The 72089-nt window shown below is 39.2% G+C and overlaps 1 long non-coding RNA gene across 1 annotated transcript; it reads right to left on the reverse strand.

Moving 5' to 3' along the window:
* Window positions 1-10079: 10079 nt before the first annotated feature.
* Window positions 10080-57910, reverse strand: LOC135320220 (uncharacterized). Its single transcript, XR_010379469.1, has 3 exons — window positions 57647-57910; window positions 21883-22019; window positions 10080-10857 (listed from the first exon to the last, which is right to left on the reverse strand). It is a non-coding gene; the product is annotated as an uncharacterized LOC135320220 (long non-coding RNA).
* Window positions 57911-72089: the final 14179 nt, after the last annotated feature.

Here is a 72089-nt window from a genome sequence, read left to right on the forward strand (position 1 = left end):
TGATCCATATATATATATATCCTTTTATTTTTTTAAATTTATCTCTATATGGTTTTTTTTCTTTAACTTTTTTTTTTTTTGGTCCTGAGCTTATATTTATTAGGAGGTTTTTGATTACTGTTTCAATCTTCTTAGTTATAATTATGTTCAGAATTTCAATTTTTTTATGATTAATTCTTGGTAGGTTGTGTATTATTAGGAACTTATCCATTTCTTTTGGATTGTCCAATTTGTTGGCATATAATTGTTCATAGTAGTCTCTTATGATCCTTTGTATTTTTGTGGTATCAGTTATACTGTCTTTTCTTTCATTTCTGATTTTTTTAGTCCTTTCTCTCTTTTTCTTGGTTAGTCTAGCTAAAGGTTTGTTAGTTTTGTTTATCTTTTCAATGAACCAAGTCTTAGTTTTGTTAATCTTTTCTATTATTTTCCTATTTTCTATTTCACTTATTTCTGCTCTAATCTTTATTATTTCCTTCCTTCTACTAACTTTGGGCTTAACTTGTTCTTTTTCTAGTTCCTTGAAGTGTAATGCTAGGTTGTTTATTTGAGATCTTTCTTTTTTCTTACTGTAGGCATTTTTAGCCATTAACGTCCCTCTTAAAACTGCTCTTGTTGCATCCCATAAGTTTTGGTAGAGATTTTTTAAAGGAAAAAAATTTATAATTTTACCATTATATTTTTCTCTAAAAAGAAAAGGTGCTAATATTATAAAAATGCCTAATCAAAAGTTTTATATCCTGATTGTGGTGATGATTACTCAGATCTACACATATAAATATTTTATTGAACTGTATGCAAAAAAGTTATATGCAAAAACTGATGAACTTTGAATAAAGCCTACCTCAGTTAATAGTATTTTAGCAATGTTAATTTCCTTGTTATGACAACATATTATGGTTTTGTAAGTTATTAACATTGGTAGCGACTGGGTGAAGGGTACACAGGAACTCTGTACTATTTTTGCATCTTTGTGCATCTTAAACTGTTTCAAAATAAGATGTTATTGAAAAAGTCCATTCAAGAGGCAAAACCATTAAAGAAGAAAGTAAAGAACTCAAATCCTACCACCAAGAGATAATTACCATTTTGAACAATTTTGGTGAACATTTTTTTCTGATATCCTTATATTTACTGAGCACTTCTTATATGCTAGGAACGCTTCTAAGAACTTTATGTGTCTTATCTCATCAGTTCTTCACAATAGCCCTCAGTGGACCATACCATTTTAATTCCCATTTTACAAATGAAGAAACCAAAGCTTAAAGAGATAACTTACTTAAGGCCATATAGCTAGTAAGTTTCAGGGCTGAGATGTAAGCTGAGGTCTATCGGATGCCTAAACTCAAGTTTTTTCTCTTTCACTACAATTAATTCTTCTAACAACCCCACTTTGATCAAACATAAGCCTTTCTTCTTCTAGGTGCTGAAATATGAGCTTCCCGAATGTCAAATTTATTGTTTCAGATAGCTGCCTCAGTGGTTCTCATCAGGATGACCATACACCACCAAAACTACTTGCTCAATCTTAGCTTCTATTCTAATAAATTCCAAACACTTCACATTTAGTACATTTTTTCTGAGCTTTATTTTGATTTCCCAAATTCTTCCTATGTCTTCTTTCCTTACAGAGTAGATGCCAAGAACTTTCACCACTTAGAGAATTTTGCTACTAGCATATTTCCTTTTAGCTTCTATATTTATAACTTTTCACTTTGTCTGACTCCAGCTTCTCTGGCCTTCTGTGCATATTGCCAGGATGATTTCATCTGTAAAATGTGTAACTGGCTAGATATAAACCATCCATTTTCATCCTTACATTCTGCTTCTCTCAAACATGGCATCATTTTCCATAAGAGAGGTATAGCAGACCACATATAATGGTAGCTTTCCTTACTCCACTATTACTTCAATTTCTTCCCTTACCCACCCATTGCTATTTGCTATCTTCTTCAATTTCATCAATACACCTGGCATTTCATTTCTCTGCAAGCGTTTGAGAAGAAAATCATATACCAAAGCCTTTTCTTGATGCAGACACATTTCACAGCCTTTGACATTTAAAGAATTTCAGAGAAACCCTAGTACTTGTCAGTCAAATATTGCCTATCCCTTTGTCGCTGTTTCTAGCTCTTTGAGGGGTATGCCTTCTGCCAATTTTAGCACCTTCTGCAGCTAGATTTCTTGTGTCACCTTGATGGCCATTTCCCCTTTCTCCCAGGTGCCACTGAAAACAGCAGTCTTCAAAACTTTGCTGAAGCTCGTATCCTCCAAAGTCATGTTGAACTCAGCAGTGAGGCCAGTAGGGCTGAGAGCATTTCTCTTTTTCAACAACTGGATCCTGCTGCTGTTGACTTCTGGAGCTGTCATGTCAGTTTCTCTATCAGCTGTCTCCTTCTCCTTTGATTGGTGCCTCAACATAACACCACGGCCCCTCCCTTCTCTCTGCTCCTAAAATAATTCTGAAAAGATCTCCATGATCTAAATTTCTCTTTTTGCACTGTCAATCTGTTCAGTCTGTCCATTAAGGCCACCACTAGCCAATATTCTTCTTTCTTAGTCACTCATTCTCAAATGTTCATAGGTCCTGCCTTTAGTTTTGATTTAGCTTTCTCTTTTTCCCTTATGTCCTTGACTCTCTGTATACAAATTCTTCTTATTCATTCTTTGAGTTTTGCTGTTTTAGTTTTGTTCTTACTCTCTTTGCTCCCCATTAAGTACATTTGCATTTTGGAATTTCTTTTTGGTTCTATAAAGCCATTGGCTTGGCTCTTTCCCTTGGGGACTTTCCTTGAAATGTTAGTTTGCAGGTCTCTCCTGTTACAGCTTCTTAGAAAATAGTAATACATGTGCATGAAGATGTATAGACATACAAGGTTTTCAGCACAATACTATTTACATTGTGAAAAACTAGACAGAAAATGTCTATCAAAAAGAAATTAAATAATTTTGGTACAGCCTTATAATGAAACACTAAAAATGCATTTGAAATGACAATGTAGAGCTATATTTATTGACATTGAAAGATTCTACAACATTTTTCAAAGGCAGGGTAGAAAGTATAAATATACTATGATTATATACATATATATATGTGTGTGTGTGTGTATGGTATTTTTGTTAAATAACACTGACTCTAGTCAGGCAGATTTGATTGTGAATATTGGTTCCATCATTTACTAGCTGTCTGTGCAAATTATTAACTTTCCTGTGTCTTGATTTGCACATTCATAAAATGAGGATAATAATAGCACCTACCTCATAGGGTTTATGTGAGAATTAAATGATGTAATTCATATTAAGTGCTCAGTACAGTGACTGGCCATTATTTCCAGTACAGTTGACTCTTGAACAATGCAGGTTTGAACTGTTCAGGTCCACTAGACACAGATTTTTTTCAATAGTAAATAATACAGTACTACATAATCTGATTCATGGTTGGTTGAATCACAGGTGTGAAACTGGGATTACAGAGGGCCGACTATAAATTATACGTTGATTTTTGACTGCATGATGGATTGGCACCTCTAACCCCTGCATTGTTCAAGGAGCAACTGTATTTAAAAGATGAATAAAAATGTGTATGAAAGTGCTTTGAAGAGCAGAAAGTGACTGAGAGGTAATTGAGAAATACTGAAATGTATTACGGCTTTGCACTGATAATTATGAGTATGGGAGAAAAATCAAAATTCTGAGATGTTCCATCCCCATGGTATGCCACATAGGCTGGGAGGACTTCTCTTCATAAAAAGGGAGGAGAACAAGGACATTGCTTCCCACAGGAAGTTACAGGAATTTTCGCAAAACTCAGAGTATTACAACTCTCATTTTTGACAAAATTATGGCTTAAGTGGTTCCTTCTGTGACATCTCACAGACTCCTTCCCTTTTTTGCAGTATCCAATCAGAAACCAGGGCCTTCAGTATCATCATGGGACAAAATGAGCAGTGGTGGGGATTTCTGGGCATTTGTGTCACACAGGCTGGCAGGTGGGATATAGGGCTTCATGTAAGGGAAGGTTTGGGCTGTGTGTGAGGGAGACACAAGCACCCTCAACTATTTTGATATTTTAAGATGTTATAGCTAAAGAGGTTCATCACACGAGGTCTTCATGGAAGACTCAGGCCACCTTCTTGAGCAGGCAGCCATTTCCCACAGGTGGTAGGATGGCTTTTTCTTATTTTCTCAGTATCCCTTGATTTGGCCAAGTTCTCCTCTTACTCAATTTTCTAGACTTTACCTGTTGCTAGACTTTATAGTTACAGTTCTAGACTTCAACTATTCTAACATATTCATTTTGGGGGAACAAATTATTTTATTGAAAAACAGTGCTTTTGTCTAACCATCTGTAATTAGAAGTTTCCAACGAAATAAGTAATGCCCCACTAGTGCTTAGAGTTGCATGGTGGGTATTTGCCAATTTCCCGAGTATTTGTTAAGAATATATGCCAAAGAAACTTGAATCAGTTGAAAATATATATACTGACACAGTGAAAATTTTGTGTAAATGTAAAGCTTATATGTAAAGCTTCACTCTTCATTTAATAAGCACTGTAATATCCTACAATATAGGAGGCACAGTGTTGGATACAGTGAGCTGAATACATAGCTGAAAATGGTGCAGTCTCTATATATCTCTATACAGTCTGGTAGAGGATATAAGAGATGTATAGGATGTGATCAGTATGAAAGAACCAAAGAAACTAATAGTTTTAGGAGTTTCAGAGGAGAGAGTGATCTCTTTGGATTGAAGGATTTATGGAAGAGTTGGGGGAGGGTATAGCTCAGTGGTAGAGTACGTGCTTAGCACGCATGAAGTCCTGGGTTCAATCCTCAGTACCTCCGTTAAAATAAATAAATAAATAAACCTCCTTACCTCCCTTCTCGAAAAAAAGGTAAAATTTTTTAAAAATTTTAAAAAAAGGATTTATGGAGGAGATAGCATTTGAACAGTATCTTGAAGGCCAAGATGGAGAGGCATTTCCAGTGGAGAAAATGGCATGAGCAAAGGCTGGAGAGAACAAGAGTTTTTCAGGAAGCTATGCATAGTATATATAGATAGAAGGGGCCAAATGACTAGAAATGTTGAATCATAGAGTGTCTGGTCTTGAAGGGGCATTGGAGATAATTTAATCTCATAGGTGAAGAAACAGGTAACTTTTCCAAAATAATCAAGCTGATCTGTAGTAGTCTGGGGTTAGATTATACAGAGCTTTAGATATTAGGTAAAAGATATTTCAGTTCATTTGATAAGCAATGAAAAACATGGGGGATTTTTGGCCTGCAGAGTGACAACAGCAGATATAAAATGATAGCTCACAGTTATTGCACGTTTACTATGTACCAAGCCTGGGGCTAATTTATAGTTGGTACCTCATTTACTGTACTCTGTGAGATAGATACCATTATTAGCCATGTTTGAAAGATGAATGACATAAGGCTCTTTGAGGTTAAATGACTTCCCTAAGTTCACAGAACTCATGAATAGTACAGCTGAGATCTGAACCGAGTAGTCTGGCTCCAAAGCCCAAGCCCTGAATGACTATACTAAAATACCACCAAGGTGATGTACTAGGAAGTGCTAATAGGCCAGAGGATGAACTGGAATAGGAGAAAGAATAAATCTGTTAGGAGAAAGGAAGGTCAGTTAGGAGACCATTTTAATAATCCAGACAAGTGGTGATTAGTACTAAATCATGGGTGGGAGGTATTTGAACAGAAGACAAGGAGAGACCCAAGCACTATTTTAAAAGAAGACCTGAAAGATTGGAAGCAGTGATGGGGAGGAGAAATAAAAGCTCAATAAGTCAAGAATGTAAGATGATCTCCAAATAAAGGGAATACCAGTTTAGAAACTGTCAATAGAAATGTAATATCTATAGAGAAAGAAAAATAACAGCTTTGCCTTAATCAGCTATGATTAAGTCAAACTTTAAAAAGAAACATTCAGTTCTGAGACTTGAAGAGTGAGATTGACAAGCCAAAGCATGTTAAGTAAAAGATGACTAGGGTGTGGAAGGGACTTGATGGCTAACAGCCACAGGAATAGGGCCTGATTAGCTTGAAGGAGAGAAAGCACAAGAATGGTCTTAATAACTGTCCACAGACATCTCAAAGTCTGTGATATGTAAGGAAGAACAGATTACTTCTTCTGTTTTTTGTTTGTTTGTTTTGTTTTGGTAAGGTATCATGAAGCAGAATGAAGGCCAATGGCTAGAAGGAACCAGAAGAGAGATTTTTGGCACAATATAAGGAAGAAATGTATACAAATGGGATGGGAACTGTGCAAATATGGAAAGGCACAGTGCAAGATGTTGGTGGAATGAATGCCTTGGGAAATAATGGTTGGCCTGGCTCTGTAATGGTCCAAGAATTGCTGAATGACAACTTGTTGAGGATGCTGTGGAGAGCCAAGTAACAGATGGATGGCTGGACTAGGTAAATTTTAAGGGTTACCCCAACACTGAGATTCTTTGGAATTGTGGTTGGAGAAAGTTTGAGAGCTTAGAACTATAGGAGCACTCAGTTCTCAAGTATGATGAAATGAAAGCTTTTGGTAGAATTGTGGAGCAAGTCTTTGGAAAGATAGTAAATCTAGTATGTGTGGTTCTAAAATTGAAAAGAGACAGCTCAGGAAGATGCTTTCTGGTGACTGAAGGGCATACCCAGAAAAGAATGGTGTCTCTTGAGACTCAGTCTCCACTATTGGTCAGTCATTTCTAGGGGATAGTAAAAAGAGTTGAATCTTTCAGAATTTTTTGAGGGGGATTTCTCAGTGGCTGCTCATATAAACAAGGAGGCTGAAACTATTCAGTAACTCATGCAGCAAAAGGTAGAAAGAGGTGCAAATATACCCAACTGGCACAAAACCATGTTGTTTCCAACAGTATGCAAATTTAGGACTAGAGCAAGTGGCTTGCAAATAGCATTTTCCTGCCTTTTTCTCATCCCTCCTCAGGCTGCCTGTGGCAACTCTTCACCTTTGAACGAGGGGAGTGCTTGTACACATATTTTATTTGCCTCAGGCCCTCCCCTTAAGTTGATTGTTCCCTTCTTCTGACCTCAAAAAATGGTCAGAATCATAACAATCTTCTTTCCAGGAGTAATCTGCTGCTTGGTCCATGGACCTCTCTGGAGCAATGATAAATAGGTTTAATCTTTTGGGCCAATTCTGATTGAACGGTAGTGGCTGCAAAGGGCACTGTGGTGAGAAGACATTTGAGGTCTCATGTGAACACAGCAGGAAAGAAAGCCAAGACCGATTAATGATGTCTGCTCTATAGGTACAGCATGGGAAGTTGAAGGCATGCATGCTTTGAAATGTACTAGCCTTGGGGTAGAGGAGAAAGTTGTATATTTCTGCCCCAGACTATTATTATCTGCACCTTGCTAGGTTAAAGGAGTTAGAACACAGGCCTACTAATCCCTAATTCTCATGTATTTCCTGGCTATCAGCATCAAATATAAGTTGAGCAGTGATTCTGGCCACAGCATTGTTTCCTAACTATAATTAAAAATGAGACCTGGCCCTGGTCACAGATTGAGCCCCCATCTGGCCACAGATGGCACCCTAACTCCAGGCAGGTATTACACAAATGATCATTATCGGATGGGTTAAGACAAACCCATTCTCACCACTGGAGACACAGTTCAAGGCCTGTGCTTTATTGGAGGTGGATCAGCAGCTGTGCCTTTTGTCTGTGAAGGACAGTGCATTATTGATATAGCAATATGCCTGTCAGTATTTCTTCTTCAATTATCTAGCTGCAGAGAACACAAATGCTTTATTGCCACAGTAGATAGTCTTTTCCTTAAAAAGAAAAAAAAAAAGGAAAGCAAGAAATGAAACTCAAGTGAAAGAAGTAATTTCCTGTGACTGTGAAAACATAAAGCAAATGCCTGAACATGATTTTAAATGGGTCTGAATGTGGCTGATGGAAGGAAGCTTTCTTGGAAAGGACATATCCTGTGAGCGCTGCTGGGTACAGAGCACATTAGGGGGCAAGGAAGCCAGGAATCATGTGCTGGAAATGAGCTTCTATTAAATGAATAGACTTCATACAGCTACCAAATCCGGTCTGGATAAATGCTTTTTTACAATAGTAATGTTTTTTAAATCATGAAGTGACTTGTTAAGGTAGTAATAAAACTGTCAGAGTCTCTACTTTGACTAAAGCTGAGGTATAATATGGGATTTAAAAAAAAATCTAAATCTTTTCAGAATGTGGAGAGGGGGGAAGCTGAGGAATTAGAATTCCGTTTGAATCCCTGTACTGGGTGGAGCAGGGAGGTGGATGCTTTAAAACATATGAGAGCAGCTGTGTCCTATAACTTTCTACAGTGATGGAAGTATTCCGTATCTGCACTGCCCAGTACGGTAGCCATTGGCCATCTATGGCTATTGAGCATTTGAAATGTGGGTAGTGTTACTGATGAATTTAATTGTAAATTTTGTTTAATTATAATTAATTAAAAAATAAATAGCCACAGGTGGCTAGAGGCTATCATATTGGACAGCATAGCACTCGAATTTAGGTCAGTATCCAGACTCAAAAGCAACTAAAGCCTAAGGAAAAGAAAGAACAATAAGCAAATCCATATGTCTGTGTGCAGTTGATAGCGCTGCTGAGAAGAATAGGCTTTCGTTAGCTTTAGATAGGCCCTGCACCTTGATTTTAGATAAGCATGTGCCAGCCTTGGTGGACTATGTGTCTCTGTGGTCAATCTAAGGATATGGGAAAGTTTAAATACATTATCCTTTACTAATGGGCATTAATGACTTTAATGAGAGCAATCTATCTTGTTTGGAGCAGAGAAATGAATATTTCACAAAAGAAATGTAAATAAGATTTTGATCAAAGAATTTGCTAATGTTTCTTCTCTGCTCATAATAAGCAGAGTTCTATCATTATGTAAGACATTTATAATTCAAAGAAAAAAGTTAATGTTTATTTCAATATCACACTATTGGTGACTTGGACTACAGAATGAAACAAGAAAAAATGATATACCATAAACCAAATTAATTTCTTTGAGTGTAGTTTGGGTAATGAAGCAGATTGTAGACTTGATTGTCTCTCATTTATCCCACTGTCATTTAATGATTATAATTTTGAGGTGCAGCTCTTGAATTTACAACTGTTTCCCTAAGTGCTACCTTTATGCTTTAAAATTTTCCCACTTTATCATACTGTGTTCATTCAAAAAACTTAAAGAAGTCTAGAGTATCTGGTGGATTGGGTACAATGGGGTATGGTAAAAGACAATGATGGGGTATGATTGTGAAGGACTCAAGCCATTTTGAAATATTTAGACTCTGTATTAGCAGTGGGGGTGACATGAAATGTTTAGAAAGCTTAGTCGCTGCAGTGTGAGGAATGAATTGGAGAGCAGAGAAGATGAAATCTTGATCAGTTAGAAGTTTAGTGCTATGGTTAAGGTGGAAGGTGATGGTGATAACTTAAGGTGATGGTAGCAGTAGAGATGGAAGGAAGTAGACAGATTCAAGAAATAGCTGAGGAATTATCATCTTTAGAAGGAAGGGGACATTAAAGATGACAATCAGTATTACTGATATTTTTCTTTTGTCTCAGGCTCCAATATGGCTAGACACTGAACTGATACTGATCCTGTCTTTACTTAAAATTTTGATATTTTGTTCATCGTGCATTTTTACTTATTTTCGATTTTTAAAAAATCTTGCATTAAAATATTATTTATCTTAATTCTGAATCTTTTACTGCCCCCTTACATTTTGTGTCCAAGGGGAATCCCTCACTTGCCTTGGCCTTTGATAACTGGTAGGAATTTTAGAGATAAATTTTATGTGCTTTATACGAGTATAATTTTCCTGAAATACAGGTTTTCTTGGGCCACTTGGTCTGATCTTTTGCATATGCTTGCTTCTTTCTACCCACCAGAAGTATATTGCAATGGAAGAACTCATTTTTACTCATCTGACAAACATTCTTTGAGCTCCTATTGTATACCAGGCATTGTGTGATGATCTGGGCTTACAGTGGTGAATGTGATCTTTTCAGTGGATGAAACAGAAAAGAAGCAAATAAATATGCAAGAAATCACTTACAACAAATTGTTTTTAGACCAATAGGTACTAAGCGCTTACAATCCTAAGTATCAGGGATACATGGTTTCTGGCCCTATGGAGCTCGCATTCTTGGAAGAAAGCCTCAACTTTGATGGGTGACAAGAAAAGGGCACTGGGGGAAAAGGACAAAGAGAGAGTTGTGATTAATAGGTATTGGGGGAGGAAAAGGCAGGGGAATTGACTTTGATCCAGAACACATAGATAAATAATTGGTCATAAAAATCAGGGTATGGTTAAAGTGGTATATACGTGAAACGGTGTGAGAAGTGTTAGAAACAGCAGGATAGAGCACAGCAAGAGAGATCTGGAATCAGAGACTAAACCAGCATATTAGTATTTAGTAACAATAACAGACTCAGGTCTGGGAAAGCTAGTACGGGCAACAGGAAGCAGTTCGGGTAAATAGCTGTCATCAGGGAGCTCCATCAAGGGCACAATCGTCCTCGAAAGGAGGAGGAGAACAGCACCACAGAGCTTAGAAGCAGAAAGAAAGCACAAACACAAGGAGACATTGGGTGAGCCAGAAGCCTGGTGACAACTGGGTTGGGTGGCTTTGAAATTGAAAGAAAGAAGAGAGAATGAAAGTTGAGGATAACTAACATTTTCTGTCCCTCACAGTTGGAGCAGGGAAGACCATCAACTGAACCCCTGAAGTGTTGTTTTGTCAATTTCCTCTTTGATTAGGAACATGTTGGTCCCAGAGCTTGTGAATCACTCTGTGAATGGCTTCAGCTGCAGGAAGTGGTGCCCTGGGAGAGGAGAGGAACCAGGCAAAACATTAGAGCTAGTAAAGGGAAAATAAGTACACTGCCTTCTCTATGCTATGCATGCCTAGACAAAGGAAGAAAAATTTTAATTGAAGTATAATCAGTTTAAAATGTTGTGTCAATTTCTGGTGTACAGCATAATGCTTCAGTCATGCGTATACATACATAGACATGTTTTCATATTCTTTTTCATTATAGGTTATGGCAAGATATTGAATATAGTTCCCTGTGCTATACAGTAGAAACTTACTGTTTATCTCTTTTATATATTGTAGTTAGTATCTGCAAATCTCCAACTCCCATTTTGTCCCTTCCCATCCCCTTTCCCTATGGTAACCATGAGTTTGTTTTTTATGTCTGTGAGTCTGTTTCTCTTTTGTAAATAAGTTACTTGTGTCTTTTTTTTAGATTCCACATATGAGTGATACCATGTGACATTTTTCTTTCTGTTTCTGGCTTACTTCACTTAGAATGATGATCTCCAGGTCCATCCTTGTTGCTACAAATGGCGTTATTTTATTCTTTTGTATGGCTGAGTAGTATTCCATTGTATAAATATACCACAACTTCTTTATCCAGTCATCTGAAGATGGATATTTAGGTTGTTTCCATGTCTTGGCTATTGTAAATAGTGCGGTTATGAACATTGGGGTGCACGTATCTTTTTAAGTTAGAGTTCCTTCTGGATATATGCCCAGGAGTGGGATTGCTGGATCATATGGTAAGTCTATTTTTAGTTTTTTTGAGGAATCGCCATACTGTTTTCCATAACAATTGTACCAAACTACATTCCCACCAACAGTGTAGGAGGGTTCCCTTTTCTCCACACCCTCTCCAGCATTTATCATTTGTGGACTTTTTAATGATGGCCATTCTGACTGGTGTGAGGTGATACCTCATTGTAGTTTTGATTTGCATTTCTCTGATAATTAGAGATATTGAACATTTTTTCATGTGCCTATTGATCATTCATATGTCTTTATTGGAGAATTGCTTGTTTAGATCCTCTGCCTATTTTTGCATTGGTTTTTTTTTTTTTTTTTGCTTTTTGTTATTAAGATGTATGAGCTGTTTATATATGCTTGAAATTAAGCTTATTTCAGTCACATCATTTGCAAATATTTTCTCCCATACTGTAGGTTGTCATTTTGTTTTGCTTATGGTTTCCTTTGCTGTGCAAAAGCTTCTAAGTTTAATTAGGTCCCATTTGTTTATTTTTGCTTTTATTTCTATTGCCTGTGTAGACTGCCCTAGGAGAACATTGCAAAGATGTATGTCAGACAATGTTTTGCCTATGTTTTCTTCTGGGAGATTTATAGTGTCTTATCTTATATTTAAGTCTTTAAGCTATTTTGAGTTTATTTTTGTGTAAGGTGTGAGAGAGTGTTCTAGCTTCATTGATTTACATGCAGCTGTTCAGCTTTCCCAACACCACTTGTTGAAGTGACTGTCTTTTCTTCATTGTATATTTTTGCCTTCTTTGTCAAAGATTACTTGACTGTAAGTCTGTGGGTTTATTTCTGGGCTCTCTATTCTGTTCCATTGGCCCATATGTCTGTTCTTGTGCCAAAACCACACTGTTTTAATTATTGTAACTCTGTAGTATTGTATGAAGTCTGGGAAGGTTATTCTTCCAGCTAAGTTCATTTTCTTTAGTATTGCTTTGACAAATCTGGGTCTTTTGTGATTCCATATAAATTTTAGGATTATTTGTTCTAGTTCTATGAAAAATGTCCCTGGTAATTTGATAAGGATCTCATTAAATCTGTAGATTGCTTTGGGTAGTATGGCCATTTTAATAATATTAATTCTTCCAATCCAAGAGCATGGGATATATTTCCATTTCTTTAAGTCATCTTTAATTTCCTTAATCAATGTTTGTAGTTCTCATCATATAAGTCTTTTACTGTCTTGGTCACATTTATTTCTAAGTATTTTATTTTTTTGGATGTTATTTTAAAAGGGATTATTTCTTTACTTTCCTTTTCTGATATGTCATTGTTAGTATAAAGAAATACAACTGATTTCTGTATGTTAATCTTGTACCCTGCTACCTTGCCAAATTCTTTTATCAGCTCTAGTAGTTTTTGTGTGGAGCCTTTAGGGTTTTCTATATATAGTATCATGTCATCTGCATATAGTGACCATTTTACCTCTTCTCTTCCAGTTTGGATCACTTTTATTTCTTTTTCTTAACTGATTGCTATGGCTAGGACTGCCAATACTCTGTTAAATAGAAGTGGTGAGAGTAGCCATCCTTGTCGTGTTCCAGATTTTAGTGGGAAGGCTTTCAATTTTTCAATGTTGAGTATTATGTTGGCTGTGGATTTGTCATAAATAGCTCTTATTATGTTGAGATATGTTCCCTTTATACCCAGTTTGGTAAGAGTTTTTATCATAAATGGTGTTGAATTTTATCAAATGCTTTTTCTGCATCTATTGAGATGATCAATGTGATTTTTGTCCTTTCTTTTGTTGATGTGGTGTATTACATTGGTTAATTTGTGTATGTTGAACCATCCTTGTGTCCCTGGGATTAATCCAACTTGATCATAATGATTGATTTTTTTTATGTGTTGTTGGATTCTGTTTGCTAATATTTTGTTGAGGATTTTTGCATCTATGTTCATCAATGATATTGACCTGTAATTTTCTTTCTTAGGTAGTGTCTTTGTTTGGTTTTGGTATCAGGGTGATAGTGGCTTCATAGAATGAGTTTGGGAGTATTCCCTCCTCTTAAATTTTTTGGAAGAGTTTGAGAAGTATCTGTATAAGTTCTTCTTTGTATGTTTGGTAGAATTCCCCAGTGAAGCCATCTGGTCCTGGACTTTTGTTTGTAGAGAGGTTTTTTTTTTTATTGCTGATTCTATTTCACTTGTAGCGATTGGTCTGTTCAAATGATCTATTGCTTCTTGATTCAGTTTTGGTGGACTGTATGTTTCTATAAACTTGTCCATTCCTTCTAGGTTGTCCAATTTATTGGCATATAGTTGTTCATAATATTCTCTTATTTTTTTTTGTATTTCTGTGATATTGGCTGTAATCTCTCCATTTTCCTTTTTTATTTTGTTTATTTGTATCCTCTCTCTTTTCTTCTTGGTGAACCTGGCCAGAGATTTGTTGATTTTTTTTTTTTTTTTACTCTTTCTAAAAACAAGCTCTAATTTTGATTGACTTTTTCTATTGTTTTTTAAATCTCTATTTTATTTATTTCCTCCCTGATCTTTATTATTTCTTTCCTTCTGCTGACTTTGGGTTTTGTTTGTTCTTCTTTTTCTAATTCTTTTAGGTAGTAGATTAGGTTGTTTATTTGAGATTGTTCTTTTTTGAGGAAGGCCTGTATCTCTATGAACTTCCCTCTTAGAACTACTTTGCTGTATCCCATTGATTTTGTGTGATTGTGCTTTCATTGTCTCAAGGTATATTTACATTTCTTCTTTGATTTCATTGTTGACCCATTGGTTTTTTAATAGCATGTTGTTTAGTCTCCATGCAGTTGTTTTTTTCTTATTTGTTTTTCTATGGTTGATTTCTAGTTTCATGCCATTGTGATCAGAAAAGATGCTTGAAATAATTTCTACCCTCTTAAATTTGCTGAGGCTTCTTTTTTGTCCAAGTATGTGGTCTCTCCTAGAGAATGTTACATGTGCACTTGAAAAGAATGTATATTCTGTTTCTTTGGGATGTAATGTCCTAAAAATATCAATTAAGTCCATCTGTTCTATTGTGTCATTTAGTATCTCCATTGCCTTATTGATTTTCTGTCTGGAAGATCTTTCCACTGATGTTAGTGGTGTGTTAAAATCTCCTATTATTGTATTCCCATCAATTTCTCCCTTTATGTCTGTTAGCATTTGTTTTATATATTTAGGTGCCTCTATATTGGCTGCATATATGTTAATGAGTGTAATATCATCTTCTTAAAATGCTTCTTTTACCATTATATAGTTTTTCTTTATCTTTCTTTATGGCCTTTGTTTTAAAGTCTATTTTGTTTGATATGAGTATTGCTAGTCCCACTTTCTTGTCATTTACATTTGCATAAAATACTTTTTTCCATCCTCTCACTTTCAATCTATGTGTGTCCTTCACCCTAAAGTGGGTTTCTTGTAGGCAGCATATTGTAGGCTCTTGTTTTATTATCCAATCTGCCACTCTATGTCAGTTGATTGGAGCATTTTGTCCATTGACATTTATGGTAATTATTGTGTGTTTATTGCCATGTTAAACTTTGTTTTCTAGTTGATTTGGTATTTCTTCTTTGTTTCTTCCTTTTTGTTTCTCTTTTTGTGGTTTGATAATTTTCTTTTGTATTAGCTTGGTTTCTTTTTGGTTTTTGTGACTCTACTGTATGCTTTTGATTTGTGGTTAGCCTGTTTTTCAAGTTTGTCAACCCATTACTATAACTGTTTGCTTTAGACTGCTAGTCATATAAGCTCAAACACATTCTAAGAAGAATGAAAAGGAAATCTACATTTTCTTGCTCCCCTCTCTCACATTTAATGATTTTGATGTCCTCTTTACATTTTCATGTTTATTCTCTTGCAGCTCATTGTAGTTATTGCATTTCCAATGATGGTTTTCTCTTTTCTATAACTTCCTGCTTCTTTTCTATTTAGAGAAGACTTCTCAATATTATTTTTAGGATAGGTTTAGTATTGTGAATTCTTTTAGTATTTGCTTGTCTGTGAAATTCTTTATTTCTCTTTGTATTTTAAAGGATAGTCTTGCTGGGTAGAGTGTCCTAGGTTGCAGATTTTTCTCATTCAGGACTTTGAATATATCTTCTTCAGGCTAGCAATGTTTGTGTGAAGAAATTAACTGAAAGCCTTATGGGGATTCCCTTGTAACTAACTCTTTGTTTTTCTCTTGGTGCCTTTGGAATCTTTACTCTATCTTTTACTTTGGCCGTCTTAATTATAACATGTCTTGGTGTAGGTCTGTTTGGGTTCTTCTTGTTTGGGACTCTCCATTCTTCCTGCACTTGGATATCTGTATCCTTCTTTAGGTTTGGGAAATTTTCAGTCATGATTTCTTCAAATACCTTTTTTATCCACTTTTCTCTTTCTCCTCCTTCTGGGACCCCTATTATGCATAGATTGGCACACTTTATATTATCCCATAGGTCTCTATTATTGCTTTAATTGGTTTTCATTTGCTTTTCTGTCTGCTGTTTTGATTGAGTCATTTCTATTATCCTTTCTTCTAAATCACTTATTTGTTCTTCTGCATTATTTAGTCTGATATTGACTGCTTTTAGCTTTACTTTATCTTAGCAATTGAATTTTCTGATGTTAATTGGCTACTCTTTATCGTTTCCATTTCCTTTTTATAGTTTTCTACATTTCTACTGATAGTCTCTTTTAGTTCTTTCAGTGCTTTTATCACCCCGTTTTTGAACTCAGGATCTAGTAGACTCTTGAAGGGTCTTTCATTGTTTGTTCTTTCAGGGGACTTCTCTTGCTCTTTTAATTGAGAGTGTTCCTGTGCTTCATTTTGCTTATATTTCTCTGACTATACAAATTTAGGAGTAACAGTTATCTTACTGTGGTCTTGAAGGGCTGTTTTTTTGTTTTTTTTAATGTGGGAGCATTCCTCCCTGGTTTAAACCTCCTCCTGCTTTATTTTGTGTCTAATGATTTTGTCATGAGGGCTGTTTTTAGCATGGATTGTTGCCATGTCTTTCCTCTGTGTGTGTCATCTGTTATCCCCTTGATTGGGGGTGTGTTTGGTGTTGTGGTGACGAGAGCCTTCCCTGGTTGTTGACCGGGGCCTCTTCTTTGCTCTGTGGTTGTCAAAGTCTTGACTGGGGTTGAGTTTGCTCCCCTGTTATTGGAATTGAGGCTTCCAAACCCATTTCTGAGCTGCCTTTTGTGGTAGGCAGGGTTGGAGTGCTTCAGCTGGAAAAGGAGCCGCCCAGTATTCCTCCATGAGAGATGTCCACTGGGAAGTGCCATCTCTGGTGTTGTCTGTCACTTGTTATGCAGGATTACAAAGTACACTTTGTTGATGCTGCTCTTGTCCCCGTCTCAGCTGTGGGAATGTTGGCAACCTGCTCTGGTGTCCCCCAGGTTCTGCACCTGCAGATTCACCAGTGCAGATCTGCTGATGTCAAGTGCTAGGAGCCACTGTAGTGAGCATGCAGTCACATAGCTGGTGTGCCCCAGAGTCAGCACAGACACCAGCCCTATGTCTTCATACAGTATGCAGGCCCACTGTGAACACCAAACCTGCCCCTGTCCTGCACCAGAATTCTGCTCATTTGTCTCAGAGGCACGGGTCCACAAAGGCACCAGTGGAGCAAATCAACCATTGCTGCCTGGGGCTAGAATCAAATCTCAGTCTTGCTTGTGAAATTGCGGGACCCTTGGGTATGAGTTCAGGTTTCACCCTCGCCTCTGCCCGGGATCCACGCACCAGCATTGTGCCCTTGTAGAGCAAGCTAAGAAGATGGCTGTATCTGAACCCTGCCTCTCTTCTTCAGAGAACACTTGGCTGCAGTGGTGCCAAGCAATGCCCTCTGGGCTAGTGGAGTCAGCTGCTGTGGCTGGGCTGTGTTGTGCCCCTCCTCCCATGTTCACCAGCAGTGATGCAATCTATGGAGGGACCCAGGTTGATTTGCGCTGTCTCCCATCCTCAGCCTGCACCACACTCCAGCCCCATGAGGCTTCCTCTGCGCGATGAGCCCCAGTCCTCTCCCTGGGCTCATCCATGGAAGCCTGAGTTCCAGCACCCAATCCCAGCTTGCCCCTGCTGGCTCACTTCTCAAGCTAGGGATCTCAGGTCCCCTCTAGGCTGGTTTCTCTTAGTTCTGTCTGCCAAGCAGCTACTGCTTTCTCCTCTGAGCCTTGAAAGCTCTCTTTCTGTCCCCACTGGAGAGGGGGTGTCCCAGAGTGAGGGTGTTTTTCCTTCTTTGCTGTTCCCTCCTCAAGGTACCAGTCCTGCACTAATTTCCTTTTTCTTTTTGTCCTACCCTTTTTTTGTGAGGATTTTTCTTGTATTTCCAAAGTAAAAGATATTCTGCCAAAGTTCAGTAGTTATTCTGTGTGAATTGTCCCATATGTAGGTGGTTTTTGGTGTATTCATGGAAGAGGTTTAGCTATGCATCCTTCTACTCTGCCATCTTGGCAATCTCCCCTCTAGACACAGAAAATTTTAAACAGCACTTCTTTGTTGATGATGATGATGATGATGATGTTAAGGTGATTTAAATGTAACATTACTTAGAGAAAAGCATCTAGAATACTGCTTTGCTTTTATCACTAGAAAAATGGTTTTCTTCCAAAGCTTAACTCAATTAATATCTCACCTCCCCCGATATGCCAGAACCACAAATTCTGTAGGGTGTTAGTTATGCATTAAACTCACCTTCTCATATTCATGACGGCTAAATCATTTTTACTTTTATATTGCCTTCTTACTGATATTTTGCCAAATTCACATATGCACAGGAAGAAAGTTGATATTTTCTCTCTGTTAGCATGAAATGCTTTATTGCTTAACTCAATGGCACCACATTAATTCAAAGGGAGAGAGGCCAATGAGACTGGAAATCAAGCCCTTCAATTCCAAATTTCCACATTTATTGCATTTGAGGATGCCAAGGCGTAATGATAAAGTATTCCAGCAGGAAGAACTCACGGGTTTAAACCTATTTACTCTGCTGTAGCTGAATGTCGCTGCATATGACAAATGTTGTGAATAAGTATGTTTCAAGGCCAAAGAACTCTATGAGATATCCCATCATTCTAAAGATCACAAAATCATTTCAGAAATTGAACAATATTACAGCAGCTTAATAACAAATTTGAATCTTGTGTCTCCAATATGTCAAGAGTCCTTTAAAACATCCCGTGACTGGTTTATGCATAACACTAGCATTCCTCGGCTTCGGACCTTCCAGGAACTGAAACTTAAATTTTCCCAAGAAGAGAATCAACTCACTACTTGGTTATCAACAAAATGTTCAAGCTTCTCATGGTGGATGAACTCAGGAAGTCAGGTTTTGTTAGTGTGAAAGAAACATTTCAATGGACCCATGGACCCATTGTACAGTTCGAGGTTAAGGAACTCACTTCTGGCTTTTAGAACCTGCACCAGCTACAATTAATACCTTAAAAGCATTTGTCCTTGTTCCAAAGGCTTAAAAATGCAACCACAGCCTAATAAAATAAGTGCCCGAAATCCCTGTTGTTTTATATGTGTACATCAGTTCTGAATTTTCTGCAATGAGATTTTTTTTAAAAGTTGTCCTCTTAAACTCATTAGCTATTGACATTTCCAAAACATTCCAGCATTTTCTCATCAGACTGTATCCTCCTGACAACTATTTACATTCTGAGGTGGCACAAAAATCTTTCCTAAGGTAGCATGAGCCGAAGTTGGTATCACTTTGTTTACCATAATTGGGATTTTCAGCTTCAGAAAATATAAGGAAATCATTGCTTTGGAGGTTCTTTATATGAGGGGAACACAGACAGAAGGCAATCCCACACTTACCTGGCCTACCCAGTCCTGGCTGTGACCAAAGGGACTCACATTTGAGTCTGCTTTTGGGAAGAGGGTAAAATAGGAGGGAAAAATAAAGACACTTGGGAAAAGATAAAGCCTTCATTGTGCACTTTAATAAAGAAATTTGTAAACAAGATTATACTGTATAGCACAGGGAAATATATACAAGATCTTACGGTGGCTCACAGTGAAAAAAAATGTGACAATGAATATATGTATGTTCATGTATAACTGAAAAATTGTGCTCTACACTGGAATTTGACACAACATTGTAAAATGACTATAACTCAATTAAAAATGTTTAAAAAAATAAATTTTAAAAATTAAAGAAATTAAAAAAAGAAATTTGATGCATATTCCTCACATGACTTGTTTCAACCTGAACCTAAATGCACTGGTCTATAAAGTAATCTTTGCATTTGCAGTCCTGATTTTTCAATTTACTTATTAATAAAGTCCCCCGTGGGCCTCATCAGCTCTTAATTGTTAAAGTATCTCAATGTTGGTGGTGCGGTTTGCACAAACCCTAACCAAACTGCTAACACACCCTGAAATCTCAGCAGGATTAATTTTTTCACAGTTTGAGTGATTTTTATCAGATTAATTACCACCTCCTGTATTCCAATCCCTCATTCTCTGCCAACCCACCCCAAGAACATAGATCTATTTCTGGAGCTGTGAGAAATCTAACTGTCATGATGCATTTAGTTGAATGCTTTTTCTTTTTTTTTTTTGAACAAAACTAGGTTCCTGGAATAATTCTTGCTGGGCTGCTGGTTGAAAATTGAGATGCTACATTTAAATAGGTACAGTGCTTTCAAGCAAACAGCAACATGCTTTTGTTTGCATTTCAGGTTTATTACTAAGAATTGCTGCATTTAATGGGCCTTATGTCTGGTTTAACACACCACCAGGACTTCCTATAGGTTTACTAGGGTTTTTTTTCCCCTTTATCTCCAGATAATCATGCCTTGTTTCTCTCTTAAAATGTGAAAACCCTTCTGTATATATCTGGAAACTCTGCAGGCTTCTACCATAATATTTTTAGCCAGTCCCTATTGTGAATAGCAGAGCCAGGTATAGGAACCATTAAGGTGCACAGCAATAATAAAGAGCTAAGCAAACAAATAGAGAAGGGATTCCTTACAGTTGAATGCTGATTGACACACGTGGAGGGAGTGGTGGAGTTGGGAAATCACCATTTCGTGCCATCATAGTATAGAAGGGGCCGGGAAAGAATCATCCATAGATGCTAACTTTGGTAGAGGGGATTTCAGTGAGGAGCTAGATGTATCCATGGCCTCAAGGCGTCTCCTCAGAGATTGCCTTTTGATTATGAAATGAAAAAAGTATACATGGGAAACCTGACCAATGTCGTGACCAGTTTTCAATATCACAGACAGGCATTGTGTCTTCCAAACGTGATGCTCTGATTAGGACACATCACTTATGTAGTTTTCCGGCTGGCAAGGCATAAACTGAACCTAATCATAAGGAAACGTCAGACAAACCAAAATTGAGGAACAGTGTATCAGATAATGGGCTTCTCCTCTTCAAAAACGTCAGCGTCGTAAAAGACAAAGAAAGGCTGGGGAACGATTTGAGATTAGAGAAAGGGACCACGACAACTAAAAGTAATCATGATGCTGAGTTGCTTCCTGTATTGGAGGGACCAAAGTGCCACACAGGACATTATTGGGACAATTAATGAAATAAGAATATGGGCAGGAGATAAGATGAAAGTATCGTAACAAGGTTAAATTTCATGAATTTAATAACTGTGCCGTGGTTATCTAAGAGAATATCTTCATCCTTAGGAGATACAAGCTGAAGTATTAGGGGGTAAAGGGAATTGATGTATGTAATCTACCTTAAAGTGGCTCAGAAAATAAATTACATATGAATATATTAAATAAATGTAATTTTCTATATGGAAATCAATTATATATATAATAAATTATATATATACACACACACATGCATGTATGTATATACAGTTTGTGCATTTAGCCACTATGCTATCTGCATCCCAAAACAAAGCTGATCAATGTATATGTGTGTGTATGTATATATAATTAGAGCGAGAAAGAGAGAGAGAACGAGTACACATGAGTTCTCTGTACTATTTTTGTGACTTTGATATTATTTTTCAAGAATGAGGGCACTCTTATACACTTTGTGGATTCCCATCTTCATTCCTTCACTGACATCACTTCCACCATGATTCCCCCAAACCTGGCAAGTTCGCTTCTCCAAATCTTCCCTGGATCTCCAAGCCCAGCTCCAGTCTGGCCTCCTTCTACGCACCACTCCCTCCTCTGCACCCCTTCGGCACTACTGGTCTCATCATCATTTGACACTAAGGTTGATCCTATTGATTGGCTTTGTTTTGCGATGCAAACAGCATAGTGGCTAAAACACAGGACTGTGGAATCAGACTGAGGTCAAATCTCATTTCTGCCCCACAATCTGTGGGACCTTGAGCAATTTCCTTACCTTCTCTAAGTCTTGGTCCCTTTGATAGGAAACAGCATCACATGAGGGAAAAAGAGCACTCACTGAGAGTCCAGAGACTTGATTCCCAGTGTAGATTTGTCACAGGTATGTGACCTTGTGGGTCTCAGTTCTCTCACCTGGAAAATAAAGGTGTTGGATGAATAAGTGGTTTTCCACCCTGGCTGGCATTAGAATCAACTACGGAGCTCTAAAATATACATAAAATATATGTTTTAAAAATATAATTTGATTGGTCAGGGGTGAGTCCTAGGCATGATAGTTTTTAAAAAGCCCCTGGATGATTAAGGATTAAGATCCACAGGCTGAGAACCACTGAGGCAGCTGATTCCCAAGGTGGCTTCCAACTTGACAATTCTATCATTCTATGCAAATGTGCCACTGTGAATTCTTCGTTATTGGTATTGAGGCCCCTTCTGTTTACCCTACAATGTGTAGCCTAGGGCTTGATCACACGGTGGGGATAAGCGATTCCAATATGTTAACCAAAATAATGACCAGCTAAGATTTTCCTCTTTTTTTTCCCCAGCTAAAAAGAGACATCTTTGACAATCTCAGCATCTTGACAGAATGATTATTGCCTCCTAGAATCCCCTACTCGCCATAGGAAATTAGCTGTAGCAGTGTATGCTCTTAATGGGAATCTAGCATGTCAATGGGCTATTTCTGTCATTGTGGTTTAGTCTGATATTCCAATATGCCCCTGCTGCTTTTCATGATACTTAGCAAAAAAGAAGAGGCTGCAGTTCCCCCTTGGTTCACATTTGACCAATTGCTATGCTTGAGGCCATCACGAAACACCCGAGATGTTGAAAATGATTAGGGACAATTAAGATAGTGCAGCCTCCATGGAAAAAGTCACTATCAAGTCTTCGATCTCCCAAATGCACAGGTCCTGTGTTCCTGTAGCAGCAATTACCTAAAAATATCTAATACTTAATTACTTCCAAAGTGTCAGTCTTCATAACCGGGTATTAGAATGTTTTAATTGATAGTGAAGCTGCAGCTTCCCTGCCTGACACTGGCATATGGCTTGCAAGCTTCTACCTTGATCAGTTTTCTTTCTTCAGAAAGCTTAGTCACCGATTGTAGATTTCAGGTGTAATCTACCCAGAAATGGAATTACTGAACCTTTTTTTTTTTTTCAATTTACCATTTCCTGCTTTGAGTGAGAGGGGAAAACACCAAAGAGGGGGGGGGGGGAGAAAGTAAAGAAGAAAAAGGAAAAAACAGCTCAGAGGCCTATGGCAACTGAATTGTTTCGGAAAACTTCCTAGTTTCTTTTGCTTTTGCCTTTCATTTTAAGAAAATCTGATACATATCCAAACGTCAGCTAGGGTCACCTTCATCATCCTTAAAATCCAAGTAAGGTTGGCTGGAACCTCTATCCTAGAGATTGTGGGAAGTCCAAAGCCCTCTGCAAGCTGCGAATTTCCAGGATGCTGATGCCGTTTCTGAGTCTGTTTCATTTCCCGGTCTTCTTTCTGTGCTGTGCCTGCTGTCTCTCTTCTGTACTCTGTTGACTCAAATTCAGAACACAGCCCCTCTTCTTCATTTCCCAACAACCCACTCACACAAGGGAAGTGGGTGTGGCAGATGTTACTAAAGCTTGGGGGATGCAGAGAGATTTTTAACCACAGGCGGGCAGACAACTTCAAATAGAGTGGCAGCCATTCTTGTCCTTCAAGTCCCTCGGCCATTTCTGAAACCCGAGCTCCAGTCTCCCACCGTGTTGTTTCGCTTTCATGCTTTCTCTTCATGGCCTCTCCCCTTTTCTTTACTTTTTGCTCCTTTCCTCTCAGGAGGAATATAAAGGCATTACACATTTTCTTGTGCAGAGCAATTTGGCAATCTCTAGTGCCCAAACTAACTCCAAAACTTAGCTCTGGGCTTCCTAGTACATACCCACAGCTGTGCATGCACTGCTTAAAAGGGCCCATCTGATTGCATTTGTTTTATAGCACATACATAAATAAAGTGTCTGTGTGTATACATAAATACACACATCTCCAAATTTATAAAACGTATTCGATATATCAATTACAACTTAATCTTTTATTTGATGATTGGATTTCCTATAAAACAGCCTCCTAACTCATGGGCAGGGCTGGAGCTTCTTTCTAGTCCTAATTGATTCTCTACACTGCTGTCAAATGAATCTTCTAGAAACTTTTTTCATGTTCTTTCTCTGCACACCACCCTTCATTAATACGATGATCTAGTGAATATTTAGAGATGTGAGTGGTTGATAATGGATGAATGCCCGGATAACTTATGCATTTTATCAGGGACTTTTAAGGTTTTGAAGTAGGGAAGTGAGTCATCATCTATCTGATGTGCTTAGAAGAGATCCTGGAATATAAAAAAGTGCACAGTAAAGGTTAGTGACTAATATTGTTATTGTTGTTGTTGTATTACTATTGGGATTTCAGGTGTGGTAGTGGCTGGGTCAGTGGGAGTGGGATATTGACAAATCATGGGAATTTGTAGGTGCTGCTCAAATTCCTATATTTAAACAGCTTATTGTACTTGTGAGTGAAGTCAGAGCTAGGATTCACAAGTAGCCTTTCTTTGTTGTAGTTACCCCTGCCCACCAACTTCCCCTGGCCACATCAGGAGTTAACATTAAATGAATGTCCAAACTCCTCAGCCTTCTATGAGACATCTTGCATGATCAGACCCCTCTGTTTCTCCAAACTTCAATTCCTCTGCACCCATACGCAATTTTATGTTCTCTTTATGCTTGTTTTATACCTGTACCCTAACAGATCACACTTGCTAAGGTAACCGTAAAGAGGAATTCTCATTTGGAACTGAGGGAATACACTGAGGTCTACCCAAGGGGTGGTGGTTGTTGGTGGTGGGAGACTTGGGAGATAAGCCTTATTAAATTTCTCCATCATCATGCAGCTCCTATTTTCCAAACAGGCTGTGGTGGTCATCTGCATTCCCCGTTACATTTCATCGAGAGTAGTGTTCCCCAGACTTAAGATTTAATGTGTTTTCTGAACCTCTCCGATGGCTTGCTGTCTCATAGAGCAGGGTTAGTTTTCTTCTGCTCTGACTTTAACCCCTTTCTCAGTGAGAACAGGTAAGGCCAGGGTGGACAATCTTCCCTAGAACCAGGTAGGGTTCTTCAGGGTCCAGAGGCAAGCACCAACTCTGTTAGCAGAACTAGCAGAGGCAAGGATCTCGGGGAAGACCTCCAAGCACCGGCAGGTGGGTGGGAGGTGGAACATTTGGGCATGCTTCAACAGGCTCAGTCTCTACCTGAAGTTTCTTCCAAGGACAGTTATACCCTGCAGAAGTCTGGCTCATTTGTTGGTCCACAGTTTAATGAATGCTATCAATCAAAAAGCATGCTGCTTGCCCATAAGTGAGTTTATTGTTGTCTTCCTGAAACGATTTCATTGGCCATCCAGTCCCCAACCAAAATTCCATATTGGAGACCATATTGAAAACACTGTTTTTTTGTAAGATGCGAAAATTGGCCCATCTGTTTCTCTCTCTGCTTACCTGTAGACAGCGAAACGGTCAGATACGCCCCTCACCATGGTCCGGACTTGTTCCAGTGCATTACACCAGCCAGAGAATCACACCTCATTCATTTCTGGAGGTTGTTTCCTTTCACAAGGAGGAAAACAAACTGCTTTGGGAAAAGGTCATGGTCTAGTCACAGGAATTTTTCTGACCAGACACAGCTGAGTGGAGAGAGATCAGATAGGGAAGTCTGGATTAGGAGGGGAAAAGAGATGGCTGGGGCAGGGGCCTGCCTGGGGCTGGTGCACACCATCGGTGTTAGTGCCTGCATGTCTTAAAGGGACTGGGGAGCAGTCTGGACCTTGAAGGGCTTAGCTCACACTGCTTACATCTCTGTGTGCTGGCAGAGGCATTCTTCTCAATTGTTGCCTCTCCTTTATCCTGGCCTGAAGTATAAAAAGTAGTTTCATCCTCTGTATTAACACCTTGCCCTGGAAATGCCGCCACGGGGTCCTCGTGAGGATCTAAAGTGGTCATCATTGTGAACGTCTTTGCAAATGGAAAACTGTGGTGCAAATGTACAGACTTGGCTGGAAAACCATATAAGCTTAAGATTTGTTGTGACTTGAAAGGTCTTCTAGTCCAATCCCCTAGGCTATGCTGGAAGCATCCACTATTGTTATATTTACTTGCAGATTTACAGAGATAAGCATGACTTGGGGAGCGATTGAGTCATTCAACAAATATTCATTGAGCACCTGCTCTTTTCCCGGAGCTGTTTTACATGCTGTAGGTACAACAGCGAGTGAAACAGACAAGGCCTCTGCCCTCAAATAGCTTAACCTTGAGTAGAGGAGCCATATAATATGTAAAAAATTATATAGATAATCTCTCATCATGCCACATGGTATGTAGGTAATTAAAATAGGGTTTTATGATAGCGAGTGACTGGGGGGAGCAACCTTAGATTATGTTGTCAGGGAAGGTTACTCGGAGGAGGTGACACTTAAACTTAGTTTTGAATGACAAAAAAGAGCGAGGCTGCAAAGACCAAGTGGAAGAACATTCCAGGTAGAGGAGATAGCCGGTGAAAAGGACCTGGGGGGTGAGGGGAAGGTAAGTTTGAAGATCAATGTGGCTGGAAGGGATTTGTGAAGAAGAGTGTGAGGTAGGCAGGGACCCGATGATGAAGGGACTTTTGAACAAAGTATTTATATTTGATTCCAAATGTGATGGGATTCCATTTTTGACCATCTTAAGTTTGAGGTGATTGTTAGAGAGCCATATATTGATCTACTTCTGTCTCCCCCAGATCTTTTATTTATTTACTTGTGTGTGTGTGTGTTTTATTTTTTTTTTAACTTTATCTACAAAAAGAGTATTTGGTAGCTGACATTAATGCAAGGGGATCTAGAGGGAAAATTATATTGAAAAATTCTGGCAGAGGAAAGCTGCAACTCAATACAGTTTTGAGCTTCTTAGTAACCAAAATGAAGAGGCAAAAGCAGTGAGTTATAACACTCATTTTCTGGGGCAGTGGTTCTCAGTTTTGGCTGCAGAGTGTAATCCTGGAGCTTGGCCAAGCACATTGTGAATGGTGACCCCCCCAGAGCTGCATGACTCCATGCCCCTGCCCAGCACCCGCTCCCAGAACTCCGAATTTAACTGGGCTAGGATGGAGCTGGTGGGTAAAAGTGTTTGCTGTTAGATGATTCTAACGTGCAGTCAGAATTGAGAACTACTAGTTGTGTAGAAGAAAGAGCAGCCACTGATATGAAAGGATAAACTTGTTCCTGAGCTCTAATTAAAGTGGTCTCGGGCATCTTTATGTAAGGGGTATTGAGCTGTGTAATGAATGATGCTAGAGAGTGCAATTTCACACGAGATACCGAAGTCTTCCTCCTTTGCTGCTTCTTATATGTCCCCACAGTGAAAGCTGAAGTCGTGAGGTCAAAATTATAGTTGTGTAAAAGCAGAAGCCAGGGTGACAGGGTCCAGTCATGTAGCTTTCTGATAATTCGGCTGAGCAGAGTCGTAAAGCTTGGAGAATCATGAAGAAGACAGAGTTAGGGCGCTCCTCGTGAACACCAGGCGTTTCAGCAAGACTTTGCTTAGTTTGGCCATCAAGCCACTCAGGAAGATGCCTCAAGGGGCTAACCCTTTGGGCGGGCTCTCTCCCCCTGACCTGAGGCCTGTGCTTGGCTAGGGAGTGGTTTGTGTTCTCGTCCCTTTGAGTTTTGTCGCTGTTATGCTTTCCCATGCCAAGCAGGTTTTTCCTTTGGGGAAAGACACTTAGGCAGAGAATGAAATTAAGAAATAATGTAATGATGATGGCGGCAATTCTTCGCGCAGCCTAAGAGCAGTTGGCTGCTAATTGTGGGGCGGTAATAAGGGGGGCCCTGGGCCATAAGGTTTGCATTTGGAACACCTGTGGTTTTCATTTAACACCATGGATCATTAAACAGCTGCTCAGAATGGCCTTATTAAAACAAACACAGTTGCACTGTTTTATGCATGTGTTATATTGCAGGGAACAGATCACAAGCAAACAGAGGGATCTTGTAAAAAAAAAAAAAAGACACCCAAAGCATTTTTAAAGGTGCTATCTCACAAAGGCAAATCTAGCTGGGTATTTTTCTGCCTCTGGGAGGCTGAAACTGACTGAACCTGTTAAATTTTGCCTTCAGCCCTCTTGCTGGGGCTGAGGGGCATGGAAACATGGGTGCTGAGTCTTCTGCCGGGGAAGCCCTCACTGAAGTCACTGGCATGCTCTGGAACTGGTCTGTCAGCTTGTTTCACCGAAGAAAGCAAAATGTGCTGCCTGTTTTGTGAAAAAGACCTTCTGGGAAGAAGAGGAGCTTTCTGGAGCATTTCCATCCTCAGGGATGTGTTTGTTCAATGTCACTCACACTCCCACACTGATATCCCCTTACAAGTTTCATCGCACATTTGTAAGATGGCTAATTAAGATTAGATGCTGAGTTTGTGCCCAGAGTCCGAGTGCAGACTAAAGCTGAGATGCACTCTTTTTTGATTTAAAAATAATTGGCCTTTGGTGGAGATATTTTCTAATTATTTGTCAAAGTATGTTTTGGATGCTTTAGGACACAAGAATCTTGAAGATGTAGTTTGGACAGGGACATGTTGGTATTTTTAGGTATATTTTTATGAGAATGACAGTGGAGAATGTGTGAGGTGTGTGTGAGAGAGAGAGACTGAGAGTTTGATCCACCAACGTCAAGCACCAAATGTGCATAAATCTCTTCTATAATTGCATAAATTTATGACTGGAAGTGACACTTTATGTCTTACCCTAATTCTGTGAAGGAAGCCTTTATGCATAGATGTTATTTGTGGCTTTGATGTCATGAAAGGGCAAGAACCGTATCCCATGTGCCTCTTGCTTTATAATCACACAGTCCCAAGTGGTCTTCAGACTATAAGAGCTCTCGGTGGGTCTGCGAACCTATCAGGAGTATAAGGGAGAGGGAAAGGGAGGAAAGACTTAATTCTCAATGGTCTGAGTTACAGTTACCCTGAAGTAAAGTGCAAACAATCATGTGGCCTTGAACAGACGAATTTGCCTTGCAGTATCCACCACCTACCTGTCTGTCTCCTCTCTTCCGTACGTACCCTTTGGTGCCTCACTGCCCCAACTCATTTCCTGGCTCTGGGATGAGTTGCAAAGTCACTCTTGGGCAAACTTGTTAACACTAGCTGTTTGTTCTTGGTGTTCTTCACTCCCACCTGCTGCCTTCATTCTTTTTGTTTTCTCTTGGTGAGCCAGCCTTTCTTCCATTTCCTTCTCCCCTACCCTCCCTGACAGGTTCCCAGACCCCTTCAGCTTCCTTCTGCCCCACCCCTGTGAAATCCTGCTCTAGAAGAGGATGAGAAACTTCTGCAACATTATGGGGAAGTGACTGATGTAACCCAAAGGGCCATTGTAGCAGGGAAGCTGACCTTTAGCTAATGAGATGAAGTATTACCGTTGGACACTGAGGCATCTGTTAGCTGGAGGTGAGTTTCGGGGCAGGGGTAGGGTGGGACATTTTAGTTCCTTCCTCTTATATTCTGAGATCAAATCCTAACAGGTGAGTAATAATTTTCTGTGCTCTTCTCTCACTACATTCAGTTTTGTATCTTCCCGGTGAGAGCCTGGGCAATGGTAGCCCCTCAGTAAATTTTTTGAACGACTGAATGAATGAATGGGCAGGAGGGTCTTTCCCAGACCTCCTTACCTCACAGTAGTAGCTCTGCCTACTTACAAACTTGACCCTGGACGTAAAGATCAGTGCCTCCAAGTAGAAGAGTATTATGCTGTCAAGAGCATGGAATATTGTGTTGCCAAGAGCATTGTCCAGGGCTCCAGTCTACTGGCAGGGTTCCGTGAAAGACTTTTCTTTGCTGAGCATATGGCCCATGAGATGCATCTGATTCCTCTTCCACAGTAGTTGAAAAAGAATGGGCAGAAGCAAGCTTTCCCTTCCTTGAAAGAGAAGAAGCTTCTCTTTAAGCCTACTTGCATATTGCCTTAGTAATCCAGTCTTGTCAATAATCTAATTGACCTAGCCCACTCTATTTTTCAACAGACCTACTAGGATTTCAGAGATAATGCAAGGAAGAAATCGTGTCAGTCTGAGTTCTGCTTTTTTATTGGCATGGAGACATTGCTTTCAGTTTATGCCTGTTTCCTCCAGGACCCAAGTCTTTGATTTCAAGCCAATATTCAGTTTTAAAAAAATCCAAGGTTGACATACACACCTAGACACACTTCCCAGGCAAGCCACGCCCAGCTCCTGGTTTCTACTCTAGGTTTCTAATTCATGAAGCTTGATTTGGCTACAGGGATAAGTATACACAATCTCAAACTGCTGGTATTCCCTTTCCCATCACTTCTGCTTAAAAATGCCTAGGCCATTTGGGAAATGCTAGGTTAACCACCGAGAAAGTTCCTGGTTCTATAGGAATCGCTGATTAACTTCCAGAGAAACATGGAAATAAGCTGTGTGTACCCATGAGGAGTTTCTTTGATCCTTAAACTATTGCAAGCAGGATTACTTTTAGACAATGGTCTATAAAGAAAACTACTTATTCGCTTATTCACTTTTTCACTCATTTGCTTGCTCCTGCCAGGGCCTGAGTTGGGCACCTAGGTTACAGTGGAGAACAGAGCAGACAGGGTTCATGCCCTCAGGTCCCTGGAAGTACCTGTTCATCTTCTTCCGCCTCGGCAGAAAAGTTTGAAAGGCATTGTTGCCCGATACATGAATTCCCTCTAAAACAAGCATGCTGGCTTCAAGTCATTCCTTAAGGGAAGTGAGTAGTTAGGAGAGAAAAATTTAGATGCAATACCTCTCATTTGGACTCCTCATTGAGAATAATTAAAGTGGAAGAAAGTTTCTATTGCTGAAAAGCCCAATGGATAGTATAATGTTTGGAGAATGATGCTTTTTTTTTCAAGTGTACATAATGGATTAGCTATTAAAAGAATTTGGGTAGATAGATGTCCTGAAATATCTGTGATGAATAGGTGTTTTATTAAGATATTTTTATAATTATAAAAATAATATATGTACTATAGGAAGTGCTGAAAATACAGGGAACTATACGAAAATAAAGTATATGATTCCAATACTCAGAGACAACTGCTTTCAGTACAGGTCCACATCCCTTATCTGATTCCTGAGACCAGTTGTGTTTCAAAATTCAGAATTTTTCAGATTTTAGGAAGTAATTCAGTGTATGTATCAAAGATTTTATGATATCCTCAGCAAAATGTGGGGCAGTGCTTTATGATCAAATAGTATTATTTCTGCAGCAAAATGTATAAATATTCACTCTATGAAGAATATAGACTATAAATAACCTCGCAATTGTTCCTGTCAGATTTTAATACCAAATAAGCTATCAGTATCTTTCCAAGAGTCCTTTGTATTTTGGAATTGCATATAAAGGATCATGGACTTGTATTTAACACACTATGTATACAATTTCCAAGCACTTATTGTATGCTGAGCATCATGGGAGGAGTTTAATGTGTGTAGATCTGTGCTCTTCATACTGATAAAGGCATATCTAAAAGATTGGTTAACTGTGCCTTCAAAAGGTGCCTGATGACAAGGAAATGCTGTCCATAGGATTTGTCTGTATCCATCCTACTTGTCAGGCCTTTTATAGCTTTGGCCTGTTTTGCCTGTGGATGGTGACTCTCACGTTCATTCACTTGGATCTGTCATCCCCTGCTGAGATGACCTTATATTTGATCCTAACTCTGCTCCCAATTCTCTTTGGCTCAAAGACCAGATTGTGGCAGCCTGCCCATGTTCTCCAGGCAAAAAAAATCCCATCCTATCCTTGGTTTTGCTTTTGAGAATCTATTCTGGCTCTGACATTTCACGATGACCCTGCTCTGCTCTACTTGGTCAAGTTAAGACAAGCATGACCTGAAAAATGGTTGAGAAAAAAATAAAGGTGAAGGTTAAGTGCATGCAGCATCCATTCAAATCGAAGAGATGGCTTGAAAGGCAAGTGTCAGAAATTAAGCAAGTAAATAAGAGAACTCTGTGAGTCATTGGTTTGTAACTTGATGGCCGCTTGTCTGTGCCTCTTACTGGGTCTGCGCTCTAGCTTTCAAAATTCTACCAGATAATGAGTATTTTGCAGAAGCAAGTGTCAGAGTTCTTTCCTTCATGTAAATGAACACCAGAAATTTGGTGAAATGATAACTAATGGATTAAAAAATATTGAAAACCTGTAATTAGCTGTGATAAACAATATGTTATGCTTTCTTTTTTCTCTTCCGAATCTGCCACTGTCTTTTTTTCTTGTCTAATGCAGTATTTCAGGCCAGTATTGCTTTTCAATTATGTGTCTCAAGCTACAGTTCCTGCTGACAGTGAGAATGAAAGCATATTTTGGTTATTGTGTTTTTCCTTCCCTTCCTCATGGACTCCAAGTGCCTATCTGCTAATATAAGCGTCAGTGACAGGAAGTCCAAATGGAAATGTTATTAGAAAGCTGTGGATATATAGTTAATGAAATATGTATGTTATGATATTGCAGGACATGTGTAATACTGATGGGAACTCAACTGATCTCAATATTTAATAAAGGTTTAATTTAAAATATGGATATTTGGGGGAATGGGTTGCTTTATCCTTTTTGGCGAATGCAGCATATGTTCATTTCTTGCTGAAAATTTGTCTGATGGATTCAATTTCCTTCTGTAACTTCTCATTATGAATTTCCCTTTTTTCAGAAGCATACTTCTTTATGCTGGTCTGGACTCTGGTATTCCAGAATGCCTGAGGGTGAGAGAAAGACTAATAATGTGCTTTGAAGCATTCTGGAGCAACTAAATGGCCCATTAATGATTCCCTATACTCTATTTTAATTGGCATTTGAACCCACTCTCTGGAAATTTGGACCAATAACTGAGCTTATACACTGTTCTTAAAAAAAACCTGAGTGCTTAGTGTAGACATTGGTTAAAATGGTGGATACTTGGAACTGAATTTATGAGGATTGAAATTGCCTGTGTAGTTATTGGAGACGGCTTGAAGACTGGTTGAGCTCTGGTCTTTTTTGAATGCCAAGAAAATGACAGGCTCTTCCAGATCATTAATACTGAGCAGTGAGGGGTCATAGATAGACAACTGGAAACTGTAATCCATCAAAAACCCTGTCTGCTTGGATTTACAAGATTATTTTATTGTCACTTTTGATTTAAACTCTTTGTCCTTCTGAGAATTTACACAATTTATAACAAAATGATAATATATTATTTTGTATCTTTTTGCCAAATGTTTTCACATGTATGCTCATTTTTTCCTCACTAAACCCCTTGTAAAGAGACATCTGTGTACCCATTCTAGAGTGAGAAAACTAAGTCACAGAAAAGTTAAGTAAATTACCCAGGATCAAACATGGAGCTAGGAAATGGCAGAGCTGGGATTCTAAGTTAGGTTTATCTGTACAAAAACAGGAAATGAAAAATAGTTAGATCATCAGGTGTTTGATATACAATGATGTAAGCGTGGGAAATAGAAGAAACAGTTTTGAAAGTTTTGATAAATTGGTTAAAATTTGTCTTCAATATTTATTTATCCTTTATGGCCAATTTCCTTGTGGGACTGAGCCCTGGGCCAGAGTAGAGAATGCAGATGACTTGGTAAAAAGCCATCTCTATGCTGGAGAACCAACTTAAAATGAATGTCCTACTAACAGCCAGTCATGGGGGTCATGTCCACATGCAGGATAGAACAGTTTTGTGTTATAAACCAGATTAAGTATCTTAAATTGGTACTGGAAGAATTATGCTGCTCACATATTTGCTTGGAGTGAAAGAGCATAGGTTTCCAATCAAACAGCATAAGTACTTGCCCATGGAGACGGCAGGCTGGACAGACAAGTTCATGAACAGGCACATTTTTGTTTAGCCTATTTTCCATGTTGTACTGGGATTGCCTGGAAGGGTAGGCTGCGACCGAGTACCACTCAAGGACTCTGGGAAGCCAGAAGTAGGATGCAAACATCAGGTGCACACAGAACACATTCAAAATTAAGAGCTTTATCTCTGACATCAGACTTCCTGGGTTGGAATACTAGCTCGGCCACTCATTAACTATGTAAACTTTCTGAGCCTTATTTTGCTCAGTTGCAAAATCGGGGTAATAAATGCCTATATAACAGGGATTTGGGGAGGATTGGATGCACTTTACATGTAAATATTTAGAATGATATCTAGCTCATAGTAAGCCCAATATGTGTTATGTGTTGGCCATTATTCTAGTTCAAGAGCTGGCCCAAAGTGGAAACATGGTTCTGTATAAAAGTGACTTTAATCACATAAAAAGCATTTTGGGAAGTGTTTACCTAGCTCCAAGAAGCCAGCCAATCAGATGACTGACATTTCCTATGACATCCAGTTGGGCTCCTATATTTATCCCATTTTTAATGTTTCTTTCTCTGGATTTGTATGTGGTTCTAAGACTCCTATTTTAATGTGTCATTTCTGTCCTGGAACTGATAAAGTACATGTTCGCTATGTCCAAGTGGAAGCAGGTTTTCCAGAAGTGCAGTAACATGCACTGAGTAGGAAATTGATTAACCGAAGACTTTAATCGACTTGTTCATGTGAGTTTGTCATTTTAATTCTTAGGTTTTTAATATGAGCAAATCAGTTAATGACACCAAGAAAACAACTGCCATTATCAGAGAGTAAATAATGGTATAGTTATTCTAGTGTGAAGGTTATTTTTGTATCGTGTTTCATTGTGCTAGCCTGTCTGATTTATGGCCGTAACCAGCCGACCCTGGCTCTGGCCCCTGTCTGCTCACACAGTCATTTTAAGCCCGTCACTCTCAGAAAGGCCCTACCAAATTATTTATGGGAGTCCCTGGGGGTTATCTTACATGAGCTCCGAATTAGCCAGACCACCACCACTGCTGCTGATACCGTGCCCCAGACTCCCAGTGCTGCGGCTGCTGCCTTGCCAGCCTGCTGCATCCAGCTGCTTGTCCTGGCTCCCCGTGCTCTCCATCCTCACAGGGCAATCAGACCTCAGCAATCAACGGCAAAGTCAGAAGGGTCATGGCTTTCTCCTTCCTGCGTTATGCTCCCTTAGGGGAATCTCATGGCGTGGTTATTTGGGTCCTGAGGTGCTACAAACTTTTGTCAGCTCATTTGACTTTTACTCACAGCCCTTAAATCCCAGAGCACACATTTGCCCAGTCGGAGTAGTTGGGCTGAGATGGATTTAGGCAACAACTATCCTATAATTGGAAACTCTGCCTGCCCCTCATTCTCACCTCTCTTGCTAAATCTGACTCACTATGCCTGACATGCTCCTTGCCGGATTAGTTCCCAGGGGCCCTACAATCTGTTCAGAAACATGTCTTTGCCTGGGTTCTCCACCCATTCAATAGAAATCTTAGAAGAGATATGGTTGGTGTCCTCTATACAGAAGATTTTGTACCAGTACAAATCAATCGATGTAATTGGCTTGTGAGTGGAGAGTGGTAAAGAAGGCATCATGTAACTCTACCTGCCAGATGTAATTGAATCTTAGATGTGGCCCATTTGAGACCATGCTTTTAAGCTACGTTTCCATCTTTAATCGGCATGCCTGTGAAATTGCCATAGTCTCAAATGTCTTCTCCCCATTCTTTGCAAATACACATGCCTCCCCATTTTCAAAACATTTAATGAAGTTTACCTACTGTATGAAGACTTCCCTAGTTAACCTTAACTGATTCAGAAATAATTCCCATGTTCCACATACACCTTTAATTTTATGTTCATATAATTTGTCCTTTCAGTATGTTTTAAATGTTTCTTTGTTCCCTCATGCAATAGATATTTATGAACATCTGCTACATGCTGGGGACATGGCAGTGAACAAAACAGACGTGATTCCCTGCCTTCACGACCCTGAAATCCTAGGGGGAGAGATGAGATAGAAGTAAACGAACAAGCATGCAAGTCAATTTCAGTGATAAAGGCTATGTAAAAGCAGGACAAAGGGAAAAAGAGTGAGGGAGAGGCAAGCTAACTACTTTACATAGGGTGGCCAGGGAAGGCTTCTCTGAGGAGGTGACATTTTAACTCAGCCCTAAAAATTAAGGAACCAGGCAACAGCAGATACAGAGGTCCTGAGGCAGAAATGATTTTAGTGTGTTCAAAGCACTGAAAGATGACCCCAGTGGAGTTGGAGCACCATGAGTGTGAGGTTGGCTTATCATTCTTCTTGGTTCTGGGTTGTGCTTCTCAATTAGGCTGTGGCTAATCAGGGTCTTCTGTGGTTCCACACAAATTTTAGGATTATTTGTTCTACTTCTGTGAAAAATGCCACTGGTATTTTGATAGGGATTGCATTGTACCTATAGGTTGCTTTGGGTAGTATGGACATTTTAACAATATTAATTCTTTCAGTCCATGTGCATGGTATATCTTTCCATTTATTTGTGTTGTATTCAATTATTTTATTACTGTCTTCTAGTTTTCAGAGTAAAGTTCTTTTACCTCCTTAGTTAGAATTATTCCCAGGTATTATTTATTCATTTTAATGTGATTGTGAATGGATTTTCTTAATATCTTTTTCTAATAATTCATTGTTAGTGAATAGAAATGCAACAGATTTCTGTATATTAATTTTGTATCCTGTAACTTTATTGAATTCATTGATGAGCTCTTGTTTTTTTGTTTGTTTGTTTGTTTTTGTTTTCTTGGTAGTGTCTTTAGGATTTTGTATATATAGTACCATGTCATCTGCAAACAGTGATAATTTTATTTCTCCTTTTCAAATTTGGGTGCCTTTTATTTCTTTTTCTTGTCTGATTGCTGTGGCTAGGACTTCAAGTACTGTGTTGACTCAAAATGGTGAGAGTGGGCATTCTTGTCTTCTTCCTGATATCTAAGGACGTATTTTCAGCTTTTCACCATTGAATGTATTAGCTGTGGGTTTTTTGTTTATGTCCTTTATTATGTTGAGGCATATTCACTCCATACCCACTTTGTTGAGAGTTTTTATTATAAATGGATGTTGAACTTTGTCAAAGCTTTTTCTGCATCCATTGAGATGATTATGTGATTTGATGTGGTGTATCATGTTGATTAATTTGCAGATATTGAGCCATCCTTGCACCCCTGGGATGAATCCCAGTTGATCATGTTTTATGAACATTTTACTGCATTATTGAATTCTCTTTGCTAATATTTTGTTGAGGATTTTTGCACCTATTTTCATCTGGGGTATTGGCCTATATTTTTCTTTTTTGTATGGTATCTTTGTCTGCTTTCGATATTGATGTGATGCTGACTTCATAGAATGAGATTGGAAGTATTCTTTCCTCCTCAATTCTTTGGAATAGTTTGAGAAGGATAGGTATTAACTCTTTAAATGTTTGGTAGAATTCCCCTGTGAAGCCATCCGTTCCTGGACTTTTGTTTGTTGGGAGTTTTTTGATTACTGATTCAACTTGCTACTAGTAATGTGTCTATTCAGACATTATATTTCTTCCTGATTCAGTCCTGAAAGATCATATGTTTATAGGAATTTATCCATTTCTTCTAGGTTGTCCAATTTGTTTGCATATTTTTTGTTGTAATCTCATAATATTTTGTATTTCTGTTGTGTTGGTTTTAACTTACTCTCTTTCATTTCTGATTTTACTTATTTGAACCCTCTCTTTTTCTTGATGAGTCTGGCTAAAGATTTATCAATTTTATCTTTTTAAAGAATCAGCTCTTAGTTCTATTGATCTTTTCTATTTTTTAAGTCTCTATTTCATTTATTTCTACTCTGATTTTTATTATTTCTTTCCTTTTACTAACTTTGAGCTTTGTTTGTTCTTCTTTTTCTAGTTCCTTTAGGTGTCATGTTGGATTATTTATTTGAGATTTTTCTTGTTTCATGAGGTAGTCATGAATTGCCATAAACTTCCCTCTCTGAATTGTCTTTGCTCTGTCTCATAGATTTTGGAACATTGTGTTTCCATTTTCACTTGTCTCAGGGTGTTTTTTTATTTCCTCTTTGATTTCTTTCTTGACCCCTAGGTTGTGTAGTAGTATGTTGTTTAGACTCCACGTGTTTTTGGGGTGTTTTTTTTTTCTTTCATTTTTTCCCTTGTAATAGATTTCTAGTCTCATACCATTGTGGTCAGAAAAGATGCTTGATATGATTTCAATCTTCTTTATATTTATTGATACTGGTTTTATGGCCTAACATGTGATCTATCCTAGAGAATGTTCCATGTACACTTGAAAGAAATGTAAATTCTGCTGTTTTTGCATTGAATGTCCTGTATATATCTAGATTAAGTTCTTCTGGTCTTATGTGTCATTTAATATCAATGTTTCCTTATTGATTTTCTGTCTGGATGATCTATCCATTGAGGTAAGTAAGGTGTTAAAGTCCCCTACTATTATTGTGTTACTGACAATTTCTCCACTTGTGTCTGTTAGTGTTTGCTTTATGGATTTAGGTGCTCCTATGTTGGGTGTATATATATTTACAAATGTCATATCTTCTTGTTGGATTCATCCCTTTATCATTATGTAATGCCCTAGTATTGTGTTTTTTTTTTTAATTTTAAATTCCAAATTGTCATTGGTGATATGTAGGAAACCAGATGACTTTTGTACATTAACCTCATATCTTGCAAACTTGCTATAATCACTTATTAGTTCCAGGAGAGTTTTGGGTTTTTTTGTCTATTATTTGGGATTTTCTCATGTCATCTGTGAACAAAGAGTTTTATTTCTTCCTTCTCAATCTGTATACCTTTTATTTCCTTTTTTGTCTTATTGCATTAGCTAGGACTTCTGGTATGTTCCAGTACAGTGTTGAATGGGAATAGTAAAAGAGAATATCTTTGTCTTATTCTCAATTTTAGAGGGAAAGCATCTAGTTTCTACTTATTAACTATGTTGTTAGTCATAAGTTTTTCTTTTAAATGTTCTTTACCAAGTTAAGAAGGTTTCCTATATTCCTAGTTTGCTTAGATTTTTTTAAATTGTGAGTGAAGGTTGGATTTTGTGAAATTTTTTAAAAAATCTGTTGATTGACTATATGATTTTTCTTCTGTGGCCTGTTGATGTGATTGATCACATTACTTGATTTTTGAATGTTGAAAACAGCTGTAATAAATCCCAGTTGTTGGTGGTGCATAATTTATTTTATACATTGTTAGATTCAATTTGGTAATATTGATGATTTTTGCATTGTGTTTGTGAGATATGTTGGTCTATAGTTTTCCCTTCTTATAATATTTTTTTGTTTTTGGTTCTAGGTTAATGCTGACCCCACAGAAAGAGTTAGGAAATGTACTCTCCTTCTGTTTTCTGAAAGAGATTGTAGAGAATTGGTATACTTTCTTCCTTAAATGTTTGTTAGAATTCACCACTGAAGCCATCTGGGCCTTGTGCTTTCTTTTTTGGAAAATTATTAATTTTTGACTCAATATTTTTAATAGATATAGACTTATTCAAATTACCTATTTCTCCTTATGTGACTTTTGGTAATTGTGTCTTTTAAGAAACTTGTTTGTTTCATCTAAGTTATGAAATTTGTGGGCATAGAATTATTCATAATACTATTCATTTTTCTTTAAATGATCATGGGAAAAGTAGTGATGATCTGTTTTTCATTTCTGATATGAGTAATTTGTGCCTTCTCTTTTTTTCTTGGTTAGCCTTACAGATGATTATCAGTTTTGTTGTTCTTTTCAAAAAACCAGCTTTTGGTTCATTGATTTTCTTTATTGATTTACTGCTTTTAATTTCGTTGGTCTCTCTCTAATTATTTTTTACATTTTTTATTGAGTAATAGTCATTTTACAATCTTGTGTCAAATTCTAGTGTAGAGCACAATTTTTCAGTTATACATGAACATATATATATTCATTGTCACATTTTTTTCCACTATGAGCTACCACAAGATCTTGTAGATATTTCCCTGTGCTATGCAGTATAATCTTGTTTATCTATTCTGAATTTTAAAATCCCAGTCTGTCCCTTCCCACCCGCTACCACCTTGGCAACCACAAGTTTATATTGTATGTCTATGAGTCTGTTTCTGATTTGTATTTATTTATTTATTTATTTTAGATTCCTCATATAGGCGATCTCATATGGTATTTTTCTTTCTCTTTCTGGCTTACTTCACTTAGAATGACATTCTCCAGGGACATCCATGTTGCTGCAAATGGCGTTATGTTGGTTTTTGTGGCTGAATAGTATTCCATCATATAAATATACCACATCTTCTTTATCCAGTCATCCATCAATGGACATTTAGGCTGTTCCCATGTCTTGGCTATTGTAAATAGTGCTGCTATGAACATTGGGGTGCAGGTGTCATTTTGAAGTAGGGTTCCTTCTGGATACATGCCCAGGAGTAGGATTCCTGGGTCATATGGTAAGGCTATTCCTAGTCTTTTCAGGAATCTCCATACTGTTTTCCACAGTGGCTTTCCTTGCTTCCTTCTCCCACTCTTAATGATTTAGATGTCTTCTTTTACAATTTTGTGTTTATTCTTTTTGTAATTCATGGCAGTTATCTCCTTTCCAGTTATGAGTTTCTCATTTTTGTAGCATCCTGCTTCTTTTCAATTTAGAGTAAACCTGTCAATATTTCTTTTAGCATGGGTTTAGTGTTGCTAAACTTTTAGTTTTTGCTTGTCTGTGAAGTTCTTTATCTCTCCTTCTATTCTTCTTTTTTTTTTAAACATTTTTTATTGATTTATAATCATTTTACAATGTTGTGTCAAATTCCAGTGTTCAGCACAGTTTTTCAGTTATTCATGGACATATACACACTCATTGTCACATTTTTTTCTCTGTGAGTTATCATAACATTTTGTGTATATTTCCCTGTGCTATACAGTGTAGTCTATTCTACAATTTTGAAATCCCAGTCTATCCCTTCCCACCCTCCACCCCCCTGGTAACCACAAGTCTGTATTCTCTGTCTGTGAGTCTATTTCTGTCCTGTATTTATGCTTTGTTTTTGTTTGTTTGTTTGTTTTTGTTTTTGTTTTTTAGATTCCACATATGAGCGATCTCATATGGTATTTTTCTTTCTCTTTCTGGCTTACTTCACTTAGAATGACATTCTCCAGGAGCATCCATGTTGCTGCAAATGGCATTATGTTGTCGGTTTTTATGGCTGAGTAGTATTCCATTGTATAAATATACCACCACTTCTTTATCCAGTCACCTGTTGATGGACATTTAGGCTGTTTCCATGTTTTGGCTATTGTAAACAGTGCTGCTATGAACATTGGGGTGCAGGTGTCATCCTGAAGTAGGGTTCCTTCTGGATACAAGCCCAGGAGTGGGATTCCTGGGTCATATGGTAAGTCTATTCCTAGTCTTTTGAGGAATCTCCACACTGTTTTCCATAGTGGCTGCACCAAACTGCATTCCCACCAGCAGTGTAGGAGGGTTCCTCTTTCTCCACAGCCTCTCCAGCATTTGTCATTTGTGGATTTTTGAATGATGGCCATTCTGACTGGTGTGAGGTGATACCTCATTGTAGTTTTGATTTGCATTTCTCTGATAATTAGTGATATTGAGCATTTTTTCATGTGCTTTTTGATCATTTGTATGTCTTCCTTGGAGAATTGCTTGTTTAGGTCTTCTGCCCATTTTTGGATTGGGTTGTTTATTTTTTTCTTATTGAGTCGTATGAGCTGCTTATATATTCTGGAGATCAAGCCTTTGTCGGTTTCACTTGCAAAAATTTTCTCCCATTCCGTAGGTTTTCTTCTTGTTTTATTTCTGGTTTCCTTTGCTGTGCAGAAGCTTGTAAGTTTAATTAGGTCCTATTTGTTTATTCTTGCTTTTATTTCTTCTAGGAGAAAATTTTTTAAATGTATAATTCTATCCTTCTATTCTAAAGGATAGCCTTGCTGGGTAGAATATCCTAGGCTGCATCTTTTTTTCATTCAGGACTTTGAATATATCTTGCCACTCCCTTCTGGCCTGTAGTATTTGTGTAGAGAAATCAGCTGAGAGCCTTATGGGGGTTCCCTTGTAACTCACTCTTGGTTTTTCTCTTGCTGCCTTTAGGATCATTTATTTATCCTTGACTCTGGCCATCTTGATTATGATATGTCTTGGTGTGGGTCTGTTTGGGTTCTTCCTGTTTGGGACCCTCGTACTTGGCTATCTGATTCCTTTAGGTTTGGGAAGTTTTCAGTCATGATTTCTTCAAATACCTTTTCAATCCCCATTGTTCTTTCTTCCCCTTCTGGAACCCCTATTATGCAAAGATTGGCACGTTTTGTATTATCCCATAGGTCCCTTATATTGTTTTCATTGTTTTTTATTTGTTTTTCTCTCAGCTGTTCTGATTGGGTGCTTTCTGTTGTCCTGTCTTCTAGGTCACTTATTTGTTCCTCTGCATTATCTAGCCTGCTTTGTACAGCCTGTAAGTCAGCTCTCATCTCAGCAAATGAGTTTACCAATTCTACTTGGTTCTTCTTTATAGCTTCAATTTCATTTTTGACATATTTTATATCTCTAAACACTATTTCTTTTAGCTCCTTCAGTACTTTGATCACTCCTTTATTGAAATCTTGATCTAGTGGGCCATCAATGTCTATTTCCTTGATCGTGCTTTCAGGGGATTTCTCTTGATCTTTTAATTGGGAGTGGTTCCTCTGCTTCTTCATATTGCTCATATTGGCTTAAGGAGTGTCAGTTATCTAGTTCTCCTGGAGATGGTGTGCTTTTAATGATTTTATTGAGAGGTCTTTGTGTCTTCACCCTGTTTTGCAAACTCAGCTTGCTGTTTCCAGAGGCCCTCTGTTGGCACCCTCATCTGTGCTGCTCCCAGTGGCTGTCAGCTAGTAGACTGTGCCCCTCCCAACACTGGGTCAGGTGCTGTGTTCCTGCCAGGAAGGCAGGTGGCCGCCCACCCTCTCCCAGCGCCCATGGCTCCGCTGCTCTGTGCAGCTGCCCGCTCCGCCTCAGGTCAGAGCTCCGAAGGTGGGCTCAGGGAAGACCTGGGAACGGCCCCGCCCCTGCTCCGTGCCAAATCTCAGCTCCTTGTTTGTCTTGGCTGCGCAAGTTCTCTGAGGTGCCAGGGCAGAAAGATCCTATCTGCCTTAGGCTGTAAAAAAGTCTCAGTCCTGCCTAGGAGGTTGCGGAGCCCTCAGGTGTAGATTTAGGCCGCGGCCCCGCCCCCACCCAGGTGCTGCGCACAGGAGGAGATGGCGCCTGTGGCAGCGCCCTGCCTCTCTTCTCTCGAGAAGCGCCAGTAATGGCGGCGCGGGTCTGAGGAGACAAAGGCTACAGCGCCCCTCCCCCCAGGGCACACCAGCCATGTTGCTTTGCTTTTTTCGCAATTTATGGAGGACTGAGGTTGTTCGGCTCCGTATCCCCTCCCAGCCATGGCGCGCAGCCCCCTGCAGTCCCCCGGGGCCGCCTCAGTGCAGCAGTCCTTGTCCTCCGCCCAGCTCGGGCCGCCTGTCCCGGCCCCAGCTGCCGGCTCGCGTCTTGGGCTGGGTGTCGCGGGGACCCTTTGTGCCCATTTAACTCAGTTCTGTCAGTCAAGGGGTGCTCGGGGCAGATGTGAGCCTCGGAGGCTCCTTCTCTGTCCCGCTGGCCTCTCTGTTGGAGGGGGGAGACCCAGCGAAAGAGCACCAGTCCTCCTTTGCCTCTCCCTGCGGGATCAGTCCCGCACTGTTTTGCTTTTTCTTCTTTCTTTTTTCCTTTTCTCCTACGAGATTTTTGGCGTCTTTGTCTTTGGAAGAGGGCAATGTTCTATCGGAGTTTGGCAGGTGCTCTGGTTGGCTGAGTAGGTCCACAGATGTGAGTTTTGGTGTATTTGTGAGAGAGGATGAGCTACAAGCATCCTTCTACTCCGCCATCTTGCTTCTCTCTCCTCTCTCTAATTTTTATTATTTATTTTGTTCTGCCTTCATTATGCTTATATTGCTCTTCTATCTGTATTTTCCTAATATGTAAGCTTAGATTGTTAATTTTACATCTTTCTTCTTTTCTAACATATGCATTTGGTGCTATAAGTTTCCTCATAGCATCGTTTTTCCTGCACTCTACAAATTTGGTAAGTTGTATTTTGATATTAGTTTAGTTCACAATGTTTAAAATTTTCTCTTGTGATTTCTTCTTTGACCTATGTTTTATTTAGAAGTTTTTTGTTTAATCTCCAAATACTTTGGTATATTTCCAGTTATCTTTCTGTTATTGAATTCTAGTTCAATTCCACTGTGATCTAAGAGTATACCCTTATGATTTCTAATATTTTTAATTTGTCAAGGTGTGTTTCATAGTCTATGATGTGGCCTGTGTTAGTAAATATCCTTGTGAGCTTCAGAAGAATGTGTATTCTACTATTGTTGGGTGAATTATACTGTAATGTTAATTAGACATGATTGATGGAGCTGTTCAAGTCAACTATGTCATTACTGATTTTCTGGTTGTTGGATCTGTCAGTTACTGATAGAGGAGTGGATTCGTCCATCAGTTTTTGCCTCATGTATTTTTGTGCTCTTTTGTTAGGTGCATATATGTCAAGAATTGTTATATTTTCTTGGATAATTGACCACTTTATCATCATGTATCCTACCTTATCTCTGATAATTTCCCTTTTTTGAAGTCTGCTTTGTCCGAAATTAATATAGCTACTCCAGCTTTCTTTTGATTAGTGTTAGCATAGCATATGTTTCTCCATCCTTTTAATCTAGCTATGTCTTTATATTTAATGTGAGTTTCTTGTAGACAACATGTAGTTTGGTCTTGTTATTTTAGCTACTCTGTCAGTCTCTTTATTTTAATTGATATATTTAGATCATTCATATTTAAAGTGGTTATTGATATTACATGGTAAATTAATATCTACCATGTTCATAACTGTTTTGTACTCATTGCATTTTTTCTTTGTTTCTTTTTGTCTTCTATTTTTCTGGCTTCTTTGGTTTTCATTGAGCATTTTGTATGATTCCATTTTCTTTCCTCTCATAGCATATCAATTATGCTTCTTTAAAAATTTTACTAGAGTTTTCAATATGCACTTACAAATAATCTAAGTCCAGTTTCAAATAGCATTATGCCATTTCACAGGTAGTACATGTACTTCTTAACAGAGTATTCCCAATTACTTCCTCCTGTCCCTTAAAATAGTGTTGTCATTTATTTCACTTATTCATATGCTACAATCTCCCAATATAATGTTGTTACTATTACTTTGAAGAATTATCTGTATTAGATCAATCAAGAGTAATAAAAATAATATGTTCTGTTTTACCTTCTTGTATTCCTTCTCTGATACTGTTTCTTTTTCATGTAGACCTCAGTTTCTGACCAATATCACTTTCCTTCTCTCTGAATAACTTCTTTAACATTTCTTACAAGGCAGGTTTACTAGCAACAAGTTCCCTCAGTTTTTGTCTGAGAGTCTTTTGAAGGATAAATTTGCTAAGTATAAAATTCTAAGTGAGCTCTTTTTTCTTTCAACATTTTAAATATTTCACTCCACTCTATTCTTGCTTGCATGGTTTCTCAAAAGTCCAATGTAATTCTCATCCTCATTCATCTGCATGTAAGGTAAGTTTTCCCCTCTGATTTCCTTCAAGATTTTCCCCTTGTCTTTGGTTTTCTTCAGTTTGAATATGATATGCTGTGTTGTAGATTTTATGGTATTTTTCTGACTTGATATTTCTGAGCTTCTTGGATCTGTGATGTGGGATCTATCATTAACTTTGGCAAACTATCAGCCATTATTACTTCAAATATTTCTTCTGCTCCTTTCTACTATACTTACCGAGATATTTACTGTTTTTGTTCTTCCTTTATAACTAAGGTTCCAAATTTCCTCCCAGTATTATTTTCCTTGTATCTGAAGAAATTCCTTTAGCAATTAAGAGCAGGTCAGCTGTTTATGAATTTAGTTTCTTTTGTTTGAGAGTGTTTTTATTTTACTTGCAATCCTGAAGAATATTTCCACCAGATACAGAATTACAGGATGACAATTCTTTAAAAATGCCATGCTGCTTCCTTCTCTCTTCCATGATTTCTAATGAGAAATATACAATCTTTTGTAACATTGCCCCCATAGATAATGCATCATTTCTTTCTGGTTGTTTTCAGGATTGTTTTCTTTATTTTCCAGATCTTTGACTATAATATATACTGGCATATATTTCATTGGGTTTATCCAATTTGAGGTTTCCTCAGCTTCTTGAATTTGTATTTGTATTTTTAATTTTTGGCTAAACTTGAGACGTTTTCAGTCATTATTTCATCAAATATTTTTTCAGCACTTGACTCTTTCTTCTTCTAGACTCTGAGGACACTATTGTTAAACCTTTTTTTTTTTTTATTGTACCACAAGTCTCTGAGGCTCTGTTCACTTTTTTAAAACTTTTTTTTTTGGTCTCTACATTTCAGAATGAGTAATTTCTGTTGATTTATCTTCAAATTCACAGATTCTTTCCTCTGCCCTCTCCATTCTGCTAATGAGTCTATCTAGTGAATTTTAAATTTATTATTATATTTTATAATTCTAACATTTCCACTTGGTTCTTTTATATATCTTTTATTTCTTTACAAATACTTTTGTATTTTACTATTTGCTTCAAAAGCATTAATAATTGCTCATTTGAGCATTTTTAAATAGCTGCTTTAAAGTCTTTTCAGATAATTCCAACATCTGTGTCATCTCATGACTGACCTCTTGTTTGTCTTCCTAGGTGAGTGGAGATTTTTGTTGTTTTTCGTACGCCTAGTAATTTTGGACTTTGTCATGGACAATTTGAATATTACATTATGAGACTCTGGGTCTTTAAATCTTATTGAGATGTTGATATTTTTGTTTTTAATCAGGTACTCCATCTGGTTCAGTTCAGACCACAGGTATCAACAGTCTTTCTGTGGGCTGAGATTCCTATGTCAGTTTAGTTTTTAAAACATTTGCAGTGCTATTTGAATCTGACTGCATGTGTGCCACCCAGTGGCCAGACTGGGACCTGGGTAGTGGTCTATCTTTTAGTTCAGTTCTTGAAATCATTGGCATGCTAATTCAGACCAGAACCACATATGCATAGTTTGGGAGTGAGGCTAGGAGTTCATAAACAACTTTATAGGGTTGCATTCATGAGCTCCTCCCTCTTCAATCTCCCCCAGTATTTCCTGGTTCCCCGAGACTCTCCTTTTTGGTCTTTTAACCAGAAACCGCCTGCTTTCATAATTGTACTAATGTCAGGGCCAAGCAGCAATAGGACAGAGAGAATATAAAAAAATAATGAACTTAGCCCTGCTCTCTTAGATCTACACCTCAGCTGAATGGAGAGACAAGTTGCCTTCTTCAAAGTTTTGGCTCCCATAAACTGCTGAGCCAAGTTCTGCTGCCACTGCCATTGCTATAGCTGCATGATCACGTAGAGGCTGGTACTATGGAAATGACAGAGAAGGAAAAAAAAAAAAACTAGGGTTTTACTCCACTTTATGAACATTAGTAGTTTCCTTTCCTGTACCTCCAGCCAGAATTAAAGAGCTTCTTTGGGGGCTTTCTCTGTCTGTACCACAGTGCTTACTTTTGGGTTTCTGTCTGCCTTGATTTCTGGCCAGGGGATCTAGGAGAGGATAAAATGGTAAACTCACTGCTGGATTGGTGATGCCTCAAATTCTGGTGTTTTTCCTTGCTATCCCTGCTGCTATTTACCTTTCAAATAAATGCTCCATTCAGTCTGCCTGGGTTTTGTGGTTAATTTCAAGAGAAAAGTCTTACTTACTCCAACTTACTTGGGGCCAAATTTCAATTCCATTCTTTAGAGTAATTTTGGTTTGTTGCAGGAAATGATTCATTTTCTTTTTGAAATCAAAGCAAAATAAAAAAGTTAAAACTTAATTAACTGGAACTCTTGAGTACATAAAAATGTTTCTTCTTGGTTACAGCAATTTTAAGATTTTATTGGGGTGATGCCTTAAGTACAACAAACATTCTGCTAATTTCAACTACCTCTTCTCTCCCTATTCTCCAGTTGACACATAAAAGCTGGTGATTGAAATGCAAAAGGCCAGTACGCTAAGTGGAAAAGTGGGATTTCAACTCAAGTATGCCTAATGTCATAGGCTAAGCTTTTCAACACCATATACTGCTGCCTTCTTAAGTTAAATAAATTCTGCCCCACACCTGCAAATTCTACTGACTGTGGTATATTTACTATTCACTCACTTGACCTTCCTCCCCAGTCTCTGTCAGAGGAGTATATTTCCCTACCCCATTAACGTTGAACTTGGCCATGTGATTTGCTTGGGCTGAGTGGTGGTTGGAATGTGTTCTCCTACACCTTGACTTTGGGCTTGGCCATCTGACTAAGCAGACATGACAAAAGCAGAGGCTTGGAATGTGCCTTGTGGTTGGGCTTATCCTCTCACCCTTCTGCCATTACCATGAGAAGAACACGTCCCAGGGACCCAGCTACTCCAAGGACGATGAGAGGCATATGGCGCATACCTGGACCCAACCCACAGCTTGGTGCTAAGCCCACATAAGCCTAACCTAGGTGAGTGACATGTGAGTAAAGATAAAATGATTGTGGTTTCAGGTTTTTTAGTTTAGGGGTGGTTTGCTATGCAACATTATTGCAACTGTAGACTGATTATTAACCATGTAAATATTGGGTTGAAGACTTCCTATGTTTTCACATGAAATTTAAGTGAACATATGTTTTTGTTTTAAATTCTAAAGCCTAGGGAGACCTTTTAAGTCTCTACTCTCTTCACTGCTTATTCTGTTTCCAGGACTGTTCTGCTGAAAGGTAGTTCTTACTGAGAAATGGGATTTTCTTCCTTTTTATCTCCAGTTCTGCTAGTTCTGCTAAATTCTACTAGTTTTATTTGAGGCTTCAGAGCACGGTGAGAACTTGTTGCATGAGGCATCAAAGTTCCTACTTCCTTCAACTAAGTTTGTCATTCTTGGTCCCCTTTGCAAATGCAGCATCAGTGTCTATCGGTTTCTTGGCATGGATTCTGCTGACAGGAAGCCGGAGATCACACGGTCGTGTGCTGGGGCACTCCTCATGACTCTGTTTTTTTCCCACATGGTAAACTTTAGAGTAGAATCTAGACATACTTGGCGTTGGATACTATTTCTATCCTTTCATGTTTGCAGGACGAGGGGTAAGCTACATATCATCTTTAAGCCTCAGTTTCCTCAAATATGAGGTGGGGTGATCATCTCTGCCCAGCCTCCCTCACAGCATTGTTGTGAACTTCAGGAGCTCTGTCAAGGTTAAAGGAATCTTATGATTCTTGTTATTTACTCTGAGTATATTCAGCAAGCTAGTAGCTAGTAGCAGTCACCAGCAGTATTCTCTTCTTTATAGTCCTTAGGAGAGGGAGTCATCAGGGAGATGGGTCAAGGCCACTCCATGTCACTATCTCTGGCTTTTGATACAGCCTGGGCTCAGCAATCTCACACTTTCCTCTGCACTCTTCTTCTACCACATGGGTAGGAGGATCCTAACAACATACACCATCTGCTTAGGACTCGAAGAATCCTATTACCTTGACAACAGAGAGGCAGGTGTCAAAGCAAGTCAGCTTTGAGGAGCTGAAGCAGTGGCAGGCTGCCCTTGGCTTGACATTGCTTTTGGCTTCTTAGCGTTCTCCTCACTACTTGCTCAAATGCAGAGCTTGTGGACTAGAGACTAAAGAAAAATGTCTACAGAGGGAACTATATTCAATAGTCTGTAATAGACTATAATGAAAAAGAATATGAAAAGGAATATATATATAGGTATAACTGAATCACTACGCTGTACACCAGAAACTAACAAAACACTGTAAATCAACTATACTTCAATAAGAAAAATATGTCTAGTTAGCTGATTTCTATCAGATTCATGGGCCCCAGTGTTGTTTTGCAAAAACAAGGCAGTTCTACATCATTCTTGGTGGTCTTTTAGAACCACACAGCGTGTGGAGCCTGGAAAAGAGTAGAATTATGATTGCATTTATTCTTTGGTGTATAAGCTTAATCGGTAGGACTTTACAGTGGAAGAAAACTCTGGGTTATTATTTACCATGTGTCAGGTGCTGACTCTGATTTAGTTCTGACATTGGCCCTTTCGTCCCTATTTGACAGATCAGGAAACCTAGACTTAGAGGAAGGAAATGAACAGAGGCAGAGGTTATACCCACATGTGTCTGAATCCAAAGCATGTGTTTTCCATGACATCACACAGCCACTGTTTACCTTTTGTGCCTTTTTGGCCATTCTGGGAGTTTGATAATATGCGCTCTACCATCATTTTGAGAAACAGTGGTTAGAGCCAAGACATACAATCAGACAGCCCTTGATTTGAATTCTGACTCCATCATTTATCAACTGTGTGATCTTGGAAATTTTATTTAACCTCTCTGAGTCTCAGTTTCCTTATGGGATTAATAATCGTGTTTCTCTCATAGGGTTTGGGGAAGATTAAATGAGATGATACATATGAAGGGCCTTGTGTAGTGCCTGACAGAGTGCTTGGCACTTATTAAGCATCCTCTCTCTCTCTCTCTCTCTCTCTATATATATATATATATATAGTCAGTTCACAATGTAGTATCAATTTCTGGTGTACAGCATAATGTTTCAGTCATACATATACATACATATATTCCTTTTCATATTCTTTTTCATTATATGTTACTACAAGGTATTGAATATAGTTCCCTGTGCTATACAGTAGAAACTTGTTATTTGCATTCAATATATATTGACTAGAAAAATTTACCTGTCTCAAAGTGGAAGTATCACTGGAGCCCAAACGTCTTCTGCTTGCTCTTACAAGACATCAGCAGGTTCTTGAGAATTTAGTAATAGGAAGTTAGAGCTAGAGGGGGGTCTTGGGGTTGGTTAGTCCAGTCTCCTTATTTGGAATATGGTGAAACAGGTTCAGAGGAGAGTGACTTGGATTTGTGTTACCACCCACTGCTCCCAGTTGCACTTCTGATAAAGTCAGTGACCTTGGGCAGAGTCATGTTTCTTGGCCTTGCTTTATCTGTGAAAACTGGCAAGGATCCCTATCGTTCTATTTACCAGGCCTGAGACTGATAAGGAAAAAATGAGATTTTAGGTATTTGCAATTAGAAAAGCACAGATTTCCTCTAGTATGCCCCTCCCCCTTTCGCACATACTCCACATATCCTCATGTTTCTCAGGCCAGGCTTGCAATTCAAGGCGTGTCCTCCAGCTCTGTATATCTCCTTACGGTCTTCACCATCATTACTGTCAACATTCCTTGTCCTGTGTCCCATTGCCTTTGGGACCTTTTGTCTGTCAAACTTACCTGATGAAGCAAACTATAGGTTAATGTGTTAATGATCTAATGTATTACCTTTCCCACATATTAACAGGATACTGCCCTCAAAATAACGATGTACAGTGGAATTTCATGCATGAAGGCATTAGGTTGTGGAAGAGAGCAATTTGAGTAGATGGCCTTTCTTTTCACATCACCTGGGTGGCCACTTGGAAAATATCTATGTTTTGGAGCCTCCTTAGAGAAAGATAGGCAATCTTAGGGTTACAGTGAGGTGTAACCTTCTCTTGTTAGCCTTTTGCATCAGTGGGTGGGCAGAAGTCGAAGTTGCCTCAGCTGTCGGTGATGGGGCCTCGACCACTTGGGTTCTGGGGTTGGAGGTTGGTATTTGAGACATTTTATAGAGTGTTTAATGGAATGAGGATTGAGATGGCTTTGAATCTGGGTAAAACCAGCAACAGGAATCCTGTTGTAGTCACAGCTGGGGCATTGCTTGCTATTCCTTTGAAGGCAGTAGGTTTCCACAGGTCACCAGGGAGCTGGTACTCATCTTCCTCATCCTCTTCATCCTCATCAGGAGAGACACCAGTGTACTGTACTGGCTGAACAGAAAGGCTGGACCAAGCCTGGTAATTGGCATGGGAACCAATTCTTCCCCATCCGTGTGCCCAGTGAGGCACAGAAACAGGGATTCTTCCTGCATTGCCATTAGTGCTGTGTCCCTTTATATTCTTAGTCTCTGTGTAAGAGGAAGGGTTTGTAGGCATTGCCTAGTTCGCCACTGGTCAGGGCAGGGTGACTTGCCTGATGTTGCAGAGTGAATTCATGGCTTAGCAGGTGCTATAGTTCAGGGCTCCTGATGGCCTACTTCATGCTCCTTCTTGTGTACTACAGTGTCTCTGTTGTGTGAGTTAACATAGCACAGGCAGGTGGCATGGTTTCCGGAAGACCCCTGGTTTTTACTTCTGTGGGTATACATGGACACTCATGATGTGTGTGTGTGTGTGTGTGTGTGTGTGTGCATGTAGTGCCTAGAACAATGGCTGGCAGATACCCTCATACATTTTAGCTGTCATTATTACAATTGAAAATATTTTATATATGCATAGCTCAAATGAGGGCTTTGAGACTCAGTAGCCCACTCTTCTTAGGTCATTGATCAAAGCTTATGGAATTCCCTTATATCCCTTCAATCCTCAGAACAGTCTCATGGGGTCAGCATTCTTACTGTTAGTAATGTTGTTGTTATCCCAATGCACAACGGAAATAATAGGCTCAGAAAAGTTGAATGACTTGACCGAGACACACAGCGCATCAGTGACAGGGCTGAGCTGCCCAGGCCAGTGCTCATACTCCTGCACCAGGGCCTCCTCCCCAGGGGCTGTGCAAGCAGTAGTACAGTAGGTACAAGCCCTGCACACTGAGCAGGTTGGCCCTCAATCTGCAAGACCAGACTCAGGGAAGTAGGGGAGCAGCTGTGTGTAAGCAGAGGATGCCTGGAAGGAGTTGTTGAGGGCAGTGGCACCTAAGATGAACTTTGCTTATCAACCAATCATGTTCGGGCCAGCCATGCTCACGAGAGTGCCTCTCCCCATCTCAGCAACCTCTCCCTGCGTGCTCAAGAAATGCCATCTAATTGGAATAAAACTGACAAAAATAATGAATTCAGATCAACTTGAGAGACCCTGCTCTGCCTTGAGAACCTAATATAGAAATGTATCTGAGAAAAAGAAGGTGGAGAAAAGGAAAGAGAGAACACGAGAGAGGGAGGGAGGGAGCGAGACATGAAAGCATTTCACAGGCAAGATCTAAACATATAAAATATAGAGGGAAAAAGCAAGCAGCTGTGTGAGAACAAAAGAATGTTCTGCTCCTCCGTATTCTGCTTGCTGCCCAGACACTTCAATTGCAGCTTCTACTAAATAGTAATGTGGCCTCTCTCTTTGCTCCCAGCTCAAAGAGAATGCTAAAACAGCGAAACAGTCAAAGTTACGGTACAGCCCCAGGTAAAAGTTGATGACATGGAAATCGCACCCCTCACCAACACATACGCTTTGGCAACCCCTACTGGAGAAGCACAATGATAGCAAATACAATGAACCAGGAAGGAAAAGACCGTTGAGCTAAGATGGGAAAAGGAGCCTTTCTTTGGTTCCTGATGGGGTGTTTTGATGATTGCTAATGTCTTTAGTGCTCGATTTTGGAGCAGAAAGTTGGAGTGCAAGGAGAGGCTAGTTACTCTGGTGTCTCAATTCTCAATAGACCACAGCTACCTTAGAAGTGAAAGTCACACATCTGATATGATCATAGACTTTAATTTCTAGGTACTTCTGCAGACTATAAAACTTGAAGAAGAAGTTGAACTCTTAATTTTACCCATTTTCAGGAAGTCATTAAGTGACCAGAGGAAATTCTAGTCTTTAGAAAGGAAATAATGATGGATTGATTGCACAAAACACCGACTGGCAAACTTAATATCAATCCTGTTGAAGTAATATTCCCAAAAGCTATGGGTACAGGTCTGGACAGTGTTCATATGATGATTTCTAGAAACCAGCTATAGAATTCTGCCCTCAAACTTGTCCTGTTAAACATTTTTATTAATGACTTGGTTGAAGTTATAAAAAAAAACAGGCTCATCAGATTTACTAGAGGGCTGGTAAACACAAGGGAAGCCAGAATTAGGATTCTGCAAGTTTTGACAGGTTTGGTAGATAGTCTGAATCTGCAAAATGAAATGTAACGGATGTAAGCATAAAACACTAGGGGGGATGTCCAAGACACTGTTTTCCCTAAATACAAAGTGTGGCTTAGCAGAGCTCATGTAAAAAATGTTCAAGGGTTTTAATAAACAGTGAGCTCAAATGTAAGCTAGCATTTTTAAAGATACATTAATATGATGGGTCACACCTTTGGCTTCCCAGGCTTCAATCCAGATTATTTGAATAAGAATCTCTGGGGGCAGAGCCTAGGACTCAGTATGTTTAAAGCTCCCCAGGCGATTCCAAAGGGAAACCTTAAGTTGAGAACCACTGTGATAACAGAATGTGAGAGAATTTATAATTCCATTGTAATGTGTATTGGTTAAACTACTCCTAGAATTTTTCACTTAGGCTCGGGGCAATACCTTTTACAAACTGAAACCAATTCAGAGCAGTGTGACCAAGATGATAGGGGAACTTGAAGTCATGCCAGCTATGCCATGAGGAACTGAATACGAGCAATCTCAAGGAAGTCATAAAAGCTGCCCTCAAATGAATGTGCCGGAGAAATTACCCTTGCTCTGTTTGGTTCCAGAGATAAGAACTTGAACCAAGAAGACGAAGTAACATGAAGGCAAATTTTAACTCAATAAAAGGAATGACACTCTGTCAGGGCTGTCTAAAGATGTAATAGAGTGCGTCAGAAAGAAATGACTGCCCTATAATCTGGGGACTCCAAGCCATTTGGCTGCCTAACCAGTTGGTGAGCAGAGTGTGGAGAAGGCTTATGTTATTCAAGACTCTTGGTGGCATATGACAGAAACCCAATTCTAAAAGCTTAAAAGTAGATGCATCATAAAGCAAGGAAGTGACTTCGGGGGTGCTGATTAGAGGGTTCCAGTGACCTCATCATTTTTTGGCCCTATTTATCTTTGTCTTCCTTTATTCTGCATTCAGGCTCTCTCTATGTGGTGTCCTAGCAACCTTAACAGGGAGAGAAAATTTTTTTCTGATGTTTCTCAAAAAAGTCCTCGGAGAAACACTGATTCTAAATGCACCGATGTGGCCAAAAGAGGGTGGACTCTCTGTGTGTGTATCGGGAAGACGGTGGGGGAACTGGCTGCACAAAAGGCCTTAGGCATTGGATAAAGTTGAATAAGTGAAGATCCCTCCCAGCCCTGAGATTTTAATATTATTTGACAGTATGGCCAGAACGCAGCAGTAAGTATACAGCACTAAGCCTTCCACGGCTCATCTAATAAACAGTCGTTTGTCTGGTCAGGCCTGTCTGTTCTTCCCCACCTTCACACCTTTGCTTGGGCTGCTTAATCTTTCTAAAAAGATCTCCAATGACGCCACTCTAATGCACAGTTCAAGACTCATCGCAAGGCCTTCCTCGTCCCCTGGGTCTGCCCGCGCCGATCTGCACCTCCTCCGAACCGCTACAATACTCTTCACAATTACACATTTCCTGATGTCGTGTATTGAATTTCTTCTGTTTTCACATGTATGGATTAGACCCTATTTAGCAGACCAAAGACTTTGAAAACTAAACAGATAGATCACAGCCCAAGCCCCAGACTATTCACTGAGTGTGGACACGTGGAACATACTTGGATGGCTCTTTAAAGGCTTTGAAAATGGAATGGACTTTGGAACCACAACCCACAGAAGGTGGGTCAGAACTTAGGCCTAAACCTAAACAGACTGACTGCCTGCTAAAACAAACATGCCAATATCAATATTCTCCATAGGATTTAAGCAAATTCCAAGGTCTCATGAGGCAATATCCAAAGTATTCAGGATACAATCCAAAATTATTAGGCATAGGAAGACTCAGGAAAATCTCAATCCACATGAGGAAAGATAGTCAACAGATGCCGTCCTAGATGACATGTTGGAATTAGCTGAGAAGATTTTAAAGCAGCTATTATTTAGAAAAATACACTACCAAGTAAAGGCAACATCCTTGAAAGAAAAGGAAAACTAGAAAGCCTCAGCAAAAAAAAATTTAAAAATATAAACAATCACCAGATGAAGTTTAAGAACCAAAAATATACAATAACCAAAAGTTTTAAAAAAAAAGGAAAAAAAAAACAATCACTGGATGGACTCATTAGCAGAATGTGGTCAGGATGATTTCATGGACTAGGTTACACTTAGCTGCTGCTTTAAGAACAAATGGAAGCAGACCACATAGAGAAGAGTTGTATTAGTTATCTAATTGCTAACACATAGATAACCGCTATTAGCGTGTTACCCCCAAACACAGCAGTTTAAAACAGTAAACATTATTACCTCACACAGTGTTTGAGAGTCAAGGGTCTGGGAGAGGCTTAACTGAATGGATCTGGCTCAGTCTCTCATGAGGTTGCAATCAAACTCTCAAAAAGGTGTAGTCATCTCAAGGCCCAGCTGGGATCAGAGAATCTGCTTCCCAGCTCACTCATATGATTGTCAGCCCGCCTCCATTTTCTGTGGGCTGTTCCTTGTCATGTGGCCTTCTCCCTAGGGAACCGCTCAGTGAGGCACAGGCATCCCTCAGAGCCGATGACCCAGCTGGGAGAAGAAAACCAAGATGGAAGCCATAATCTTTTATAACCTAATCTCAGAAGTGAGGTACCGTCACCTCTGTTATAATTCTACTTGTTGGAAGTGAGTCTGTAAGTCCAGGCCATACTCAAGGGGAGAGGAGGTCAACTTCACAGTTTAAAATGGGAAAGTAGCAAAGAATTTGTGGACATATTTTTAAAAGTCACCACAAGGCGAGGAGACGCTTCCAGGTGGAGGCAATCACATACACTAAGGGACAAAATCAAGGGAAAGAATTAAAAATGGACACTTAGGGCTGTTTCTGTCTCTGTTTAGTTCAGTTAGGCTTATTATCAAGCACCGGTTGATATGAAGTTTCCCTAAATGTCAAATAACCCTCCGGAGACGCCTACTTACCCGTCCTATGTATCTGGGGGAGGCAGCAGGTCCAGGCCAGGGCCTCACACTAGAGCGTGAAGACCTGCAGCCCCCACAGAATTTTGTTTTAGGATCTTGAAACAAAGGAGAAAATACAAAAGGATACTTTCTTTAGTTGTAGGTGCAGCCTTCACAGTCGCATGGGAAGGTAGACTGGACTTTTAACTGAAACCGGATTGTCCTTGATAACACCCTGTTCTGCCTCTGTCTTCCATCTTCTTAAGAGCTAAATCACTGTAAGTCAGTTCTGCTCTGATGCCGGTTTTGAAAACTCGAGTTTGTTTCAACTGATAAATTAAGAAACAACTTGAACATGAGATGAATTTCGTGTTTGCTTGTGCATGATTCCATCAGCAAGAAACACTAGGTGCACGCAGAACACAACCCAGCTGAACTGAGTTGGGCGGTAAAACGGAAAACACACTCCTCAGCCCTCTATCAGCCACACCCATTCACCTAGAGTGTCACATCTTTCCATCTGATTTCAGATAACACTACCTACTACGTCACAATAACTCCAAACCTGCTACACTCACACCCACAAACAAGTTTTAGGTCTTTTCAAGGTAAAGTGCTGTATTTATTGTAGTATTTATGTATTTCTTAACCATTAACGTGTGTAAATCTGTGCTGCCTTTCTTATCTCATTTAATGTTTTACTGATGTTTTTATTGTTCCTTTAATCCCCATTCCCCCTCTAAACCCTGTGGTTTCTGTTGTTCAATTTTGCATGGTGCAGTAATTTTTTAAAATATATAAATAGTATTACAGCAGAACTGACTGGATAGGTTTTTTTCCTTTTTTTTACTTACCTAGGGCAGTGAATTTGGGTGGACTTGGCAAGCAATGGAAATCAAGTCAGTGAAGAGTCTATGTTGCCGAGGCAAAAAGAACAAGCAGGCGAAGCATTCAAGTACAGTGCAGGTCCTTGTCGTTGGTGGGGGGCCGTTCAGAGCCTCTACCTAAAGACTCCTTTGGTGGATTTTCTCACTAACAGTTACTTGGTATTCTGGCTTCTGGGTCTCCTGTTCTTCTGACCTTGAATATCCTCTTTCACAGCAAGCAGTCCTGTTTCTTTGGAGTATAGAGCAGTGAATGGGTAGTGAAACATTGTCAAAGAATTCGGACTTTATTCCCTTGCTCTTCTGACCTTGAGCGAGGCTAGTAGTTCCTGCTGATTCCATATCCCCTCTGAGAACACACCTTTAAGAACTGCCAAGGACTTTTGACTTTGGATCTGTGGCATCTGATGCTGACATGGTCACAATCAAGTTCCAAAGTGGCCTGGGGCATTGCCAATATGGAACCTCCTTCTCTTATTTCTGGGATGTATTCAGCTTCATGGGATGAAACAGGGATCAGCTTAATTATGGATTCCTCTTTCTCTTCCTTTTTCCTCATCATTTTTTCTTTTTAATCTCCATTAAGCCAGGTAGTGACTGAGAATTTGGGCACTGGGTCCACCACTCAGTGGTTGTGTGACTTTAGGCCACTTAACCTCTCTGCGCATTCAGTCCTTCATCTTTAAAACTGAGATTATAACAGCACCTACCTTGTAGGCTTGTTGTGATGTATGAATGAATAAGATAATTCATGAAAAGCACCTAGAACCGGGCTACTTGCTTTACACACATTTTTTTTTTTATTGAAGTACAGTGAATTACAATGTGTCAAATTCTGGTGTACAGCACGATGTCCGAGTCATGCATATACATATATATATATTCATTTTTATATTTTTTCATTAAAGGTTATTACAAAATATTTTACATAGTTCCCTGTGCTATACAGAAGAAACTTTTAAAATCTATTTTTATATATAGTGGCTAACATTTGCAAATCTCAAACTCTCAAATTTATCCTTTCCCACCCCCTTTCCCCAGTAACCATAAGATTGTTTACTATGTCTGCAAATATGTTTCTGATTTATAGATGAGTTCATAGTGTCCTTTTATTTTTTTAAAATTCCACATATGAGTGATGTCATTTGGTATTTTTCTTTCTCTTCCTGGCTTACTTCACTTAGAATGACGATATCTAGATCCATCTGTGTTGCTGCAAATGGCATTATTTTATTCCTTTTTATGGCTGAGTATTATTCCACTGTATAAATATACAACTTTTTTATCCAGTCATTTGTTGATGGACATTTAGGTTGCTTCCATGTCTTGGCTATTGTATATAGTGCTGCTATGAACATTGGGGTGCATGTATCTTTTCGAATTAGAGTTCCCTCCGGATATATACCCAGAAGTGGGATTGCTGGATCATATGGTATGTTCTTAATCAAGACCCAGTGTCTGAGGAGCCCTTAACCATTTAGGATCAAATGGAGATAAAAATAAAATGATTCTGAGCTATGAAATTCGGTCAGTGAGGAAATGTAGTTACATTTATCCACAATTCTTCAGGACTCAGCTATTGCATAGGACAGGTGCAACTGTAATTACAATTTGTATTTATTGAAGTTTATATGCATTGACTCATTTTTTTCATTAACTACTGCTCTTACCCTTGGGGCCAAGGCTCTCAAGGTAAAGATGCTTCTCTATAACTTTGGGTGAAGATTATTTTGGTTATCCAACTTGAACAACAGAAACATGTTCCTGGCTGACCGGCCAGTATATTAAATGCAGTGTTAAATGAGATGGTAATTTAACCAAGGGCACCGATGTCTCACCTCACCTGGTTCAGAATTTGGGGGAGAGGTTGAGTAAGCGTCACCAGTGGCACAGCGTTGGGAGTGCTGTGTCCCTATACTCAGTGATGGTTCAGGACAACTGTTCCTACCACCCTGATGTTGTCACACTACACTGATGCCTGTCTCTCTGTCCTTCCTTGCCCTATGTATTGACTGTCTTCTTTCTGTTCTTCAGTTTCTGGGTCTTTTTTGTCCAGGCTTCAACTTTGGCAGCTGGGTTTAACTGCAACCAACTGAATCCACTTTACCCTCTCATTTTCAACTTTTCTTCTTCCCTGGCTTGGTCTCAGAACCTTATCTATTGATGTGTACTTGTAGTAAACCATTATGGGAGCTACTGGTAACACAGGTCAACAATTTTGACCCCAGTAGTTAGGGCTAGGTACCAGCCAGCCCTCAAATCTCTAGGTCTGTCTCTATACTTACACATATTCTGTGTCCCATTTCCTGAACTCTCCCCTAGAGTGGATTTTATCCTTGAATCTGTGCTGAGATCTCAGTGTGTTTATGTTTGGTTCATGCCAGGCAGGGTTTACATTTAGAAAGTAGACTGTCTCTAAATCCTTCATCTTAAAGGACACATTGGTATCATTTGATGAAAGGTGGGCTACCTCATACATTGCAAAAGATTTCTCACTACTAACAAAGCTGTAAGATCTAATATAAAATTGATTGCTCGATTTTTAAAAAATTATTTAAAATGTTCCATTTGAACCATTTTTAAGTGTACCATTCAGTGATATTAAGTACATTCACACTGTTGTGAAACCATCATCACCATCCATGTCCAGAACTTTTTAATCTTTCCAAAATGAAACTCTATACCCATTAAACAGTGTCTCCTAATTCCTCCTTCCCACCAACTCCTGGCAACCACCATTCTACTTTCTGTCTTTATGAATTTGACCACTATAGGTATCTCATATAAGTGAAATCATGAAATCATACAGTATTTGTCCTTTTGTGACTGGCTTATTTTACTCAGCATGTCTTCAAGGTTCATCTATGTTGTAGCATGTGTCAGAATTTCCTTCCTTTTAAAGGCTGATTAATATTCCATTGTTTGTATATATCATATTTTGTTTATCCATTTATCATTAGCCATGGTAAATAATGTTGCTGTGAACATGGATGTGTAAATCTCTGTTTAAGCTCCTGCTTTCAATTCTTTAGGGATATATATCCAGAAGTGCAATTGTTGGATCATATGGTAATTCTGTGTTTAATTTTTGAGGACCAACCATACCATTTTCACAGCAGCTGCACCATTTTATATTTCCACCAGCAAAGCACAAGTGTTTCAATTTCTCCACATCCTCACCAACACTTGTCATTTTCTTTTTTTTTTTTTGATAATAGCCATCCTAATGGGTGTGAAGTAATATCTCATTGTGGTTTTGATTTGGATTTCCCTAATGATTAGTGACATTGAGTATCTCTTCTGGTGGTTCTTGGCCATTTGTCTGTCTTCTTTGGAGAAAAGTCTCTTTAAGTCGTTTTCCCATTTTTTAATTGGGCTGTTTTAATTTCTGCTGTTGGATTTTTAAACTGTTAAAAATTGTGTGTTTTCTTTGTAGACTCTGTGTTCAAATGAAGTTTTGCAGGGAATCTCAATGTATGAAACACATGTAAACAAAGATGCTCCACGTACAGTTGGGGAAGAGATGGAGGCTGCCTCTTGACTCTTTCCGTGGCAGCCCCTGACAGGGCTCTTTGACACCTCTAATTGCTGTTCTTTAGTTCTTTGGGAAAACTACTGGCCCTTGGCATTTAGAAAGAGATCCATGCTTTGGAATATCTGAGGAGACACAGCTATACACAAAGAAAGACTCACATCTATGTTTTACCGGCTTCAAATATTGACCACGACAAAAGAAATGTGATTTTTTTCCTGGAGCATGTTAGTACTGTTCTGTCACTTAGTTCCCAAAGATACACATAGCTATTGATCCTTCCACGTATCAAGGGAAGCTCATAAATTATTGGGGAAATGTCAACAAAAATGAAGAAAATGACAGAGAACTCTTCCAAGCCCAAAGAAAGACATTATTTTCAAATTCATGTCCCCCAGTATCAGGAAAGTCCCCAGAGGCAATAGGAATTGGTGAGAGCAAATAAGCCACTGATCATATTGCTATTTATCACAGTGGCTCAATTCTGCTTCAGCCTTCAGACGTTGTTGAATCAGGAGAATTTTAAAAAGTGAGCATTTGTGGGGCTTAAAGGGGTTTTTGAGTTCAAAAGTAAAGTGCTGAGAATAGTCCTACGAGTCTGGGAGCTAACAGCCAGCCCTTAGCCAAGTGGTTAAGATTCATCTCCCATTTGAGGGTCCTACTCCCTACGTTGGGTGACAACCTTCCAAGATTTTCATGTTGTGTGTGCAGGGTCCCCTCCGCCATGTCTTCCTCATTGGAACTCTCTATCCCCTGCCATCTTGATAAGCAAATACCCTTCATAGCCAGACCTCTCCTCTTTGTGAGCAAGCAGGAAGTCAGTCAATAGCACAGCACTTTTACTTGCCTTGAGTTCTGAACAACTGAGAAATTTAAAAGAATCTGAAGATAGAGTCTAAAATATTAGGTTCACTATGGACAAAGGCTAGGATGGGTCTGTTAGCTCATGTCTGTTAGCAGATGGGCTTTTCAGTACTGTGCCCCTATGTCAGAAGACTTACCCCCTTGGTCACAAGCTGTGCCAGACCACTGCAGGACCCTACAACAGGGTCAGGCCCCTCTCACTGTTTGGCAGAAATCAGAGCAGCACACAACTCCTCCATAGTCTGCCATGTCCTGCACCGAGCTCTGCATGCACAGTTCCTTGTCCCAAGCTCATCAACGACAGGCTCTTCTCCACAGGTCTCTCACAACTCAGTGAAAGAAATATCCAGAGTGGGAAGAAGAGTCACCCATATTCCTCAGTTCATTTTTCTCTTGACTCACTGAGTTTAACTGTCAAGCCAGCTCCATAGAGGGAAGAGGTCAGCAGTTTATGAGCACAGTCCTCTCCCACTTTCCCCAACAGCCATCACTGGGACTACTGGTGGGCATTGTGGATGGGAGTGCACCCAGAAGGCTCCTAAATGTGTTTGAAGACTATGTTAATTAAATTAATATCAAGATCATGTATGCTCCAGGATGGAAACTTATTCCCTATTCTATTTCTCTTTTCAAATGATGTCCAGCTGCAGTGTCTTAAGTTGCCTATCAGAAGATATACAATTGCATCAAAGAACAGCATTCACAATAACAGTGTGCTATAATAATAATGTGCAACCATAAGATGCCACTCATTTGAATATAATCTGCCCTTATCACATTTCCAAGGGGATGTTAATATCCAAATATTAAACTCCCTTGTACTTGTTAAAGTCGAGAGGAATCAAAGTACACATTTCTTAAAATTCAAAGAACTTAAAATTCAAAATAGTTTTCTTGTCCTCACAAATGAAAGCACAAAGAAATTAAAGACCAAAAGCTAACCTCCCTAGCTTCTAATTCTGCTCAATCTTAACTAGGAAAGCTCTCAAGGCCTGTGTAGCGTTGGGGTTCTTTAGCAGCTTTAGCCTGTCCTGTTTCTTTCTGGAGTGGGTGTGGTCACTTCAGGGCCCCAGAGTTTATTATAGTTCAATGTATTAATAGAACCAACAAGATAATCATATGGTTCAAAGTATTAATAGAACCAACAAGATAATCATATCACTGGCCCCATAATTCCCAATTAGCCAACAAACACACAACAGGCTATGAGAGTCACCTCATGGCTCACATTGACCCCTGCTTCCTAGAATTCACCCCTGGTGAAATCCTTTTCCCTTGGGTGTGTGCTGGACCTTGCTTCTAACAAACAGAATACATCAGAGTGATGGGGTGTCACTTCAATGATTAGGTTACAAAAGACTGTGACTTCCCTCTTGGTAGCATTGTCTCCCTCCCTGGCTCTTTTCACTTGCCTGAGTTGAGGAAGTCGGCTGCCATGTTGTGAGCGGCCCAAGGGAGAGGCCATGTGGCAAGGAACTTGCCAGCAAGGCTAAGGCCCTCAATCCTTGAGGAACTGAATGCTGTCCATAGTCACGTGAAAGAACTTGGAAGTGGGTTCCCTGAGTTGAGCCTTGAGGTGATTGTAGCCATGAATAACCCCTTGACTGCAGCCTATCTAAGCTGCACCCAATTCCTGACCTACAGAAACTGACTTAATAAATGTTCTTATTTTAAGCAACTAAGTTTTGGCATAATTTGTTATGTAGTGACAGACAACTGATACATAAGCCAATCCACAGTCCCTAGGGAAGTTATCCCAGGCAAAATTATATTGTCCATATCCAGTACTCAGAACTGCTAAAGATTGTAGCAGAAATTCAATATTATCTGAAGGAAGAAAGATAGATGGAAGAAATCTTGCTTTTAACTTGCCGAGGGTGCAAGTCTATCCAAATATCTGGAGTCATGGTCTGTGAACTTAAATTCAATTTAGAGAAATTTCTCACCAAGCAGTTAATCTTGGCTTTGTATATTTAAAAAGCTAATTGCATAATTATAAAATCCAGACTCTTGGCCTGATGTAAACTTCAACAGACTGCCAAGTTCAAAATATCTTGTCTAAATACTGAAGTCCAAGGCCTGTAGCCATGTGCCCTCCCTGGCTCCTCCCAGAGATTCTCATGTTATTTTAGCCTGCTAATTCTAGTTCTTGTCTATTTCTCCTTGCCCTTGGCCCAGTGCATCAGGTGTTTGGATTGGAGGAAGTCCAATGAGTAACACCTTGATTTCTGAACCAGCAGATATTTAAGAAAAAAGAGCAAGGCAGATGGGAAATGAAACTAGCCCCTTTATTCCCAAGTAAGCTGATATTAGAAAATGTAGCTTATTTCTGTGGATAAGTGAGTTTCCTAAAACTGCATCCCAGGTGTATCTACCAGAGGTTAAGTCTGTTTAAACCCTACCACGGTGATAATGCGTGGTTATCGTTCAGGGTCTTTCAGGAGCTATTGTAAAATAAGAGGGAATTATGTGATTCTCAGAGATGGGGAGAGCCAAGAGAGCTGACTCTGGCAAAATTGTTTAGTTGATTGTGTGATTTCATATCCTAGAACAAGTCCTTTTAGCACCTGCTCGATGCCCTCCAACCCCTAAATTCCAGAAGCCAGGACCTCCTTCAAACCAACATTCCATTTGTCATAACTCAATGCTCTGGCTCTATCAAGATAAAGCTCCCTTCCTGGTAAACTAATATATGCATGCTCCTCTTTTAGGGGCAATAACTTTTAATCATTACTTCTGTGTTTTACTCCAAGGGAGTGAATTTTAGTACTATATGGCCAGCTGATGAGGAATTATAAACATAGACCCCCACCTCCAAGTGAGGCCTACCCAGGTTTATACTCAGAATTTTCTGAATTAGTTGTCCTATTGCCTGTTGTAGTACCTATGACTTCTAAAGCAGACCTCAGCCAGGATCCATGGGAAATTTCATCTTGGGAAAACCATTTCTTGTTTGGAAGGTGTGTACTATCCTACAGCCAAGAGGATTCAGATTCAGGTTCTTTGGAATGTTACCAAGGACAACAAACCCTTCTGGAAGAGATTATAAACTGAAGAATAGGGTGGCTTTCTGCATTGTCAATTTCACTCAGATGAATATAGGACCCAGCCCTTTTGTCTTATATGCAAAAGCTTTACCAGTGTCTAAATGGAATATAAAACTCCAACAGCAGCCAGATACCCTGCTCAGGATCTTCTGCTCCTCTGGAAAAGATCAACTTGCATCTAAAAGATTTTTATCATTCCTTAGCGGCCATCCGGGTATTCAAAAATAACCGTAGCAAATCAACTGTTCTCAGGAAGAGAAGGTTCTGACTGATTTTGTTCTGTGTTCAGCTTTTTTATGTTTATCAATTCTGAGACGCACAGAAGTATTTTTGTACATTTCTGACAACACCTGTGCTCCCCTTCTCATGCATTATTTCTTATCAAATACATTTGACTACAGCACAATGCAACATTTACCCTTGGCCCCACCGTGACAGAACATTATGATCTTTTACACAGCTTACTAGGTGTTTAGAAATATTTGCTTTATGTGTGTGTTTGTGTCGGGGGGTAGAGGACTAGGATGCGGGAGTCAGGGAGCTAGGGAGGTTGGAATAACAAAGACTTGTTTGGTTTTGTTCTTTTGTTTTTTTCAAAATAACACTTTCAAATAGCTTGGCTTGAAAGTCAATTTCTAGAATACCTAGCAAAACCCATTCTTCCCTCTTTTTCTTTTAGATTTGGGGCTAAACAAACACATCAGTCAGGCCTGCATTTATACCAGATAGAATAAGGGTCTGCCTATAGAATGTGGGTGTACCTAAAATAAAACTAGCCCCCAAGTCTCTCTCTTTGGAGGATAGCACTTTTGTTTTTGTAATTCTTTGGGCCAAGTATTTCAAGTATCTTGTTAAAATGTATATATGTTTTCTAGTGAGGGTAACACATTAAATTATCAGCAGGTTGGGAGATGATTAAACAGATCAAGACCTTGAGGAGAAATGGAATAAATGTTTTGATGGGAAGTGGCAAGGGAATGATCTGGAAACTATATAATTAGGGCTACGACCCCCACCACACCGTCGTCGTTTATTGGATGACTTGTATGTGCCTGGTGTTTTATAGGCATTACTTCATTTCCTACAACTACTCTATGAAGTGAATACCACTCTTATTTCCATTTTACAGTTGAGGAAACAGGCTCAGAAAAACTCAAAGTAATTTGCACAGTGCTTCTCGGATAGAAGGTGTGAACTCAGGGTTTTAACTCACGTCAAGCAGGAGGCAAGTACTGCCATGGGAGTCAGTCTGGTCAGTAGGTGTGGAACAAACATTACCTTCTGGAACATATTGCTCCGGTAAGGCTCAGTTTCTAGTCATGGGTGGGAAAAAACACAAACAAGACGAAGAACTCAAATGCTACAAGTCTCACTCATTTTCTGGGGTGGGAGGGTAGGTGCAGGATTCACAGATCCCAGCTTGGGTTGGGCACCTACACTAGGAAACCTTATCAATTGTGAGAAAACCCAAGAATGATGATGCAAATTCAGAATTTCACTAGAAAGATCTTAAATCCAAGCTGTAGCCGTTCCTTACTTTGTAATAAATGAATTTAGATCACTTGCTAGTTGTGCAATCGGGAGCAAGCCATTTTACCTCTTAACTCTTAGTTTTTTCTTTTGTAAAATGGAATTAATACCTCATTAGATTGTTAAAAGTAACAACATGTGTGAAAGTGTTTTGCAAAGTGTTTTGAGTAGGATGATACACAGATATGCAGGTTAAAACAGATATGTCACAATAGAAAACTCATTTCGTGATCAGAGATACAGTTAGTTGCTTAAATTCAACGAATGACACTGAGGACCCAGGAGGAAAAGACTAGAGGCTCTCACAGCTCTCCCTGCTCTGTTTGGTTTGTGCAGGTCTCTTTAGCCTGTCTGGTGCCAGAACTCACTCACGTAGACTGGCTTGAGTTCAGTTTCTGATGGATGCTTTGTTCCTCCTGAACACACAGGCATTATGAGTGGTTAATGAAACTGTAGCAACATTATGGTTTGAATAAAGATTATTCATATTACTCTCTGACACTAGAAGATGGAGGATGTCAGGGTCCCATGTACCAGAGACAGGGACACTATGACTCATACTCAGAAGCTTGGGGGTTTTAGAGAAATGTTTCAAACAGTCCAACATTCATTTGTTCATTTGGTTTCTACATTGTGTTGAGAGAGCATACTCTTGTCAGTGCTGTCTCTGGGAAATTTTGGGAAGTCATTAAGTTTGTCTTTGGCAACTCTAGCCTTTTAATAATAGCAAATGCCATTTATTGAGCACTCACCACATGCCAAGAATTGTGTTATGTGCTTTACAAAGGCTTTATATAATCACATTTAATCTCTGTCGCATGTTTTGGGCTGTTTTTCACAGAGTGTTTCCTGTGTGTCTTGCACTATGCTATGTACTTTCTATACGTTATCTTATTTAATCTCCACAGTAAATGTGGAAATAATAGTATTATCTCTATTATATTTATATTATTATTTCTATTTTATAGAGAAGGAAACTAAGACTCAGTGGAATGAAATGATTTGCTTAAGAACACACACACATAGAAATAAGTAGATTGAAATTTAAAATCTGGCTTTCAAGGAAAGACCTGAGTCCTTTTCACACTAGGATGTAGTGTTGGGTTTAGGAAGATGGGGAGGAGAGTGAAATGTCTGGTTCAGGTGTAAGATTTTTCATCTGATCATTCATTCAACTCCTTTTTCAAGTCATTCAGGTTAAAACTCTTGGAGGCATCCTTGACTTTCACAACCACATTCATTCTACTAGCCAATCCTTCAAAATATAGTACAGTTGACCCTTGAATGACGTGGGTTTGGGCTGCCTAGGTCCACTTATACATAGATATTTTTCAATCGTAAATACCACACTACTACATGATCTGCAGTTGGTTGAATCCATGGGTGCAGAACTATGGATTCAGAGGAACTGCAAGTTCAGAATGTGGACTGTTAAGTTATACTCAGATTTTTGTCAGCATAGAGAGTCGACACTCCTAACCATTATGTTGTTCAAGGGTGGACTGTATATCCATAAGCCAACCACTCCTCCCCACCTCCACTGCCACCACCTTAGTCAAAGCCACCATCATCTTTCATTTAGATGACTGCAACATCTCCTGTCTTTCACCTTTGCCCTTTATGGCAGACACTACTAGCTGTACTTTAAAACCCATTAGTCTCTTTATATATAGACAAAGAAATACAATGGGATACACAGCAATCCTGCTGGACTACATACCCTAACATTGCTTGCAGTTAGCTGTAGGCATGTGACTAAGTTCTCATCAATGGAATGTTAGCAGAAGTGACAGGTGCCATTTCTGAGTCAGGTGCTTGTGACATTTGGGCTTGCTTCCTCTATACCCTCATCCTCTTTTTCTGTCTGCTGGAATGTGGATATCTTGACAGTCTGGCTTTGACCTTGCAGACCATGACAAAGCCCTAGTTGATGGCAGAGCAACAATTTGGAAAGGATCTGGGTCTATGAATTACCATGAGCAACAGACTTGCCCTCTGGACCTGAAGTATTCACATTAGGGCTGTTAAGAGAGAGACAAATTCCTTTGTTCTTTAAGCTACCATAAGGTTGAGTCTTTTTGTTACAGCAGCCTAGCTTTGTCCTAAGTAATACACCCTCTACGATCTGTATTCTACACAGCAACCAGAGTAAACCATATAATAAGTCATATCATTTTACTTCTTTGCTTAAAACTCTCTAGGGGATCCCTATTTCTTACAGTGTTGAAGCCAATCCCCTTAGAATGGCCTACAAAATCCAACAGGACTTGTCCATACTGGCACACCTGTGTCACCTCTCTGACTCGAATCCAATCATTTTCCCACCAGCCCATCCCCTGGCCTCTTTTTTATTTTTGAACATGTCAGGTGCAGTCCCAACACAGGGTCTTTGCCTATATTGTTCCTTCTGCCTGGAAAACTCTTCCCCAGATATCTGCATGGCTCATTCCCTCACTTCATTACAGTCTTGTCTCAAGTATAACCTTTAGAGAAAGGCCTTTCTGGACCACCCTATATGAAATAGCATCCCCATCACTAACTAACTAGCCCTGCTCTACTTATCTTCATAGCACTTATCACTAGTTAATGTTATGCGTTTGTTTATTTTCTGCCTCCTCCATTTGGAATGTGCACTCCATGAGGGGAGGCAATTTCATTCACTGCTATATCCCTAGTGCCTAGAAGACTGCCTAGCACACAGTAGGGGCTCAATAAATTGTTGAATAAATAATTTTATTCATTGATCTTCCAACATCTCCACTAAGTCACTAACTCTCTGACTCCAGTGTGCAAAAGAATCACCAGAGGTGCCTGTTAAAATGGTGGCTCCTGGGGTCACATCCATTCAGATCAGATTCTGATTCAGTTGATCTGTCATGGGTCCCAGGAATTTCCTTAATGTACACATATACCCACCCTCTATAACTTGGATACGTGGTAAGGTGACACCTCTTTGAGAAACACTGCACTAGACTGTAAGCTCCAGGAAGACTTTCTCAAGATTGGATCCATAATGCCTTGCATAGTGCCTCACACATAGTTGATATTCAACAAGTATTTTTAAATAGATCAATAAACAAATATTTACTGCAGTTTCTTAGGTTCCAGGCACTCTCCTGGGTGCTGTGACAACTCCAGTGGAAGCACCTTAATCCTTAAACTTATGTGCCCAATAGTCCAAATCCCTTAGGCCTGGGAGTCCACCCAGTGCTGTCCCAGTATGGACTAAGCTGTTCTTTAAGGCAGTGCCTTTCTCAAATTTCATGCTCACACAAATCATCTGAGTATCATGTTAAAATGCAAATTCTGATTCCATGGGCTTAGGATGGGCCTGGGATTCTGCATTGCTTACAAATTCCCAGGTGGTGCTGATACAACTTGTCCATCAGCCACACTTGGAGCAAGGCCTTAAGCTAAAAAAGGGTAATGGGCATAGCTAGCCAGGTGATTGCTATTTACTTGGGGCTACTTTTCTGCAGAGAAACTTCCTTGCCTGAAGCCCAATGGTAGCTGCTTAATTTTCAAGCTCTACCAACAACCATACATGTTTTAATTAAAAAAGACCCCAAATCAATTAAGATAGACATCTCTGCAACTATAAAATTCACGGATGTAAATTGTGTTGTTGTTTTCCTGAGGGGGATGGAATAATGTTCCTGTCTTTGTTTAATTAAAAAATGAGACAAGGGAGGCTTTCACAGTGACAGACAGATGCCTGAAAGTGCTGCAAAGAACTTGGATGAGATAATTTTTGTTTGGTGAATGTATTAGTCTTCTGGTCTACCGCAGACTGAGTGGCTTAAACAACAGACATTTATTTTTCACAATTCTGGAGTCCAAGATCAAGGTGTCAGCAAGTTAGGTTTCATCCTGAAGCCCGTTCTCTTGGCTTTTAGGTGGCAGCCTTCTTGCCCTGTGCTCACATAATCTCTTTGTGTGCGTGTTTTGGAGATGGTCCTAGCTCTCTGGCATCTCTTTTTATAAGGACACTAATCCTATCTGATCAGGGCCCCACTCTTATGAGTTCATTTAACCTTAATTACTTCCTTAAAGGGCCCATCTTCAAACATAGCCATACTGGGGGGCTAAGGGCTTCAACATACGAATTTTGGGAAGACACAAGCATTCAGTTGATAATTGAACAAGACCTAGAAACAGTACATCTTGTAATTTAGGCTACCTGTTTGGGATAATATGGTGGCCTTTCAAGAATCCTAACATTTCCATTGTTACAAAATTCTTTTGCCTTAATGCCCTAGAGTCCAGAAGTTCCCCATGACCACTGAAATGTCCCGAAATTAGGAAAACAGTAACTACTTACTCATCATGAACTTCTAGGCATTTAACTCTGGAGTTCCTTATTTAGGCTTCAGGGGATCGCTGAACTCCCCAATATTTAATGAAACATTTATCTGTATACATAGGTATGTACTATCCGTGAATTTTTTTAATTTTTAAAGTTTTAAATTTTAATTGATGCATAGTCAGTTTACAATATTGTGTTAATTTCTGGTGTACAGCATAGTGACATATATATATAAATAAATATTCCTTTTCATATTCTTTTTCATTATAGGCTATTATAAAATATTAAATATAGTTCCCTATGCTACATAGTATGACCTTGTTTATCTTGAATTTTTTTCCTAGGGAGAGAGTCCATAGCTTATATAGAATTCTTAAATGGATTCTGCGATTCCCCAAAGGTTAGGAATCTCGTTAGATATGAGGACAGTTGAGCTTAGAACAGGGGATTTTGAATGGTGGGGAAGAAATGTACAACTTTATTGCAGTTTGTTTTACTGTGTTTAGTTTTATGGATCTCTTTTCCTACATTATCTTGTGTATTCCTTGAGGGAAAGTCATACTCGTCTGTGTTTCCCTGATGCCCAGCATGGTGTCTAGTACAGAAAAAGTACTCAACACATGATTTTGAAACAAGGAATGAATCCAGGCTGCTAGAGTAAGGTGGGAGCTCAGGGAGGAGGGGGCATTGAAGCACAGGGCTCTGGGTATCTAGGTCCCCACTTAGGTGAGTATGGACAGAAAAGACAGAGGCAAAGAGTATCCAGAAGAAACTTCAGTTAACTGATGCTTATTACAGGGCTCAACTTCACGTACACATATTCTTTTTGGGGTCATCCTCAATGGAAGGTAAAAATCTAAGTCTAACATCTCAGCTCTTCTTGTTTCCTAGTTAAGACATGATGTTCAATCAATAAAAATGAATAATTTAAATTCAATATCCCTCTGTCACTATCAGTAATACTTTTGTGAGTGATGCAGTACTATGGTAATTCAATTTGTTAGTCACTGCCACACTTTCACATGACAGTCTGCTGAAGTTGTAAACTTAATTTACTCTAGGCATTTGGTACAAGTAACATTGATGGGTTTTGTCGTTAAAAGTATTGATCCCCCCCCCCGAAAATATCTCCTC

Source organism: Camelus dromedarius, chromosome X, assembly GCF_036321535.1.
Source record: "Camelus dromedarius isolate mCamDro1 chromosome X, mCamDro1.pat, whole genome shotgun sequence".
Classification (NCBI taxonomy): domain Eukaryota; kingdom Metazoa; phylum Chordata; class Mammalia; order Artiodactyla; family Camelidae; genus Camelus; species Camelus dromedarius.